A 70,555-nucleotide genomic window follows, 5' to 3' on the forward strand; every position below is an offset into this window, starting at 1 on the left:
CACTTCCTGCCTGATTTTTTTTTGAAGACGGGGGGAGAGAGAGCAAGAGAGAGAGATTAAATGACAGCCTGGCGTTAAAACTCAACATCTGGTAGTGCTTAGCAGCACACAGAGAACCGGGGAAGGAGGGAGAAGTTAAAGAGACGGCGGCTGAAGGAGGAGGAGAGACTGCAGAGGAGAAACACTGAAGTGGATTTGCGAAAAGATTTGCAGAAGAAAGCCCACATCTGGTCTGACGGTCTGGAAAGCGGCGGTAGATGGTCGCAGGTAAGAATTAAAAGGAGATGAGGAGAGAAGAAAAGGACAAGACAGGAAAACTCTGCAGACCATTCAGTGTTGTATTCCCCAAGGGGTCACTACAGCCCATATATGGTCACACAGGTCCCCTCCCTCTTCCTCTCTCTTCCTCTCCCTTCCTCACTCGCTCACTCCCCCACTCCGTCTCTCTCTTTCCCTCTTTTTTGTAATATCCCCTCCCTGAACGTGCAGCCAGTCTGTCCCAGTCGTCTGAGCGAATATGCCACGTCAAGGCTGGATACTCTTCATGGCCGGCGTGACCGAAACGGACCGCGAGGGGACCCAGCGCTCAAAAAACGCCGACCAAAACAAATAAACAAGCCACGAGACGCGCACCAAAAGGCTGGGAGACGCGGACGAACGCGGATGAGGCGATTCGCAATTTCGAGGGGATCCTTGCTGCCAAAATGGAGCAAGGGGCGAAGGGAGGGCACAGACGACAGAGCCGCAAGCATCTGGAATGGCAGAACACAAGGCCTGACTCTTAACTCCGGCTCCGTCCACCCAGTGTTCAGACTACCTGTTCATTGTCATACTGGTGTACAGTAGTCTGCACATTGGTTAGACTGGGCATGGACCCTCTTCTGTCAGTCTGTCTTCTCTGTGTCGCTCTCTCTGTCTCTGTTGGCATTTCAGGTCTCCAAGATGTGTGTTTTTTTTTTTTGCATCTATTGCTTCCTCTTCACCCTATGCTATTATTAATCTATTTATAATCTGTATTTGATCTGTGTTCCTCTGTATTTTGTCCTATAAGTACATTCTAACACCCACCACTTCCATTTCACTCCTTTTTGGAATAAACATGTATCACACGTTTTCAACACTAACTGCAGATTTGACAAACTGCTCTGAGAAAAACAACGTGTAAGAATCCGAATTTTGAGGCAGAATGGTTTCAATATTTAAAGCAAAAAACTCATAAAATAGCGAGCCCACATAATTTATAGCATGAATGAGTAAGTGTGCAGGCTGCTAGCCCGGTGCTCTGATGAAGATGTGGTCCACTGGAAGGGGGAGGAGCCACTGTGGCTGCAAAGCATCAAACACAGGCCAAAAGAACGAAGGGCCAATCAATCAAGTGGAGTTTGAAAATACAGTCAGACACCTCCAGTGAAGTTATTTCAGTGGGTGGCCAAGAAGGACTTGGAAGCCTGAAGGCAAAGGATACTGATGTGTTACTAGACTGCTGTGGTGTCAAATAACTGCAAAAGGCTGGTAGGAAAAGTATTTTGAAGAAGGTGCAAGAAGTACATCAGCAACCCCCCCCCCGCCCAGGGCACTGAGAATATATGTGTACATATGATGTTAAACATTTCACCAGTCAGTTTAACCATTGATCGCTTGTGTAGTTACGTTATTGTGTTGTTGGTTTGTGGTGATGAAAAGTATGAAAAGACACAGAGTGGAAATGCAACCTCCTCACCGTTGTATTACGTGTCAAAAGAGAGCCTTAGTGTCACGAAGCGGTATCTGGATATGAAGTTTAACATTGGAAAGGGAGCGGGGGTGGGGGTGGGGGGGGTGTGTGTGTATTGATATTTAATGGAAGGGTTTCTCTCCGCTGAAACATTGGAGGCCGATGTTTGGATTAAAAACTTGTGATTTTCCTGCCAAGAATGCGAGCAGTTCCAAAGTAACTGCCAACCACACCAAGAGGGAGGAGGGTGTGCGAATGTGTGCATGTGTATCCGCGCGTGTGTGTGCACACGCATGCATATGTGACTATAGAAAGTTCACGGAGTGTAGAACAGAAATATACAAGGCGAAGCCAGCAGAGTCTATAATTTCTTACATTGCCACACTAACGTATCAAATGACAATCTGTAGGCCCAATGCTGCGCGGCCCATGTGCTGTCTGAGGGCTGAGTGTGCTTTCATATATTTTGGGTGTCTGTGAGTGAACATTTGGTTGGGACTGTGACTGTTCCAAATTTGCAAAGAAGAGGCGAATGCTTAAAATCCCAGTGGAAAGAGGTGGGGGGAGAAGAAAGAGAGAGAATATGGGAAACTCCAGGACAAAAGGAAAGATGAATGGGAAAAAAAAGGGGTGAATGACAGAAACACGGGCGAGGTGAATTTGTTTTACAGTAAACTGCTCCGTTATGGTGATGATGCAACTTTCAGACTGTAAGCTCATGGGTCATAAATCAACACTGGGTTTACATGACTTTAAATTGCAACCGCATATCAAATCCTTTTGATTATCAAAGCTGGAGAGAATGCTGTTCTCTCAAGATAGATTTTGTCTTTTTGGAGAAAAAAAAATCTCTTCTGTGTATCTCTCCTGGAACTGTGTACCCTGACAACTGACTAAAGCAGGTCCAATAAACAAAGAGAAAAGCAGCAACAACACCAACTGGCTGAAGGAGCTGCAGTGTGTCTGCCTATCTACACTTGCTGTGCAGAATATCCTCCAACCTGTACAGCAGGCACAGACAGGCAGACAGACATCAGCCCGCCAAAAGAGCCAGCAGGACGGACCAAATGCTGCCGCTTCCTACAAAACCAGTATGCTGTCCATGGTCTGTAATTCTGTATTGTCAATGATAATGGAAATAAAGATGATGCAGTTCTCAAAATCAAAGACACCTGTGTGGTTACTGCTGGTATGTCCAGTGTGGTGTTGGTCGATGTCTCAAATATTAATTGAACTATTTGAAAAAGAAAAAGATCCCCGTGGCTCTGCTGAAGTCACTAACTTTGTCTGCCACCAGAAAACCAACACAACACCCTGAAACTGGACCATCAACATAGTCGGGTGAATCTGTCTCTCTCACTCCTTTCACATCACACATAGTCAAGTAGATCACTCACCTCATCATCCTTGAACCAGGAGAGGCTCTCGGCAGTCAGCACAAACCAGTACTCCTTAGCTCCGCCCTTCATGATGCTGATGTTGTTGATGGTCAGCCAGCCTTTGCGGATGACCTAAAGGTAGGGGAAGGTCAGAAAGTCAGAAGTAGTTGTGATGCAAAAAAATATAGAAACCTTAAAATAAAAAAAATACATACACCCCAGAAAAAAAGAAAAGAAAAGGATGACAGGAGCTCTCTATCCTTATAGATTCTGATGATTTTTTTGAAACATCTCACCCACCTCTCAAACAACAAATCTGTAAAACACATTGTGGCAAACACTAGCCCAAAGTAATCAACGTGAGCAAATCATCAATGCATGAATTCCAATGAAATGTGTGTGAAGGTCAGGTTAGGTGTGTCATTGTGTCTTGGTGACTCATTCTCGGGGGCCAGCACGTGACTGTGTGCATTCAAGGAAGTGTGCTCACTATGTCACAAGCAGAGACCCGTGTTAGCTTGTTAAGTGACCATTGTGTTAAGTGCTTCAAGCACACAACAAAGCCTGTGTGTGTCTTGTGTGTTAGGTGTATTAACCCTACAAGCCCTACATAAACAGGCCTGAGGGCACAGTGCCAAGTGATTATTAGGTTAGATTACTGTCAGTCTTGCACCGCCTAAGACTCACTAAGGAGGTTACCCAAATCATTACAAAGCCTTTCTGTCATAGGCAGAGAGAGCTGTTTTGTGGCTGGATCCATGACAGGATATTAAAAGAATGCATTCTTCTAACTTTAATGTTAGAAATAATGAGATATTTTAGCTGCCAAAACCACGGAAATGTTTCATTTCTATTTGTCTAGTTGGCAACCCCTTGTAGTCTGCAGGCCTTGGTGGGTGGAGGGGGTGTTAGAGAGTAAACGGTTAGACAGTAAAGTCTTACAATCAGGCCTGATGCGGGAGGAGAGGAGGCCTGCAACAGGAAGGAATGTGGCTCTTTTAGACACCCTGCAGCACTAACACAACTGTTACTTTTCTAGTGCAACTTGTCTTAAAGAAACTGTCTCTGCCCGGCTGTAGTCTACACAGCCAATTAGCCATTCTTGACCTGTCAAGAGCGGAAAGTGAGAAAATGACAGCGTCTTTATGCAGTGGTGCTGGAGAGCACCACACAATGGGCAGAAGTGTTACTGCAGGCACAAATGACATTGCAAACCAGAACCCACAATGAGCAATACTCACCAACAAACACCCATAAGAGGGCAGCTGAGATTCTCACTAAGGGATGGGGATGAAATGCAAAGTGGCACCTTGATGACACAGGAGGGGTTCAAACAAAGGGAAATGTCTCAACAACAACACCAGTGATGATGGTGGCATAAAGTAATAGAACCCAAAGTGATTCTTTTACTGAGATAAAATCATAAAACCAAAGAAGCAAACAAACCACTGTACGCAACTGGTGCCCCAATAGAAATAATACAGCATGCATGACTAAAATTAATAATAGTAAACTCTGAAATAGAACATAAAAGGTCAAATGTGTGTAACATAAAATCTGTGCAATGCAAAAGATGGCTCGATACAATGAAAGAGAGTTTTGTCAGCTCTCTTTCATCTCAGCATCTCTCTTTGTGTTCCTGCAGTAACTGTCCTGTCTCTGTGTGGGTGTGCGCTGCTCCCTCGACCTCGTGCTCTGCTATTTGTGTGTGACACAACACACATGGCATGACAAATGCTCACCTGATTTCCTGCTGAACTCTGGCTCTTATTAGTCTGACTGCTCCTCTGCTGCGCACTGCAGTGGAGAAACGACAATACAGAGATGGTGGGAAAGACGGGACGACGGGGAGAAGATGGTGAAACATGCAGTAGAGAAAAGAGGGAGAGAAAAAACCTCACAAGGTTGCAAAGAAATATTCAACATCCATTCATACTGTATAGCTCTTCTCACGAGCTTGACATCTTAAGTAATAAATAATTGATTATTGTGGAGTTAAGCTGATAGAGTCTTTACTTAGCAAAGCCAATGAAGTCCTCGTGGTTAGTGTTGATGTAAGAGAGCTGGATGTCAATCACCAGCAGAACCTGAAACCACAACAAATCAATTACCATGACATGAGTGCAACTCGTTCTTAAAGGATGAGTTGGGAAATACACTTTCATGTTTTTTTTGCCGAAAGTCAGAAGTTTGACATCATCATGTCTCTACGGTAAATATGAAGCTGGTGCCAGAAGCTGGTTAGCTTATTAGATTAAAGAGGCAGGTAAACAACTAGCTTACCTCTGTCCAGCATATGTTTCTTTTGTTTGTTTGTCTACTTTTACAGCAAACATAAAATATTCACTGGTGACCTTTAGTTACACTGACCAGTGAATTGTATGACAATGATAGAGCTATATACTATAGGTACTTTCCCTTGCATTCCCCTGCTCTGCTATGATCAGTTTTAACAGACAAATGTCAGCATGTAACTAATCTTTTGATCAAACTCTTGCGAATGGGTAAGAGTCATACGCGCTAACCATTCGGCCAAAGGGACATCCCCTTGGCCAAGTAGCCAGGGCACATGATCAATTGGAGGCATAGTGACGGGAACCTCAACTGTCACACTACGTAAGAAGCATGTTTCCCAAAATGTCAAATTATTCCTTGAGTAGTGCTACTTTTTCAGAGCAGGTTAGAAGCAACAGCAAAGTGGCACAAGGATCTGGAGCTAGCTGCTGTTAGCATGCTGATTTCACTAGGAGAATAGATGTGGTAGAGTGTGTGTTGCTCTCTATCACTGAGCAAATGAAGGGACGTTTGATGCAGGGATCTGGACTTGAGTGTGAGAGTGTGTGAGTGTGTGAATGTGTCTGATTTGGGGTGGGGGGTGGAGGGGTTGACTCTTAGACGTTAGAACGTGTATGTATGGCGCCTTTGTTTTCGTTTTGTGTGTGTGTGTGTGTGTGTGTGTGTGTGTGTTTATTTTGTTTGTTTTAGAACATACAGTAAATAGTATATTGTTTGCCAACAGGGAATACACTTGACTTGTCTATATGTTCTTATTTTATTTTATTATACTGATTATACTGATTGCTATATGTTGACATGAAAAATGAATAAAAAATTGTTAACAAAAAAAAAAGGAAGGTTTGATGCTGAACCTGCAGTGGTACCAGACTGGTAAATAAACAGCTGTTTACATGATGTCGCTTCCGATGAAGCAAAACTAGCTCCTTCATAGGTTACATACAGGTTCATCTCAATAAATTAGAATATCATGGAGTTCCACAGTCGTCCCCATGATGGTGGAGCTACTGAACCAGACTAACAGACCATTGAAAAGCTTTGCAGGTGTTTTTGGTTGATGAGCTGATTAGAATGTGACAGCATTAGGTTACAATAGTTCACTTTTTCACAAGAAATGTAATTGTTTGAGAAAATGAATTTGGGGTTTTCATTAAAAGTGGATCATAATCACAATTCAAAGAAATAAAGACATGAAATATTTTAGTCTGTATGTAATGAATCTATACAATGTATGAGTTTCACTATTTGAATTGAACTACTGAAATAAATGAACATTTCCATGATATTCTAATTTATTGAGATGTGCCTGTACATTCAAAGGTACATATTAAAAAAAAAAAAAATGTTATATGTTTTTAAATTCCATAAGTTTACTGTGACAGATATGTGTAGAAGAAACTACTGTGTCCCACAGACACTACCTTAAATGTACAGCTCCATATAACTAATGAGTGTTACCTGGTCCTTGGCCCGACCCTCTCTGTCTCGAATATGAGAAGTCACAATTCTCTCAGTCTCCTCACGCAGCCGTGGAAAGCATTCCAGCTGAAAATATATCACACAGTTCATCACTCTGTGCAAGTATGAATAATAGAAACTGACGTCTATCTGTAAACAACAGTGAGCCTTCTCTTCGACATAAAATCACACGGTTTACCTTGTTGGAGCACTGACGCACGGTGTTTATCAGTTCCTGGATGACCATGTCCACACACTTGACACAGGGCTCCTTCAGCTTTATGACCTGCTTCTTTACAATGGCTTCAAACGCCATGTCGGGTGTGAAAAGTCCAGTCCTGATGTCCAAGACAAAGACATACAAGGTGCAACAGTGATGAAAAGCATTGACATGCGCTTTGCTGTTGAAGCTGGTCTCCCTGGGTTTGATCTGTGTTTTCGTTCTACAAGTTGTAACCATAGACTGTGGTTGCAACAATAAAGGGTCATTTCCAACACTTTTATGGATGTGTGTTAAAATGGCCACTGGAGACATTTGACCTGCTGCTGTAAAATGCGGTGTTTCTTTAAATGTCAGCCTCTCCCTCACTTGGGTGGCGATTCCTTTAGTCGTGGTGGCTAACCACTGCTGAAACAATAAAGAAACACACAGAGAGGCCGGACCGGAATTCCCTCTGGAATTCCCATCTAGACCGAAGCATGTTTTTCTTAGGCTGTTGGCTGTTTTTATTTTTGTTTTTCTGCATGATGTTTACCATCATGTGGATGTGGCCACAGGCTAAGTATTTGAATTGTACTTGTCAAGGTATTGTGATCACTGCTAAGTCAAATATTAGCACATGTGGTGATCGGAATAAGAAAATCCCATATTTCAGCCTGATAGAAAAATTCCTACCTGATACCGTGGATGTTCTTGATGGCATAACTGATCTCACGACGCATCTCTTTCTCATCACACTCCATCTGAGGGAAAAAGAGACGATCATTTCCGCTGGCGGACATGGAAAATCAAGTGGTAAAATGTGTTAAAACGATGAGAGACAGTGAGAGAAGATGTTACGAGGAAAAAAAATTTTTTTCGAGATTGAACAGACATTGATAATAGTGAAGCTATTCAGGAAGTATTCAAGAGAAAATCACAATAGAGAGACAACATTGCGCATTGTACAGTATGTTGAGATCAGAGGAATCAGCACAAAGAACAAGGTAAACAAAGGAGGAAGTGGGCTGAAAAAAAAAGTCACTTGTGTTCATCTTATCTTCAGCCTTCAAAACAATGACGTTTTCCATATACCTTTTCCTCTGTGCCAGGGTTTTCATTTGAAATGGGTCTCAATTTTGACAAGAATCACACAACTGCCATTGAGGGCACGGGAGCGTGCCTATGTTCCCACTGGACTCTCTCTACCTATCTGGACTCTATCTATCTGGCCTGTCTAGCCTCTACCGGGTCTTTTTACTAAACTTAACCAACTCCTTTCTTCATTGCCTAAACCCAACCAATGGTGGGACCAAAGGGCTGTGGGAACATAGGGCCTAATTTTCAGTGACAACAAAAATTAGAAATGTGGGAACATAGGGCTGAGGGAACATACAGTACGTAGGAGTGACCCCGAGGGCACTGAGGTCATGACCTTGTGCATCTTTCTGGGGCATTGTAGCAACTTGTGAGGAGGCTGACTGAACAATTTCAAAAGCCGACATGATGTGATTGCTGTATTATATAGTAATGTTTAAATTAGTCGACTTTAAGTAAACAGATGAATAAATGAAATATTAAAAAAAATCCAAAGAGTGAAATGTTTTTTAGGGATTTTACTCTTTCAGAGGTGGTGAGGGGAGATCTCCTGTCTGTGGCCAGAAGTGAGCAAGGGAGAAAAATGTACTTGGTAGTGATCAGCTAATTGCAACAGAGCCGTTTTTTTTGTTGTTGTTTTTTTACTTCTTTGTTGCTGTGCCACCTTCTTTTATATGCAGTCTATCACCTTGACCAGCTCAAAGGGGAAACGCTCATGGAAGATGCGGTTGATTTTGGCTCCACCAGACAGCTCCACTGTGTCCACCTGGTCTCCTGAACCCTCAATCCTCTTCTCAAAATCCACAGAGAACTGCTGCACCATCCTGAAACACAACCAGGAAAACAAGCAATTACTTGCATCTAAAATATAACCTGATATGGACGGGAATGAGGGGAGAAAGACAGACACTTGTGTTTCCTGTGAATTAAATGCAATGTAAATGATCTTGCTGTGAGAAAAACGGGGTACTGACTGCAACAGCTGCTTGGTTTTACGAGACGGGTCATCAGGTCGGTATCCCCGGTATTCCTCGGCCTCCTTGTCCAGAGCCAACAGCTGGGACTGCAGCTTGCTACGGAAAGCTGGCAGGGTGTCCCGGATGTGGTTGGTGAGTTGCTATGGAGACATAAAGCCAGCAAAATGAAACGTATTACACAGGGCTGTCAATAAGTAGATTATGTTACTGGCATTTTTGCTGCAGTTTAACAGTCCAGAGTGTATGTTTCACTGTAATCTCAGAGGAAGCATCGTTCATACGATAGCAATGCAGAGAAAACACAGGGTGAAATTATACATTCTTAGGAGCTGATCTAGAAAGAGCGCGTGTGCGTTTTCCATCTACGGACAGCCTTGGATCACCCACACTGATGTGTGGTACAATGGGAGTGAAAAAGAAAAGTAGGCCGCTTTCCTATTAATTATGTAGAGTGCACTGTAGGAAAAGCACTGGGAATAAATGTCCGGTCACCTCGTTGAGCACTCTCTGCAGGCGGGGGGTGCCCATTTTTTCAGCCATGTGCCTGTAAGATGGGTGGGACAAGAAGAACTTCCTCTCGGCTTCCAGAGCTGCCTTGATGTCTTTTTTCCCATCAATGTCCTTCTGACTGCGATTCACCACTCCAATGTAACCTTGGTATCAGTTCACGAGGACACACGTTGACAGAACGAGAAAGATAAACAGGAGAACAAAGGGTAGATTGACTCCATGTTGAGAGAGAGAGAATTAAAGAGTGAAAAGTTGAAAGAGACACACACCTCTTCGCAGTGGCAGCAGCTTGTTCTCCAGTACCTCCCGGGCGTCTGTGCCCTCATCCATCAAATCCAGTTTGGTGATCACTCCGATTGTCCTCATTCCTAGGGAAGCGGTCAAAAAGTCAAAGTGTGAGGAGGAGGAGGAGGGGTGCAGGAGAAACTGAGAAATGACTTGGTTGCAGTTGGTGAATGGAGTCGAGCTTCTCACATTGACAGTAAGTACTATCTTCTTTTCTCTCTATCGCTGTCCATATTTGGGCTTTGCTGATCAGCTGATGAAAACATTTGTTGCAACCCTTCATGCTGTGTAAAGGCCGGACACTTTGCCACAACTGCTGCATTATATTATCTACTAAATGATGAAATCAACATCCCTGAAAACATTCATTCATGTAATTCTCTGATGATCTGTTTTCCCCATCTCATATTTGTTGCCTTCAAGCATCCACTGGTGATAGCATGTGACGGGCTGGATTACAGTTTTTACTGCAGTTCCAGCAATCAATCAATACTCAGTACTGTGACATGATGGAGGGTCATATTACCCTACCCGGGCTTTCTCTGTGTATTTTCATTTTGTGCGGCTTGATTCAGCATACATTTATTTGCATTTAATCCAATTACCACACAACAAACTTGGGAACTCTACGGCTGCTGTGAGTCTAATCCAGTTTTGCATCCAGTGTGACTGTTTCCATGCCCTCTTCTCCTACCAATCTTTCTCTTTCTTGTTATCGACATTTTTTTAATCTTCCTAACCATTTCCGTTTCTCCCACTTCACCATTTCCAGCATCTTTGGCCATCGGCGCCCTTTCCGTCCCTGATCCCTCCTGTGTTCCTCCACCTTGTCTGATATCATTTATCCCTCCCACAAGGTTACTTTGTCCTCCTCTGCCCCCCTATCCCTGGCTATTCTTGCTCCTCTCCTTGCCTGTGTCCTCCTCTTCTGTCCGTAGCTCAAATTCCTGACCATTAAATTGAGACTATTCTTCTCCCCTCCCTTTACCATCTCTCAACAAGCCACTTCAGAGTCTCTTTTTCCCTTAACCTCACCCTCAGTCTCTTATCTTACCTTTTCCAATGTATCTTGTGATTCGTGCCATCTTCATCCTCAATTCATCCACATTCTCCCCTTGTCTCAGCCCCTTCTATCTAATAATAATGTGACATTTGATCGATCCCTTTAGGGAAATTCTGTTTCCACATTTGGAGAGGTCAGCTCACAAGGTCAGACACTGAGCACCATCCCTGCAGCTCATATACTCTGTGTCTTCTAGAGGACATCCTAATAACCATAATATTTCCCCTCTTTTGCTTCAACTATACCCCACCTACAGGCCCCATTACTCCCAGCATCCCAACAACTCACCCTGAGGATCGACATCTTTTGACAGTTTCAGGGCATCGGAGTTGGCCAAGTCACTGTTGGCTGGAGTGACGGCCAGGATCAAACAGCTCTCCCTGGTGATGAACTGCATGATCATGTCCCTGATCTGCTGCTCGATGTCTGCAGGCTGGTCTCCAACTGGCACCTTCGTTATCCCAGGTAGATCGATGAGAGTCAGGTTCAGTACTGCACAATTAGAGAAATACAGTATCAGAACTGGTCATACAGACAGGTGTAACATTTCTGTGGCAAATTGCTGGTCGATGGGGATCCATCACTTTTTAGCTGAGAGGATCCCTTGTAGTTTTAGCATTGCCCCCTACAGATGGAAAAAATAAAAACACTGTGAAGTATTGGTCATATTTCTCAGCAGGACACCAGGACTACAGTAGGCTTGGCCAGCTATTTATTCATCACTACAGTAAGTTGATGAATGTATCCACTTGAATTCACTTGTATGCTAACAAGTGTCAGACTAGTCATCTCCTTTCCGGCTGCAACACGACGAATATCTTAGACTTTAGTGAAAAGTATTTAAAAGTAATTGCTATCAAACAGCATTTTAACAGAAAATGACTGTAACATTAAGAGGAGCAACTCATCTCAGTCTTGAAATATAGCGTATAACTAGTAGCTATAATTCATCTTAAAGCAGAAGTAAGTGGTCTGGTCGTTTTCGCTAATGCTGCGTTCCAGGCAGGCTTTTGAAATCGTAAATTACAGCTTCAAGTCACAACTTACGACTTTGTAGCGTTTCAGGCAACCCACTCGTGTTTTTCCGACCTGTTTTACCGGTGAAAGTCACTATAACGGCCACTCGTAACTTCCGACCGGTGAACTCGTACCAGATCGAACTGGTACGACTTCACGGTCGGAAAAAATACGAGTTTCCTTGAACGCACCATAACAGTCCTCGTCGCTACGTCACCACATTCACGGCGTCCCTTGGCTGCACACACAGCCCTGCATGCTGTTCTCTCTCCTCATTGGATAAAAACTGTAGGATACGATAAATGTTTTCTCCTCGGCTCAGAGCAGAGCAGAGTGACTGACAGACCCGTGTTTCAGTCCAAACACTCTATGTAAGTGATTGCTGTCGGAAGATATAACTATTTAAGACTTATATTAACACAAATATATCACTTACTTCTGCTTTAAGTGCTAAATGACAAATAGGGTAATCCTCATTGGATAAAAACTGTAGGATACGATAAATGTTTTCTCCTCGGCTCAGAGCAGAGCAGAGTGACTGACAGACCCGTGTTTCAGACCAAACACTCTATGTAAGTGATTGCTGTCGGAAGATATAACTATTTAAGACTTATATTAACACAAATATATCACTTACTTCTGCTTTAAGTGCTAAATGACAAATAGGGTAAATCAGTAGGTAGTGGTACTGTAGATGAGTGGTAGTGCAGATTGTATAGATGGCAAGATGTGATACATATTGGAGTTAACTTTGGCATTTCTATCCACTCACAATATAATATGACAATATTTTTCTGTTGTAAGTAAACACTTGCTGATGTCACTGTCAGTGATGTAGCAAGAGCAAAAATTACAAATATCCCCTTTGATTAGGTTGAATAACTTAATCGAATACTACTTTATCAACTTAATTCCATCGTGTTGTGTAAACACTGGCAACCAATAGCTTCGACATGAACTTTGAGTAATGACATTTATTTGAATGTTAATGTTCATTATGCTCCAACAGCTGGTTGTAGCATAGAAAGCAGTTGCAAATGTTTTAAGAATCGCTGGGAAAATAGAGAATTTACCTTAAATGAAGTGCTTTTGAAAAACATAGTAAAGAGAAAAATCAGCTTATCTGTGAGTGTTTCATCAGTAAGATGAACTCCCTGCCAGAACCTCGAACCTAATGCAAAATACCTTTTACTCCAGTGGCAAAACAGGAGAGCATTTTTCATTTGAACACTAGATGAAGATCAAAATGTCTTTGATCAAGCATTTTAGGTCTAGTTATCTGATTTATCAATAAATCAGGTATCTGTATCTCAATAATTCAAGATTAAAATGATCTTGGATGTTTACTCTACATTCCATGACTTTTAAAGAAGAAATCAAGCTAATATCAATTAGCTTATTTCAAACCATTGAAATCATTATTAAAGTATTCTGAATGGTGGCAGGGGATTTCAGATGGTCGCGAGATGAAGCCATCGTTTGAAATTAATTTCATTTATAAGTAGAGCATATACTGTACTATATGAATTGATGCAATATTCAGCCATATCAACACAGGGTCATCAAAATAAGTGATTTGCTTTCTCCTGTTAAGTCCACAACAATAACTAGTTCGCTAGCAAAATCACATTCTTTGTTTTTTTATGACACCATGTTTAACAAAGATCTCCTGCCAGGCATTAAGTTATTATTGAGTATGCTGACTCACTGCTCGTCACGGTCTACTTTGATTCAGAAGTGTTTTTGCATGGTGTTATATGACAGTGAAAGGAAGAAGGCTACGTTACTGATTTCGCACCGTGTGGAGAGTAAACCCGCAGGTTGATGGGTACGGGAGATATGCCTTTGTTGGCCCCGGTGGCGCGGTCCGTCTCCGCCTCGATCTCCTGGCGAACCTCATCAAAGTCTGTGAACTTTTTCCCTTTGCAGTGGAGAAATTCAGCCCATTCTGAGAGGAAGAAAATGTACAAAACACATATAACTGAGATTAGTGGCGGCTGTGCTGAATGTGTCTGAGATGAAAAATGGCAGTGTGAGAGGGAAAAAAAGCCAGGGAGGGAAAAAAACAAAACACTACCATTTAAAAAGAAATGAGGGGGGAGGTTGAATTTGTATATGCATGTGTGTGAATGTGTGCATGCAAGTATGTGTGGGCGTGTAAATGTGTGTGCGCCCACCTGCAGTGGCGCTGATAAGCTGCAGAACCAGGGGCCTGCGGGTGACAATACCAGATCCACGGGGTAGAAAGTCCCTGAGGAAAGACGACCAATCAGACCTCATTACATCAAACCACATCCAACGTTAACATTTATCAAAGAGTATAGAGCAGGCTGGAGGTGGTGTGCTGATATCAGGATGACATCTGGAGCCTTTTTCCACTTGCACCTCTTGAAGGGGAAATGTCTTATAATTATACTCTATATGATGGCATGTCAGCCATAGTGGAGCTCTCACTGTCATTCATCTAAGATTTTGTGAGCCACACCGGTGTAGTCTGAGCAGAGTGGGTCATTTTAAAACACAGCAGCATTTTTCAGCTGCTGCTGCTGCAACCAGCTGCTCCATCAGAAGCGCACAGTGTGACCTGATAAACAACAGGTCAAAATGAAGAGCTGCATCGCTGACAGGGAGCTCTCTCATTTAAAACGATGACTTCACTATTTCCTGGGGTGTTGCACACCGTGTGTGTGTGTATCAGTGTGTGTTTGCAAGCCACACACCTGACAGCTCTGGCTGCTACCTCCTATACTACAAGTCTGTTCTGAGAGACCTGATTAACACATATCGACCCTCAAAACTCCCTCAAGTGGGATGAGTTCAAAAAAAGACGAGCTCCCTATTTGTCCATTCAGCAGGCTGCAGAGCCTGTGCTGGACAGATGGACCATTACTCAGCATCACGACTCTCAATGAGGGATGGACGAGGACAAAATCAATGAATCCATCTGGAACTGTGCACATGCATATTAGAGGTGCACAAGAAATGCACCATTTGGTCACAGTGAGGAAATGTGACTGTAAGTTGGCTTTACTATTACACTTCCACAAGTCATTCTAATTGGCTTAAGTCCAAAAAGCTCTGGTTCAATGATACAACTTACTGGCATGTCGTCCAATACCTTCAACGTTACAGTAAATGTCCTTGTCTATCAAACTACTACATATAGCCTAAGAAGCCCTTAAGATGACCCAGATGACATCATCAGGGTGTTATGTACAGCTGTTACATTTGTCCTCTTATTTCAACTGGCACAGATACAGTGCAGCAAAAGAAACATGGAGACAAATCCATTCCATTGAAATACTTTTCCGCCAATTTTTCAGCAAAGCCAGAGATTAAACGATTAGACCTGAAAACTGAAGGCCATTATAATTAGCCCTCATTTAAAAGCCATCATTTAAGGTTAAGTCTTTCAAATGCAGTGCTGTAAAATGACTGTAGTACCATATTGTTGAAGAGAAAATACATTTTGCAGCAGATAAGAGCACACAAAGAGAACAGTGGGTGTGTAACCTGAATGAGCTCTTTCTTCTGATAAATTTCAAGACCCCAATAAATGCTGGAATTTATGCAACCAGTAAAATCCTTTATATGTGAATGGCCTGATCCTTATCTTGAAAAAAAAAACACCTCTAATGCACCGCTCATGATTTATTTGTTGAATATTCATGTCTGTTTTCAGGAGTGGGAGCCACAAGGCTGCATGTACAGTAGGATGATGTGGTTTAAAATGCTAACATGCAGCCACATGCCTCTGCAATCTGCATTTTATACAACATGTCCTTTTATAACAGCAGATAGTATGTATGTATGGCTTTGAATGGATGCTTGAATATTTCTAGGACTGTGAAAGGAGCCCGACTGCAGTCGGTGCTGATTGGAATGAGCTCCCCAAGGTGCTGCTGTAACCCAAATACTGCTGCCCTCCTCTGTCAGTGGCCACAAGACAGTGTTGTGTGTTTAAAAATACACACTGCATAAAACAAAACACAACTGAAGGTCTCTACTCGTTGCAAGGTGCAACAGCAGTGACTTAAAGCTGGGGAGAGATGGTTTGAACTCTGCACAGAGAGATTGGCTCCATAGACCTCTTACGTCACCTCAAGGTTAACGGGAGAAGGGATTATCCTATTTCTGGTGGTCATTTTTACCTGCCTACAAAGTTCTCCAGCACGGAGCTCTTCCCTGCGCTCTGGCCGCCGACCACTGCGATCTGCGGCAGGTCCAGGTTGCAGGCCTGGCCGATGGAGCTGAACGCATCCTGCAGCTTGTTGACCAGCGGGATCAGATCCTCCATGCCACGGTTTCCCATGGTGCCTTTAGACCGACGGACTCGGGATCAGCGAATAGAGAGAGAGAGAGAGAGAGAGAGAGAGAGAGAGAGAGAGAGAGAGAGAGAGAGAGAGAGAGAGAGAGAGGAGTTGGGGAGGGGGGAGAGATGTGCCGCTGCTATATTAGTCCAGGATACCGCGGTGCTTGTTGATGTAGTGAAGTCATCTAGCCGCGCATTGCCCCGAGCCAAGCGAGGGTCGGCCGACTGAGGAAGCACAGAGAGAGAGAGAGAGAGAGAGAGAGAGAGAGAGAGAGAGAGAGAGAGAGAGATATGAACAGACAGGGACAGACAATTGCGCAGTTGCTTACCACCATCACCATAACCTCTCTCTCTCTCTCTCTCTCTCTCTCTCTCTCTCTCTCTCTCTCTCTCTCTCTCTCTCTCTCTCTCTCTATCACACACCGACACACAGATGAACACACACACACACACACACACAGTGAGCCGCACGAAGCCCGTGTAGTTTCAAGGGCATTTGGTGAGTGGAGCCCCCACTGGCTCCAATACAGCCTCGTCACATCGAGCAAAAACCCCAGTGCGCCCAGGGGGCTCGTGCACCAAATGAAACCAACGAATTACGCCTAATAAAATGCAAAAACAAAGCACCATCCGCTGCCTGCACGCGAACACACGACAGAAACCCGTGTGCGTTGAAAACCCCCCAGCGCTGTGATAATCCCCAGATTGTGTTATTGTGTTGCTGAGTGAGCCTACCCCGCCTCAGGATTCCCTCGGTGCTTTCAATGTCCGATGGTCCCGGTCGCTGTCCACAGTGCTGAAACCACGCAGATCAAGCAGCAAAGACGATGACAGACCCCCGGTCGGTTATACAAGCATCACCTGCTACCGCGGTGCACCCCCCGGAAAAACCCTCCCTGTGTTGACTGTGTTCGGCCTGCGAGCCCGGCTACGGTCGGCTGAATGTCAGAGCGGTCTCATCTCCAACACAAATTCGCCTTTGACAGATTAATCATTTTTCCCCCTCTTCTCCTTTCCGCGGTGTAATTGCGAAGCTGCGCCTCGCTCCCCTACACCATATTGACGCGCGAGGGGACCAATGAGACGCGCGGGCTCGCCGACGAAGCCAGAGAAGCGCGGCGCCCCATTGGCTGGCCAGGTACAGGTTAGGCCTACCTGAGCCCGCCCCCTGTTTACATCCCTGCCACTTCTTGCCCGTTGTGAGTCATGCGGCACGGCTGCGCATCGCTGCAACAGAAGAAGGTGGATGCGCTCCTTCAGATCCCCGCAGCACCAGGCTCTATACTCTATAGGAGACGCACCAGCTGTCGTACATTTCATTCACTTCCATTTTACAGGCCGTGGCGTTCACTCTCTGTCGCTTTTGCTTCGTGCATCGTCTCAAAAGCTGCTGCGCTAAGGCTGCAGCTTTTGTGACACTGACATTATGGGAACACGTTTGGAAACATAAGGGCCTGCTGGCGGTGGTTTGCGTTAACTGGACTCAAACGTGAGAGTGAGATGCCCGGTCCCAGACTGTGACAGAGGGCCGGGCTGGTGGAGGCTCTCATGCGGAAAGGACGCTGTCAGTCTGTCTTATCCTCTCTCAGGACAACACGTGTGCCTCTCCTCCACTGGCTGATATCTGCTATCCTGAGATGATCTAGGAGCTGAGATCTAATTTGCTCCCTCCGCTGGGGGATTGAACCGAAACCTAATAGGCTGTACGTCGAGGACATAACAGCACCATCCCCCCAACACTTGCCATAGATAGTAAACTTGTATCGATTAGCTCAGTATCTGCCCTTTTCATTATGGCCAGGCCTCTGAGGACGAGGTCTACTTGACACACTTGTGTTGTAGTTAGCTCTGCTGCCACTAGGTGGCACACTGTGCCTGGGTCCAGTTGATATTCAGGTGGTTACTGGTCATCTATTCAATGTATGAACATAGTAGGTTAGTAGGCTATAGAATAGTAGGCTAAACTTGAGTTGATTCATTGTTATGTTAAGTAATTGTTATGCAGATGTCAGTGACATAGTTCTTCTAATCACAGCACAGTCTGAATAAAGGGAAAAACATATGTAGTCTATAAATTCTGCTTTGTGTGTCTTGTTCTTTAGATTCTATCTGTTTTAATGGAGAGTTATACTGACGTAAAAACCATCTGACCGCTGAAAGGCTGTGGCCCATCTCCAGCTCAACCCCTGTGAATCTACCCGACAGGGAGAGGATGTGTGAGCAGGGTATCCAGTAACACCAACATCAACCCTACACCCTCTCCCTCTCTCGCCCTAAACCTTCACTTTCATCTCCTGCCAAAGATCCTGTTTCCTGAGGTATCTGGGGCAACAGGAGAGTTGGTCTCCAGGTCAGTCTTTAAGGCTTCAAAATATAGGTGGGCCTGTTTTTAGTCCAGGAACTGGCAGTCACTTCACCACTGACCTGTCCTGTCCACCTAGGCAGCAGGACACCTCTGAAATGAGCCTTGAGCTGGACACGGTCCAAAGGCCGTTCCAGGAATTGTACCTATTTACTGGGTCAGTGCTGTGAGATGTTATGGGGCTCAGCGTGTCCATCTTCCTGGGGAACCCCTGACGCCTTAACCGACCTACCACAGTGCCGTTGTTGTCAAAGGATCACAAGACAAATACACTGATAATATTACATATATTGGCGCCACATGACATAGTGGCATTGTAAGTCACTGACACTAATGTTATAGATTATATTTTGTATTTTAGAATCTAATAGTGCTATATGATTAAGACCAGGTCATATAAAACACCACAATGTGAGTAGTGGAATACATATTAAGATTTTGCATAACACAACAACAACACAACATTACATTAATACATTCAAAATAAAAACTTTTCAGTTAGATCAGATTAGATCATGGAACACTACAGGGAAATGATTGATAAAATGAACAGCAATGAGAAATATGCACGTCCTGTTTAAATGAAATACATGACGATGCTGTGCTCGTATACTGTACATGCGTGTGTATTTGTTTGTCATTGTATAGTATTCTGAACAAGAGACAGATGGTGGAGCGCTGGTGGAGAACAGATTATTGGCTCAGAGTCAAAGACAGGGGCCAGAGAGAGCAGTTCTAAACATGTTGGTCTCCATGCACCACTCCATCATCCCATGCTGCCCATGCTTCATTGCAGCACTGTGTTTTCACAGGACGATGCTGTCTGCCCACCATGTCTGAGCTCACACTCAAATGACCTGACTGTCTCCGGTCTGAGCAGCACCACAACAACAGGAGCTGCTGTTTGCTGAAAAGGTCACTGTTTTCTCTACTGCGTAGCCCAACAGCAATGCAGATACAGCTGCTGAATTTGATACAGCCCCAGATTTCAAGCTGTTGCCAGGGAAGGAATTCAGTTGATCTGGTCCTTTCTTCCGCTCTTAAATGAGATTGCAAGGCCACTGAGATGAGCTAAGGGGAAATGTATGAGCTCCTGTCATTTCAAGATGAAAACAGATCAATGATTGACGTTTGCAAGGTTGAAAACTATTCAGGGCTTTAGCCTGTGAGGAAAAATGATATGAATAGGCACAGATTTTGTAAATTTCCCTTATTTGAGCCTGATGGCAAAGTTGCTAAATTGTTGCCTGGTGTGCACGAGAGTGGAAAGGCCCTGTTGTTAACCCTTTCATGCATGGAGGTCACTACAGTATACAGCTGTTTACAAGTGTTTTTTCTTTATATATGCCTGCAATTTTGGGCACTGCTGCATATAGTTCCAGTGGAAGCTATTGCATCATCCCATACAAAAAAAATCCCATTGGCTGGTCATTGCAATGGGAAAAAGTAGTTAGTGAAACCAAGATGGCTGACAGACAGGGCGAAAGACCAACCACCTCAGCTATTTCGGTTTCTACCTTCTATAAAAAGATGCCATTACAGGTAAAAAAAAAAATATATAATTACATATGACATATTGTGTAAAGATTTTCAAAATCTTGATTTTATATTTGGAGGAAATACCGATTAATCATCTGTCCATTCAGTTGTACATCATGCATCACTAGCTATGTTTCAGCTTCAATGCAATGTCGATTACTACCAATGCTGTTCTTGAAAATAATTCATATCCTGTAATGTTTTGGCTGTAAATCAACTTTTTTATGTTTTTAGAATGTAATTTTAGTTTTGTTTTTATATATATATATATCCTTATAGCTCATAAAGACAGGCAAACATGGTGAACCTGAGGGACCACTACCTCCCAGAGCTCAGGGGGAAAAAGCAAAAGAAAAGAGTGTCAGAAATGTCTGAAAAGTTACGGATAACCAGTTTGAGGGAGACCTGCCTCCTTTCTTAGGAGAGAGCAAGATGAATGTTGAGGGAACATATATCCAATAGATTTCTTCATGCATCTTATATGATCGATGATATTGTACAATACAAACCTGTACACTGTCCAGAAAGGAAAAGACAAGCTGGCATTGACCTCAGAGGAGTTAAAAAAACATTTCTTGGAAAGAATATGGTATTGTCATATGTCAGATACCCAAGATCCAGAATGATGCTTTGACAGGAAATATGATAAATGCTATAAGATACTATGATGAAAGAAGATGCTCAGTTCAGAGACTCAACATTTGAGAGACCTGACAAGAATATGATAAATACCAGCTAGTCAAGATACTGTGAGGATCTACACTCAGTTCAGAGACTACTTGTGTCACACTATCCTCAGTTCAGAGAGAATATGTCTTTATTTTGTAACCTTGTTTTACATCCCTAAAGATGAATAAAAACGCTTAGTGAAAAAAAAAAATCTTAATTGACTTAATTGACTCAGTTTATCTATAGAGCTCAAATAGAGATGCCTACAGGGTAGTGGATGAACCACCATTCCAACCATATTGCAACTGTATAACTAAATTACAACTATACCTATAACTACCATGTTATTACATTGATGTTTTTTTACAATACAAAACGCATGAAGTACACTTGAGTGGACAGATAAATATATCTTTATTGAATAAAGATAGAAAAACATTTTTTTTTTTCAAACCTTGTTTTACATCCCTAAAGATGTATAAAAACACTTAGTAAAAAAATCCTGACTGAGCTTATCATAATTCATGCATGAGAGGGTTAAACTGTCATCAATGAGGGAAAACAGTGGCCCCATTACGTAACACACACCCCTTAACACCTAAAACAGTCACATTCTGCACCTCACACACACACACACACACACACACACACACACACACACACACACACACACACACACACACACACACACACACACACACACACACACACACACACACACACACACACACACACACAGAGCCACGGATGGAATGACACTTTGTGTCATAGGTAGAAAAAGAGGAATTTACTGAAACTGTTGACTGTACATATTCCAGCTGCTGCGATCCCGTAACCCACACTTATAAAAACAATGTGCCTGAAGCGTGACGGGCTGAGGAGGTATTACTGACATTACAATGGGCAGGAATTTTATTTTTTTTACCCTGTGTGTTTAAATGATGTAATGTCATATAAGAGAGACACACGGACATCAGGTGTGGATCATTTACAAAATAATACTTGAATCTAAAATGTAAGAATTCTCAGATGGACATCAATTACGTTTGTCATATTTTGAGGAGGTAGGTTACTGTTTGTCTGTATCACAATTTAACTTTCATTGAATTTCTGTATGTCTGTCTGTCTGTCTATCTATCTATCTATCTATCTATCTATCTATCTATCTATCTATCTATCTATCTATCTATCTATCTATCTATCTATCTATCTATCTATCTATCTATCTATCTATCTATCTATCTATCTATTGAGAAAGTAAATAAACTTAGTTCCCAAAATGCATAAATCAGTCTTGTGACATGTTTGAATGTACCTGTATGAAAATATTCAGCCTTGGAAAAACAATTGTGTCAATTACTTGGTGAGAAGTCTATGCCCCCAATTCCTGGAAACACATTACATGACAACTTTCCACACCTTATCACTTTCTGTTCAGATATCTGTTTCTCTTTCTGCCAGAGAAAACCAACATTAGCTGAGAGCAAGAGTGCACATGGTTGGATCTGATCTGTTTGTATGTGATGACGTGACTGTCTGTGTTTTCACAAAGCTGTGGAGCCATGCCACACTGTCTGCATCAGTAATAAGAACTTGTGGTGCAACACCTGTACTGACCTGTCAAAGGCCAAACAACACCTACTGTGCCGCTGCAAAGTTGAGGTTTCGTGTGTGTGTGTGTGTGTGTGTGTGTGTGTGTGGGTGTGCTATCCACAGTGATTATACCCTCAGAGTCACAGCAGACAGACAAACAGCCACGTTTTATGCATTTCTCAAAAACACAACACACTGACCAATTGTGGGTCCATTCAGTGAACAATGAGGCATACAACTTATAATTATAAACACTCCCCTGTGAATGAAACACCATGACTCATTTCAGCTTCAGCAGCACAACACAACACATTCAAAGTGTCGAGACTGTCTCTGTCTTGAAACTGAACAAAAACTAGAAACCAGTTCAGTCTCACACTCTGTACTTCCGGTCTGAGCACTGAGACTTCTTGTGAAAATGTCACCTACACCATGAGGGGCGATGGTGTTAACTATACTGAGCCCCGACACTGCTCTTGTGGTGACTGTTTGTCTCATGTCCGTGTCGCATTGCACATCCAAAAGCCAGACTGGAACCTATATGTAAATGCATGTTACACAACGCTTCACACTTGTAAATGCACGTCTGGTGAGCCAATGATTGTTCCGTGTGCATGGGAGTTGCTTATATTGGCTCTTTGTCGCCACTGAGAAATAATGTTGTCATTGTTATAATGACCCAGTGAGAGAATTGGCAGTGGCACATCATTTGATTTGCTAACAAGCCCCCTTTCCCTCCCCTTTCTTCTTGCAAATGGCATCTGTAGTAGTAGCTGCTGTGTAAACAACTCGGATGGCAAGCTCTTCACTTTCCATGTGTCTGTCCTTATTCAGCAATCACACTGTTTCTCTCATCTGCTTTGTTTTCGGTTTGCGAGGCCAATAATCCCATCTCCCCTCCCTCTGCTTCCTGTTGCATAATATTACAAGTAGTACTTCATATTCAAACATGCGGCAGCAAAATGTCCCTTCAGGATTACTCAGTGGAAATCCTGTACAGCCAAGAATTCTGGGACAGTATTTCCAAAATAGTATTTAAAATGACAGCCAGAGTAGCTATCAAGACAACTATTTTTCTCCAGTAGATGATATCACTCATTTGCTATTCATATTTTTTTTTTTACAGGTAAAACCTAATTATTTTATAACCGAAACTGTGTGTAATGTATTGCTCCAACTATCTGTGCCTGGCAGATTTTGTAATCTTACACATACAGTAACCAGGTGAGCTGTTTCCACCAGACATCATGCAGAGCTAACCAACTTTTTTTTTCTTTTTTAAATTGAAAATGATATGAATAAAGGATTGCCAAAAATGAAAACGAATTTGCCAAAAAGTAACATTTTATAATACATGTTTGTAGCCTCCAGAACCTTAATTGATCTAAGAGTTAAAAAAAAAACAAAAAAAAAACAATTTGTATTAATCTCCTTTTTAAAATAGCAGTGTCAGGTATTTCCCTTGGCAGTGACCAAACACTGAGCTAAAAGAGAGAGGACACTTACATTCAGCAGGTGGCCCCGGACACGACTCTGGGGACAAGATACATTTACTCTGGAAATGCTCTATGTTCAAGTCAGTAACTGTTTGCTAATGATTTAGCGGTGTTAACTACAAGGTGACGATACATTAGCTACATCCACAACTAGCTTGTGCTGCCCCCAAGTGCCTCGTGCAGCCATGAATCAAATCATGGACACCTAGGTCAAATTTGAGAAAAAGGCCTAGGCTATAAGATGGTGAACGAGGTATACCCAGGGGGCAAAGCAAAAAAACGGACACGGAGCGTTGTAAAAGGTTTGACACCAGAAATGATATCTAGGAACTTCAAGGATTAAAACCTGGGTGGACAACCCGGTCAACTAGCTGCTGGAAAGCTACAGGGGGCCAAAACCCCTTTCTTGGGTCATTTTGCTGGCGAAATGATGTAAATGCAAATATTTAGGTACTACAATGGCATAAATAGTCATACAACTATAAAATTTGGCAGAGAGTATCTTGACACATAGGGAGAGGCACGAAAAAAAGATTCTGGGGTTTGTTGCAACTCGATTTTAAGATATCACCCTCAACATCCCAAAAAAGACCAAAAAAAGTACTGTTCGCCTGACAAATTCTCATGAAAATTATAATTTTTCAGCACTTCATGGAGAATATCTATGCTTAACATGTACATAGAACATTTCCTTAATTCATAAGCTTCCATTTGAGTCCAGGATAGCCTTTCTATCTCAAAAGCCCCACTTGCTGTGGCCAACGGTCTTCTCTATCTATCTGTTAATTTTGGGGAGACCAGAAATAGAATGGTTTCTGATCATGCCAGTTAACATTTAGTTTTTCACAATAGGTGTTGCATTAGCCTGTAGCTTTCCAGTAGCTAGTAGAAAGGCTATCTTGGACTCAAATGGAAGCTTATGAATTAAGGAAATTTTCTATATACATGTTAAGCATAGATATTCTCCATAAAGTGCTGAAAAATAATAATTTTCATTAGAATTTGTCAGGCGAACAGTACTTTTTTTGGTCTTTTTTGGGATGTTGAGGGTGATATCTTAGAAAAAAAAATATCTTGCAACAAACCCCAGAATCTTTTTTTAATGCCTCCCCCTATGTGTCAAGATACTCTCTGCCAAATTTTATAGTTGTATGACTATTTATGCCATTGTAGTACCTAAATATTTGCATTTACATCATTTCGCCAGCAAAATGACCCAAGAAAGGGGTTTTGGTCCCCTGTAGCTTTCCAGCAGCTAGTTGACCGGGTTGTCCACCCAGGTTTTAATCCTTGAAGTTCCTAGATATCATTTCTGGTGTCAAACCTTTTACAACGCTCCGTGTCCGTTTTTCAAAAAACTGGGATTTTAGTAGGCTATATAGGCTAATAATACATATAGTGAGAAGTGGAAAAGATGTAGACTGGATAAATTAAGCAACAAATCCTATATTTTAGAAAGTGTAAGTTACATGAATGTAGCTTTGTATCACGAAAGCCAGGTAACCCAGGTATCTAATAAACCTAAGAAGAAGAAGAATATTTATCATCATCATGTAAAAATGTGGTCTCAGCTCAAGATAGGGTACACATGTTGGGTATTTAAGCAGACAACTAACACTGAGGTCCTGGTTCCCAGTAGAGCTACATTACCTTTGCATATAGCGAGACTGCCTATGGAAAAGTGTGTGCGAACTGTGCACATTGTGATCTGTTCTCTTAAGGACTGACAGGGGAGCTGGGGCAAAAAAATTTTACAAGTTGCCTGAGTCATTATGTTACATAAGAAAAGCGCACCTCAGTGGTAAAAACATTGTGGAATACTGGTGACTTTCCATGGGCCATAAAACAGACAGGTTAACTAGGCAGCAGATATATTCTGTGGAACCAAATACAGATGTGCACCGCTGCAAGCTGTCTCTGGGGGGAAACTGTTGGTATTTATGAAATGTCCTGTGACAACCAGGTTGGGGACATTGATTAAGATTAAAGACAAATGAAAAGGACATTGGTGAAGAAAAGCAGAGGACATAAGAGGAAGTTGTACTAGTACATATCTGTAACTAATGGTCTTCATCCCCTCAGAGACCAGAATAATGTTTTTTTTGCGTTTGTACAATGGATTCACTTGTGTTGGAATCCCGTGGTGATATATTTGGTATTTCCCCTCCGCGTTCAACACGAACCCAGGACGAGTCCCAGTTATATCACGTGTAGACAGATGGAGCACAGGTGGGCCTTATATCACAGTGTGGTAGAAAGCCAATACCAAACCCTTAAGGATAGAATACTGATGTGATAGTATCATCAGTAATGATGTGTTGATGGCTACTGTGAACAGTATCGGAACACCAAAACATTGATGTGCGGTGATTCCAACACAAGATTAAGTGTAATTTTGATCATAAAAAAAAAGAAAATCACTATGCAGTCAATTACAAATGTATGGCTTTTTAATCCACAGTTTAAGACATAGTAGGCTAATTGTGGCTTGGTGCTAGAGCACTGACAATGTCTACAGTTTCAGACTCAAGGCCAAAATCTAGTTTTTTCAATGAAATTTTGTTCAGATATTCATGATACACAGATAGTGAATGCTAATAACTTTGCTTAGCTCACTTTATTTCTTGAGTGCCATATACATATTAGAAAATCATAGTTGGCTTTTAATCTGTGAAAACATCTTAGAATCTACTTGATAGATGGCACAACTTAACCTAGGTATTGGCTGTTCCCAAATATTGTATCAAAATAACTGTGGTGATCACTTGACATTTCATCCACCATGGAATTTGGTAAAGACATTTATGTCTACCTTGGGATAAATTGTAACAAAAAAAATTGGAAGGGGGTAAGCATGCTATCATGCTTATCATGCTAGGTGATGATGAACATGGTGATCATTAAACCTATGCATCACTTCAAAGCACCTCTATGCCGGAGCGCATTGACGTAAGAGGCGAGCCATTAGTCTGGCTGATTTACTGGCAGGTCGAGTTTGTGGAAATTATGGGGATTTTGTGGGAAGAGAGGAAGAGCAACTCCACCACATCTCAAGGTCTTGCCAGACAGCCAGCCTATCCTCCTGTGCCAGACATCCTGTCCAGCTGTGAAGGGAGGAGAAGAGCACCAGCTGAGTGTGGTTGGCAAATGTCCGCTTCAGATTCTCCAACTCTCGTACTAATCACAAGGTGGTTTAATGGTACTTACGGAGGAAGTAAACAGCTCCACAGCCGACGGTCATAAAGAGAGGCTGTCCAGTCAAAACAACCTGCACAGACATACCCACATAACTTTTTCCATACTGTACAACAACAGCAACAACAACGTCAACAAATTGTGTGTTTTTCCACTGACACTTGGTGAGTTTCACATTGTTTGTCCCTTTCAGTGCACCTCACTTAACCACCAGCAAAAAAAAAAGCAAAAACACGTGGACCTTTACACATGCACACACAAGCTCCACACCCCCCTGGCTATTTCATTCCCCGCCACGCTCCTCGTCCCCTCCCACTCCCTGACGCTTCACTGTATAAATATCCTACTCTGAGCATTGCTGGGATTCAGACACTGACCTGCACTGACCAGGGATACTCAGGTAGGAAGAGACTAGTGCAGGACAGAAAAGAGGGGACTGTCACCTAAAGAGAAGACATTGATAAACAATTGTATCTCTGCAATAAATCCTAAACTTGAGGATCAGTGACTCCAAGATGTGGCTCCAAGTGTCTCTCCTGTGTCTGTCCTGCTTTATTCTGTCAAGTCAAAGCCAGACTGAAGACCGTGCCATCTTCCACCGCTCAAATGACCCCAAAGCACGCTGCCATTACACCTTCACCGTGGCCAGTCCGGAGGAGACCAGCTGCCCCGGAGGCAGCGCCAGACCAGAGATGGATGGAGTCCTGTCCCGGCTCACGCTGCTGGAGGCTTCGGTCAGTCGGCTCTTAGCAGGAGAGGATAAGGGCACGGGGACTGGGATCGAGCCTGACGGCGAAGAGGTCCTCCAGGAAGCTTTCGCCCAGGTTACGGAGGAAAGGAACCAGCTGCAAGAAGACAAGGAGCGTCTGAACACGCAGATCCAGGAGCTGCAGAGGAGGGTGGGCGAGTTGAGCCAGGAGGCAGAGACCCTCAGGCAGAAGCCCTGCAAACAAACACACACCTCCGCTGGGACTCGTGGAAACAGACCCGCCAGTGGTATGTGCATCAAAACAAATCCAAATGTAGATCTTTTCCATACATTTTTCTGTACGTTTGGTTGTATTTTCTAAATGTATTTGTGGCTGACTCAGGCTATGAAAAGTCTCCCAGGGCAACAGGTCAGGTCGCAGTTAGCAATCCAAGGTTGAGTAAGAGGATAGGAATTTACAACACACTCTTCTTTTATGGCTTTGTCACTCATGCATGTCTGTTTACATGTGTGTGTGATCATTTTCAGGAGATCAATAGCAGGGTTGTAGAGGGAAGCTGCTGTGCTCTGAGGCAAACATATGACACATTTACACTTTGATGTTGTCGGAGTGTTGTTTTACTACTAATATGTGTAAAAGTTCTTATTTCCTATCATGTTCTTCTGAAGTTTCTTCCAAATCTAAACTTTTGTGTAATATTTTACATTTTTCTCCTTTATACTGTCTATCCCAGACCCTGCATATGATTTTGGGAATGGGGCGTACCAGGAGATGAAGGCGGAGGTGACAGAGGTTCCAGCATCCCACCTCATTCCTGAGGGGAATCACACCTTTACTGGTAAAAAAATTGGGTTGTCTCTGCTCAAATTGGCCTAGTAGTGGGGCGCTGATGTAGTCTGTTTCTATGCACTTTGAATAGTGTATAGCAAGTATGAGGTTTAACTCTCTTTTCCCCCCTCAGGCTGTGGAGAGCTGCTCTCAGTGGGAGATCCTGTGATGCACAGGAAGGCTGACAGTATCACAGGCAAATATGGAGTGTGGCTCCAAGACCCCGAGCCTCAGGGCGACCTCTACACCAACAAGACCGTGTGGCGCATCGATGCAGTGGGCAAGGACGTTCGTCAGCTCTTTGCATATGAAGACATGGATCAGTTTGCCCGAGGCTTCCCCATGAAGGTCCTGGTCCTGCCGGAGCCTGTGGAGAGCACGGGGGCCACCATGTACCGCGGCTCCATCTACTACCAGCGCAAACGCAGCCGCACCCTGATCCGCTACGACCTGGCCTCTGAGAGCGTGGCGTCGCGCCTGGACCTGCCTCACGCCGGTTTCCACGGGCAACACCCTTACTCCTGGGGAGGCTACACCGACATCGACCTGGCCGTGGACGAACAGGGTTTGTGGGCAATCTACAGCACGAGCAAAGCAAAAGGTGCCATTGTAATTTCCCAACTGGACCCCGAGAGCCTGGGGGTGAAGAAGAGCTGGGAGACCAACATCAGGAAGAACACAGTGGCCAACGCCTTCATGGTGTGTGGACGTCTGTACACGGTGGCGAGCTACACAGCAAACAACACCAACATTAACTTTGTGTTCGACACAGCCACCGGTGTGGGGCGAGCAGTGTCGGTGCCCTTCAAGAACAAGTACCGTTACAACAGCATGTTAGACTATAACCACGCCCAGAGGAAGCTGTACGCCTGGGACAACTTCCACATGGTCACCTATGATGTCAGACTGGGCAAGGCCAGCCATGGCAGCAGCTAAACATGACAGAGAGAGACTGCTGTGTACTGGACTGTGCTGATGAAAGAGCAAGTGAATGAGATCAAATATATAATCATTGACACTGTATTGCGGTTAATGCGAGGCTCCAACATATTTTTGCATCATTAAAATCAATTTTGTCTGTTACTATTGTAAATAAAATGTATAATGACTGATAGCTGTGATAGGACCCATGATGATGATCAGCTATCACCAGAAAAAGTAAAAATGGAAAATATGTTTGTTATCTGTCAATAAATATTCATGTTCTGTAAGTTTTCAATAAAAATTTTTAGAAGAACTTTTGTCGTTGTTTGTACCCCCAATTGAACTCTTTGCCTAAGTTTATTTGGTTTACCAAACATAACCTCTTTCCAAGAGCTCTAAAACAGAGGTCTTCAACAGGTGGCCCGTGACCCCTAGGGGTCGTGGAATTTTTGGTTGAGTAGATAATGTTGTATATCTTTTAGTTTCCGCATTTATGTTTCAAATAAAAACGTCAATTTGAATAGCTTGTCTGCATGACTATCATGCAGTTGACAGATATCAACATTGGTATCAGTTAACAAGGTATGTTTTTAAATGGCAGCGGCACAGCCACCCTACCTGTACACATTTAGAAAAAATATGAATATATGAACCTGTGTATTATTTGAATAGCTTAGTATTGCATGAACAATAACACGGTATATTTATTCATGGCACTATAGGCCCAGTTTAATATAAAACATTTTATACAATATAGTAGGGGTCCCCGCTCCTAGTCTCCAGTTTGGGGGTCCTTGGCCTGAAAAACGTTGAAGACCCCTTCTCTAAAATGTTGAACAGTTTCAGTAACCCTTTTTAGTCTATTGCTTGGTAACTATAAACGCCTTAACAGTGGAACACCATTAGTGCAAAAAATAGCTGTGACATGTTGTGTGGTTTGAAGTAGTGGTTTTACCACAGAACTTGAAGGTCTTCCTGTCGTAGTTAGGTTCACACACACAAAAACACACAGTTCCTCTCCATGTAGTCCCATGTACATATCAAAACAGACAGTATCATAACTAGGACCAGGTGGAATGACATGTTAAAGAACAGGCATTATTTGGGTTACATCATGAGGATACTTGTGGATGTGCATAGCACCACCTACTGGTAGGACAGGTGACATGTAAGCAGACAGATTTAGAAATTATAATTGACAGTGATATCGAAATGAAACTGAAATTGAACGGGAAACCAACATTATAAAATAAACCACAGACATTTATAGTGGCAGCAAAACAAACACACGTTAGTTTGATGCTCCAACCCCCAAACTTCAAACAAAGAAATCAATGTTACCATAAAGCATTTTAAAATTAGGCCTACCACTAAGGCCGCGTTCAGACTGCAGGCATATCTGATTCAAATCTGATTCTTTTTCATATCCGATTTTTAGGGCTGACTGTCCACACTGTTTTTAGCAAGTGTCCAAATCGCATTTGGCTCTGTTCAGACTGGGCCACATTATTGACCCATCTGACAGGTTGCTGTAGCAACGACGTCGGAGCGGAGGCTACGCCGTATGTGACAGGCGATGCCTCGCGGACGCGGCGGCTGCAGCACCGGGCAGATCAGCTGCTGCACAGTGATCTGCCCGGTGCTGCAGCCGCACTACCCCGCTAGTTTCAACCTCAGCGCGCCTGGTGTGTCTGTGTGTGTGTACGTGTACCAGAGACTGGTGTGTGTGTGCAGCCACAGAGACGGGAAACTCCAGCACCTCAGAGCTCCCCCGTCACTCCTGTCGCCGACAACACGGTAGTTTGCATAAAAGAAAAGTAATAAGAAGGAAATTGATATTTAACTGGAGCTCACGGGACCATACGGGACCTGTAACACCGTGACAGCGCCGCGGAGAGTGACGTCACGGACAGTCAAAACCGATCTGAGTGTTTGGAGCTGTTCAGACTGAGACGCATCTGTCCAAATGCGATTTGAAACTACCTCCTGGAGGTGGTTTCGATCCGTTTTGCAAAAATCGGATTTCATGTGATTTGGGACTGTTCAGACTTAAAAAGAGCCATCCAGTTCCAATCTGGATGGGCTAAAAATCGGATTTTGGCTGGCAGTCTGAACGCGGCCTTAAACCACTATTGTGTTTTAACATTTTGAATGGATCATTTAATGGACATTATATGGACAAAATGGAGCAAATAGTAATCCAGCTGCACACATCCACACTCCCAACTCCCCTGCTATTATAGCTAACATAGAAAAGCAGAGTGCAAGCAAACTGACCTACTGTCCCTGTTCATCACTGTTAAAATAAAGTTACTCATCTGTCAAGCAGGAATAGAGCGACTGCTGCATCCGTCTTCATGCTTTTCAACTCCCTGAGGCCTCTCCTCCATTTTCTGACTGGTGGCCATCAGGACAGCAAATCCTGCAGGAGTGGGACAGTGGAGCATCAAAACAAGTTTTAGCAGCCCTGTCAGTGTCTTTCTCAGCCTCCTCTGTGTCGCTGTCCCAGCAGATAAGTCTAGGGGTGAAGTTCTCTTACCGTCCATGCAGATTCCATCGTTGGAGAGCACCTCTGGTGTAGACACAGCTCTTTGCCTGATAGTAGCATCTCTTTTTCAATTTTGGTTCTTCTGACTTTTTCCTCTTAACTTGCAGCTTCACTCTCTCCACTAGTGTCTTGTCTGAAGTTACGATCAATCCCACTCAAAGCTCCTCAGACAGAAGGGCAGACTATTTTTCCTGCTTCCCCTGGTAATCCTTACATTGGCATTATCTCTTAGTATACTGTATGCCAGTTTGACCTCTCTGCCCCCTTTCCCTGCTCTCCCCGGCTGGATTAGTGTTGTGTTACTCGGTCTTTGCCATTTTGTTTGTTTCCCATTCACAGACCACAGAGCTGTGCAGAGACATCAGATATGTTTCCATACACAACAAGAACAGACAGCTCAGAAACCATAAGGAAGAACAAAGCCAAAGCTCAGTTTAATATTCATACTACGTAACTATGTGGCTGGCGTCAGGCTCAGGCTTCCTTTTTAACATCCTTATTAGACAACAATGGAGCATCATGTTGTTTGCATGTTGGGTTACATACTGTAGATCATCTATAACCACCAATGTCACATGTGCAGCCTGTCATATAAAGGCCACATCATTATATAGGCCTATTCCACTGTTATCAGGTAAATGATGCACTGTGTCCAGGGGTGGACTGAAACTTCAGACCATGAATTTGATTATGTCATAGTCCACCCTGATATGAATCTAACTTTAATATTTATGTTATGATTATGACAATAAGTTAACAGAACATTTGGTAAAGGGCTGTAGATTCAAATGCATGTTCACTCTTGTGACCTCTTTCTGAACCGTTCCCCCTTCCTCTCAGCAACAATGGATAATTATCATAATTATTATTATTGATTCTCAAAGGTAAACTCAGTGTAGAAAGACAGGAGCAGTGCTACAGCAAGCTAATTTTAGCTGAGGCCAGAGGTTTGTGGAGTTTTAGCAGTTAAAATGTATGGAAATTGATATTATTGATGAACCCACCTGCATTGGGGCAAATAGATGGGCAAGAATTGTGAGTAATTCAACCTGACCGATCCAGTCCCTGAGTCCTGACCCAACACACATGAATGACAAAGTCCTGAGCTAGTTAAATCCACATGTATACTGCTTAAAGACCATGTTGCTACTTGCAGCCACAGTATTATTATTATCATGCACAGTGGAAAACTGTCTGCATCTATATTTTACACGCACACCTTCCAGCTGTTTGATTGTAGTTCAGATATGCACAGGGAAAACTAAAGGCCTTGTCCATTCTCCGGCCTCTTTATGTTATCTTTATCCTCTTTAACCAAGTCCACATAAACTCTACACCTTTATGAAGTTTTTTTTTCTTTCAAAATTGCTATGGTATGTTAAAAAAGTGGGGTGGTGACAGCAGAGTTTATCAACAGTGTAAGAGGAGATGGGATGTATTACAGTATAATGACAGTCAGGAGGCTCAGCAGCAGCTGATGGAAACTTGGGTGAGTGTGAGTTGACTTCATCCCCACCAGCGGTCACACAAATAGAGAGAACCCACTGTGTGTGGGTTGTCACAGCATACAAAACCACACACTACTTACGACAATGTGTCACCACCTCAGGAAACTGTGCCAGTTTCATACAGTAGTTTAAGCTTTGATAAGCATCCACCAACAGTCTCAAGAACTACATCTGGAAATATACACAGCTCACTTTACTTTACCTTTTATTCAAAAGGGGCTCTAATTAAATTCAGCTTTGGTTTCACCTTTGTGAGATTAAGTGCAAGTGCATCATGTGCAAACAAGCTGCAAGTGCACCTTGAAGGGAAAAGCTGCAACTTGCCAGCAACTGCAGGCCATTAATTCCAATATACAGATTCAATACACAAGAAATAAAGTTCACTTTTTAATTGTAGGGAATTTTTGAATCACACACACTCATGCTACATGTTTTCCCCCGTCCATATAGGTTGACACACAGAACCACCAAACCTAATGCGTCCAATCTGCCATCCAGAGTCCACCATAAGCCCTGTTGAGTCTCTCTCTCAGTCTCATAAGCATTATGTCCTGGAGGCAGTCCCAGGTCAACCACAGCCTCTCCACCAAGCTGTACTGGCAGTAACCCATTACCAAGCCAAAGCCCACATCTGTCACATAGTGTCTGGCAAGCAGCAGCCGGGACAGGCTCACCAGAGTGGCCCATCCCACCACCAGAACCCGCATGGAGGCCGTGTCCACCAGCTGGGCCAGGAGGAAGCGGGCGCACATGGCCGCCCGCGTGGCGTGGCCTGAAGGGAAGGAGTAGCGCTCCACAAAGAACGTGGAGAGGATGTCAGAGCGGTTCTGGGCAGGCCTTCGACGTCTGACCAGAGTCTTCACAACTCTGACTAGAAGCAGATCCAACAACAGAGCTGTGTGAGAGAGAAGAGACAATACCACTTTCACTTTGCATTACTGCCTGAAAATGGACCTGTTCTAAAAGCAGCTGGCTTTATCCAGGACAGTCCCAATTATCTCAATTCTTGAATGTTTCTTCTTGGTTACTGCTCCTGTTCTTAAACTAGTAGGCCTCTGTGTATCCTTTAGACGCTCTGTACAGGGTTTAAACTGCTTTTCTAATTCTTAATTAGACCATCTTTATGGAAAATAACTAATCATGTAAATATAATGTGCTATCAACCCATGAATAAGAACATGGTTTTGGGGAAAAATCTCTTTGGGTGTCTATTCTTTCAGTTTGATGATATAGTTACAGTCAAATACTGAGTCTCTCTTCTCATATGTCATTAAGTCTGTAGTTGTGTGGATGAGTCACGATCTTTTTTTTATGATAGTCCATCCAACTAAAAGAGCAAGAAGACAACTTTGATGTTGAAGGATGAACTGCAGGCAAAAGGTTTTCCCCCACACAACCTAGCAATCTGGAAATCATACTTATTGATGTCTTAACTAAGCACCAATAAATATTGTCCCTTACAAATGTAATTAGTAGCCTAATTCGATATATATACAGTATATATAATAAAGTGCTATCAAATGATCTTTTACCTTTCACTAATACTCTCTCCTATAAAATGAACTCTATTTAAAACCTCTGTACTCTCTGATTGGTGGCCATAATATTTCCAAAACATAATGTCATCCTATAGGCTGCAGAGTCAAGAGCAGCTCTGGGACTTCTCCAGAGCACAGGATTTGACCTCAGACCTGTCAGTCAGCAAATATAATCCAAATGTGTAAATAAAGAAACATGTGTCTCGCGTGCATGTCTCTCAGTGACTGCAGATGCCATCAGCTGTGGCTCAAAAGAGAAAACGTGCCATGGCTGCGGGTCGCGGGGACGCACGAGCAGCCTATAACTCTCTATAACTAATGCATTATTTGCCACTTGATTGGACTGACGAGGCTTTGTCCTGCTGTGTTTGACCTATTTGAATATGAACATTATTTAGATCTACAAAGCCACAAAAGCTTCACTTTGGTGTTGGCACAACCGTGCGTAATAACGCATCGGATTTACGCGCTGCTAATGTGGCGACAAATAAAGGTGCGTAAACAAGACACTTCAATGGCATCTGGGTGATACATGACTCGGAGTGTTGTGTTCATGAAAGCTGTCACCAAGATGTCACCAATCACAGATTTGTTAAGTGAACAAATGAGAAGGTTATGACAAGGTTGATGATAGTTTTAAGAGGCAGATACACTACCGCTGTTGATCCCGTCCTTCAGTCGCCTAATGAGGGTCACACCTGGCTCAAATTCAAAACAGGAGACACATTTTTTTTTTTTTTACCCAGGGCCAAATTCAGCATGATCTCCTGCTCCGCCGCCGTCTCTCCGCGGAGCAGAGTGTACAGAGTGCCGACGAGCCACGGGGCGACGTGGCCGGAGATCTCCACCAGCCGCACCAGCGGACGTATGCTGCCCCACGGAGACTCCTCACAGGCGCACACCCCGAGCCTCTTGGAGAGCCACAGATCTATGGCCAGAAACAGGCGCAGCGTTATGGCGAACATGGGCTGACTCAGTCTGACGGTAAAGTCCTCAGTCTGTCCTCCAGAGGAGAAGTAGGAACAGCTGGAGGAGGAGGCCCGGCGGCGGACATGGAGCTCAGATGATGCGCGGCTCCCACACGCGCTTCCACGGCAGCTATTCCGTCTGGCCGCTGGTGAGGACATGTTGGTGTGTCAGAGAGTCCTCGGTGATCTAGCCGCCCTTCTCTGTGGACCCCCCAGGTCTAATCCTGCTGCGCTTAGATGCTAAACATCCTGCAAACTGGGGAGTCCGGGTCAGAACTGGGCTGATCTGGTCACGTGGCTGCAGTATCCTCCTATTAAGGTGCAATTAAGAGAACTGAGTTTTAATGTGGTGTAACTTTTCAGATGTATTAGCCTACCTACTATAAATGGTGTTTTCGACTTATTCGTATATACTCCACTTTAGCGGAGTTTCAATGTTGCACTTGAACAAAGTTGATTTCAATGTCGTACGCGTGCGTAAAAAAGAAAAAAAAGAAGAAAAAATGGTAATTTGAAAAGTTGCAGCAGCCGCGCACCAATCACTCACAACGCGCCCTGAACGCACCACAGCAGTCGGGTTCATTATATAGCCCACTGTCCCTTTCGATAGATGAGAGTGTAAACAGTTGCCTGTTCATTGGGGAAGTTCCCGCCTCCTCTTGTTCTTCTTGTCGTGCTGTCAGTCATCAGAGCAGCTGCTGAGCCTCACCATGCCGGGGCTGCTGCTGGGAGATGTATTTCCTGATTTCGAAGCAGAGACCACCACTGGCAAAATTAAACTGCACGAGTTTCTGGGTGATTCGTAAGTAACCATAATGATTATTATCTAATGTATTTATAATTGAATTTTAGGTTTTAATGAAGAATGTATTTGATATGAGAGAGGGAACTCTAGAGCTGACCTGAGTCCAGTTCCTGTTTCGGCCTCCTATAGCTTCTGCTTTTTTTTCTCTACCTTTGGCAATTAGGTGTGTATAGTGTGTAGTGGTGAAAGAGTGGCCATAGGCAATATACAAATTAATAATGTAGTGCTGATATTGACAAATAGATCAGTCCAGTCTGTTATTATGACCACGGCAGTTTATGACCTGACCTCAGGATTCTCATTCATATTGAGATGATCCAAATTAAAAACATGAAGTAAACTGACCACGCCTAAGACTAGACTTTAGGCCTCACCACCACTAAAAAGACTTACTATATTACTTTTGCAGCAACTGATTGACACAGAGGCCATAGCCCCATAGAAGAATGATTCTTCTTCTCACTCACTGGTGTCAGCTACAGCAAACATCCTCTTGTGCAATCCAACAAGAAGCAACAATGGTTACTTACCACATCGTGAAAATGTGTTGTGCTGATGAGAGGAAACTGAGGCAGAGTGAAACTAATTTGTGAAATCTCATATGACCTTATTAATCTACACCACACCTGACCTGACGCGGCCTCACTGACCTCTCCCTTTCCACCCCAGATGGGCGATCTTGTTCTCCCACCCCAGAGACTACACCCCGGTGTGCACCACGGAGCTGGGCCGGGCTGCCAGACTGCACGGAGAGTTCAGTAAACGTGGCGTCAAGATGATCGCCCTGTCGGTGGACTGCCTGGAGGATCACCACGGCTGGAGCACGGTGTGGCAGCTACGGCGCCTGCTTTCAGAAACCACACACACAGCGATAGCATCAGAGTAGCAGAGGCTGCAGGAGGCTTTGCAAGATGGGTAGATCTGCATTAGTTAAGGTTCATGTCGATCTTTGCTTGGCAGTTGTTCCTCTGCTTTGACACTGACAATTGTGACTTTGATAAGACTCGTTTTAACAACACATTAGACAACACAGGTGACTGTATTTTATATGCTTTAGGTTTTAACTACACAATCATGTAATTCTGCTGAAATTGTCATTCCCTGTTGAAACTCGAACCAGTGGTTTTCTAGTTGGGGTCCCTGCAAAAAGGGAAATCATTTATTTTCCTAACATTTCCATCCATGAATAAGGAAATAACAGAATATTAGACTATTTTGGTTACAGTTTATATAAGAAAACATCTAAAAGCAAAAATCTTATCAAATGGGTGTTTATGGTTTAATTTGTGTCACATTAAAGGTCCTTGATGTGAAAAAAAAATTGAGAACCACTGAGATCTAAAAAAAAAAAAAAAAACCCATTCAGTTTCAATTTCAATTTAGCATCATGCTAACAGGGACATTTCCATATGCTGTCACATGCAAATTTCAAATTCAATGCAATATCAGGATTTAATTTTCTTACTGATACACATTTAAATTAAATGTTGTTTTTTTATTATTATATATTGAAATTGTTTATGGAATGGATGGAGCAGTTTAATTAACTAGCTGGACGTGTGTCTCTGCACTAACTAGGACATCCTGGCCTACAACTGTGAGGAGTCGGACCGCCGCTCGCTGCCCTTTCCCATCATAGCGGACAGTGGACGGGAGCTGGCAGTGGCCCTGGGCATGCTGGACCCAGTAGAGAAGGACAAAGACGGCATGCCACTGACTGCCCGCTGTGTGAGCGCCTTCGCTCCCTCCGCCCCAACACACTATTTCATTTGCTGCTTTTACAGGAAGGCCTTTAAAATGTACAGGAAGGCCTTACAGTATCTGTGGTGGAGCCTGTAGAGTGAGATAGAAGCTCTCTCAGTCTCCATCTCTCTCTCTCTCTCTGATCGTGTTTAGGTGTTTATCATCGGCCCCGACAAAAGGCTGAAGCTGTCCCTGCTCTACCCTGCCACCACAGGACGAAATTTTGATGAGATTTTGCGGGTGGTGGACTCGCTCCAGCTCACGGCGGGGAAGAGAGTGTCTACGCCCGCTGACTGGCAGGTACAGTGTGTCGCACCTTTTGTTAGTGACCTGAGTTGGCACCAATTACTTCAGCGGCTGGCTGCAAAGATAAAGCTGTTTTTTTCTTTTTTTTCTCTGTGTGTGTTTGCTCTCTGCCACTAACACCACCACCACCACCACCACCACCACCACCCAGCCGGGAGACTGTGTGATGGTTCCTCCCAGCTTGTCTGAGGAGGAGGCTGCCGCTCTGTTTCCAGCTGGCGTCTACACCAAAGAGCTGCCCTCTGGCAAGAAGTACCTGCGCTACACACCTCGGCCAGAAGAAGCACAACAGTGACCTCCATCCAGCAGCTCTCCACAACTCAACACACCTGAGCCCTCATCCAGCTGATGGAGTGGCAACTGTGCTGGTTTAATAAAAACATAGAGATGTATGTACATAGATGTTCTATGTCAGGTAAAGGTGATTGCTTTTGAAAGATAGATAGATTTACTAATTTTGTGTCATCACATGTTAAAGCTAAGGTCAGTCACCCCGGCAACCTTTGTTATTTATTCATAGAGGAAGTGGTTTCTGCTGCCACTTACACACAGAATAATATAACGACTCTGAACACAGTTAAATACAGAACAATTCACCTCTTAATCTTTCCCAAAGCAACTTCACATTACACTATATACACTTCATGGTGTAGTAGGTGCAGGATTGTCTAATCAAGTAACTGGTCGTGATAACTTTGCATTTATTCTGCCAGGTCAAGAGAATTCTCATGGATTACTGAGGCTGTATTCTAATAGTTGAGTGTATACGACGTACGTATGTCTCTCACCTAATAAAAGCATAATGGCTGAACAATCTTGACTGAAGAGCGGTGATTAGTGACAAAGAATCACTAAGACGTCTCTGATGTTGTTGGCTTTGGATCACAGTGCTATCTTCTCATCCTTAGTTCTCTACTTTTTGAACTCAGCCGTGCAGGGCTGGACACATTCACTGCAACTTCAGAAAAGACACACAAAGACAGAAATGTGCTCATTGTGCTGTAGATTTAGAAAACATCATTTAGATTTGACAACACAAAGGAAGTGTTTTAAGGGGACACTAAAAAGTGATGGACCTGGCTGGGACTTGTCCAATGCGCAGTTGAGTGAGTTAAAGGCAATGACAAGCGAGTCTCAGCAGGTTCATTCAGTTAGGATTATGTCCACATGGTAACCCCACACACTTGTGTCTGCTGGAAACATGACTCTGTAGCACCCTTATCATTTGGTGTTTTGTTTTTTTTCTTGTGTGTAGTTAAATTGATGATTTTTTATGAAATTGCAGCACTTTTATGTATTTGAAAGCATTTTTTTTTTAATTAAACGTTGTAGTGTGTTGAGCTCTCAGGGCCACCGTACCCCACTTCAACTGGTCCAGTGTATGAGTGAAGAGCTGATCAGCTTCTGGAACAGGCTCCTCTCTCTGAGCAGCAGCCTGGACAGAGCTGCTTACACAGGAAATGAGAGGGATGATTTAAAATGCAATGAGAGCACAAAGGACACGATTTTAAAAAATGAATGAGTGTCACGACTGATGTTGAAGTACACTAAATTATATATTGAATGCATGAGAATGTAATGACAGAGAAAGGCAGCGGCAGAGCTCTGTTATTTGTATTATTCATTTGAGTGCTGACAACAGCAACAGCCGATGGAGCCGTTGCCCTGGATGAAGCCGAGGGGCCGCATGTGTTGATTCACTCCTATCCTTGTTTCCTTTGTTGTGATCAGACCTGCAGTGTTGAATGTAAAACAGAAATAGAGACGGCCGCAGAGAACTCCATCTGCTCCTCTCCACACACGGCTCATCTGCTGCCGTCAGCAAACCTCAAGACTGAGCTCTGCCATCAGACACAGACATAATTATACTGTATTCATTCATAGACATCCAACACCAGAGAACTGTTTTCCTACAGTTTATTGAGAAACAAAATTGGAAAAAAATAACCGTTATAAAGGATAGAGCAGGTTCTTCATGTTCTTGTTTCCAGTGTGTGGATTTATCATCAGTGTTCAGTCACAGAGACTCGGCCTCCCTCCCTCCCTCCATCAGCATCATGGCTGGCTCATGAGGGCCTGGTACTCCCTCTGGTGGGCAAACAGTCGCAGGAACACTTTGTACTTTTTCTCATAGAAGCTAAAAATAAGAAAATAACAACATGGACTTTATGCATAATGATATATACGTATTCCATTTTTCATGCAAATCCCTTACACAGTCAAGATTTCTAATCTAAAGGATTTTCTGCAATATCATTAATTTGATTTCGCCTAGAATAAATGGATTACCGGTAATGCAAAAAAAATGTTCCCATGGAAAAAAAAAAAAGATTTTGAACATTGTGGAATTTGGACCTATTAATATTCTTGTCCCGTGGATAGCGACATAAAAAATAAAGCAAACATTACTTTCCCCAAATATTAAAAAAGAGAAAATAAATCCTGCCTCACCTCTGCAGTTTATGATCAGGCTGAACAACTTTCCCCACTTTTGCCATTTTCTCCATTGCCTCCTAAAACATAATTGCAAAGAAAAGTATCAGTCAATAAATCATGTTACTCATTCACACACACAGTCTGGGGCCAAACCTGACCCATTTCTAGAGTGAACCCAGGCCAACCACGGTAACTGTGGCTGAGTTTATGACTAATGCAGTGCGGGGCCCCTCTGCTGTCTAAACCTACAAAATCCGGCCACTTGACTGTGTGCAGCTCAGAGGATCAGACACAACAACTGGCTGCTGCAGTTATGGCTGAAAACGGGTTGACAGGTGCAGCCTAGTCCAAACAATAACGTCTTATTTTTAGTATATCTGGCTTAAAGGCTTGTCATTCTCTTCTGTTGCAAGCTCTGGCACCCAGACACCAAGGAGATGATGAGTTGACCCAGCCAAAGATTAATCCACACTTTATATCTTAAACGCATTGTGCACAAATCCAGCTCCAGTCATGCACAGTATAATGTATATCGTTTTTATTTTTTATTTATTGTAGTTTTCTACCCAGCAGATGGAGCCATCGACTCAGTGAATGTAAGAGCTGTGCTGTGTGATGTGAGGTGAATTTAAACAACAGACAAAATCTGAAAGAAGGGATTAAGAAGAGATACATTTAGTGTATATCTTGAGTCGAATTATGAAACAATGCCCATTCAAATCTTAAAATCTGTAATTCTCTTTTTGTTTTTTGAAAATGATTTGCATTTCTTAATTTAGGAAGAATAGTACAACATTTTAAAAATCTAATATTCTAATAGTTTATACAAATATTTCTGAGTGTGAATAATTCTTTGAGGATTAAGATTCCTTTTATTTGTCCCACAGTGGGGAAATTTACATTTGTGCAGCAGCAAATAGCAACAGTATAAAAAGAGAAACAGAATAAGACAATTCATCTTCATCTATATTGTCTACATTTAGTGCATTATGTGTAATGGGGGCTTTCTTAAATTTAAAATATGTCATATTTGTTTAAGGAGAAGAACATTTTTAACACTCAGTCTGCATTACAAATTCGAGATGAGTCGTTTAAATGTTCTGGGAATTTAGAAATAATTGGTCTCATGAAAGATGTCATCCGCTTGAGAAATACAGGATTCAAGTCAAAGTATCTTAAATGTTGAAAAAAAAAAGATGTTTCAGATTTGTATGCATTTTGATTACTTTGAATCAGAGGCAGTGACCCACACTGGACAGTATCTGTACTGCTGTGTGAATATTTGAAAGACGCATTAAAAACCTGACCTGGGTTGAATGCACACAAGGATACATCTGGTCATTAGAGGCAAGTCTTTTTTTTTTTTAGTATATATTTTTTGGCTTTTTTTTGCCCCTATTCGAAAGTACTCAGTAGAGATAGACAGGAAACGGGGAGGCAGAGAGAGGGGGAATGACATGCAGGAAAGGGCCACCCGACGCGGGATTCGAACCGGGGCCACCTGCGGCGAGGACTGTAGCCTCTACTGTAGACTTTTCTGTCTGAGCCACTGTGTGTATGTGTGTGTGTGTGTGTGTGTGTGTGTGTGTGTGTGTGTGTGTACCTGTATAGTGCTGTAGTCCTGTGATGCACATGCACCCAAGACTGCTGCTCCTATTAACACAGCCTCCATCTGGTCTGGTAAGACCACAGGCAGTCCTGAGAGAGAATAGTAGAGTAGAGGGCTAAAGAACTAGAGGAAATAATACACATATCAGATACTATTATTATCCATTGTTGTTGTTTTAAATACCTGTTGCGTTGGCGTGAATCTGTACAAACAGGGAGTTTTTACTGAGTCCCCCGCACAGGAAGAGGGTTGTGATGTCATGCCCCGCTTCTTTCATGGCCTCCAGAATATGAAGCGTACCGAGCTGTAACCAGAGAAGAAAACACAAGGTCACAGGTAAACAAACACAACCTGCCTTGGTACTGGAAGGTGTGAGGGTGTAGGACCGAAGCTCAGAGGAAGCTAACATGAAACATAAAACACAGCACACTTACAGCCAGGGCTTGTAACGTGGCCAGATAGAGCAGAGCCAAGTCATCTAAGGTTTGAGACAGGGACAGTCCAATCACCTGCAACACAGTAATAAGACACATTTTGTATAAACTGTTTAATGTTTGAATAACCCAGACTGTGGTGCTTTGTGAAGTCAGCTGCTTCAAAGAGCTGCTGTTAGCTACTTCAAGGCAGTATTGTAAATTAATTTTGTTCACATACATAATTAAACATTATCTAGGAAATCCAGTGATGAACTATTTTCAGTATTTTTGAATTACACAGACACACATTGTTATCGTCAATGTGTGTCTGTGTAATGCTGCTGCTGCACTGTAATTTCCCAGATTGGGATCAATAAAGTATATCTATCTATCTATCTATCTATCTATCTATCTATCTATCTATCTATCTATCTATCTATCTATCTATCTATCTATCTATTAGATGTATTGACAGTTGATATCACTCACCATCAGTAGCTCTAGAGGCCGAAGCCTGCAGTCTTTATGCTTAGGCAGGCTAGCCTAACTTCCTCCCAGGTCTATGTCAGCAAACATGTGACTCTTCACAGTATTTTTTATGTTTTCTTATTAATGTTCTGAATTATCCAATATGATGAGCTATAACTAAACTGGAGCCTGTGAGTACATTTGAAGTTTATGACAGTTCCACATCTTACTAAACTTTTTTTAAAAATTGTTTTTATGTCCTAAAATCAGTTATTTATTTGATGCCTTGAGTCCTGGTTCCGCACCATGCCCTTCAGAGTGGGATCAGCCAGTGGCGATCTGTTCCCATGGAAGTCCGGCCACATGTGGAGACTGGATCCCAGCAGGTCCACAGCAGAGCCGGAGTTGGCCATTGACCTCAGGTGGTTGTTCAGGTAGCTGGAGATGTTTTTACCTGAGAACGGAGATCTGGGGGGAAAAGCACAGAGGAAACTGATGACGTAATGATGTTTAAAAGTTAAAATACAAGAGGTACAGAAGACATAACTGGTCACAGGAGGAGCATGAGCATGACTAATGATGTGTTGCCATGGCAGTGGGCCAACATGGACAACACCAGAGTCTCTTTGTAATTATCTGTAAAGAAAATCAAATCAAGTAAATCGTACATTTTGGTAATTTAATTGACTTCCTTTTCAACTTCCATTGAATAAAGTCCAAATATACAGCCTCGCTAAGCTTCTAAAGTTTCTGTCGCTTACTCAAGTGGACAGGGATGACAGCTGTGCTAAAATGTTTGTGGGAAGTGCAACATTAAAGGCATCGGCTGACCTCTGCTGTGCCTGTTCCTGGAGCTGAGTGTAGGCAGCGTGGCCCTTCACCATGTGGTCAATCTGAGGGAGGGGAGGGCAACAAGGTCCATTAGCAATATAATATATAATATATATATAATAATAATATAATAGCAAGAAGGCTGGCAAGGCTACGTCTGATCATTATATTTGATATAACTGTGGAACAATTTAATCAATAAAATGACAAAAGTATATTTAGAAATTCCACTGGAAAGTCACTGGATCTTAAAATTATTTTTATTTTGGCCTCTGTTGCCAAACCAATAGTACAGAACACATGATATTTCATTTGGGAATATTTCAGCAAATATTTCTTTTTACAGAGTGACGGTTCAGACATGCTATTAACATCCATGTCAGGTGATCTGATTCATGTGTGAATGCACCTGAGACGATTTAGGACATATTCAAGATCCAATCACTTAGGCTACATTTAGAGATGGTCTGGCCACATGTCACACCTTTTTGTTTTTTATTATTTGTCTTGGCTACATTGAAGGGCCATCTACTCTGCTTCCTCTCTCTCTCTCTCTCTCATGCGTCTTTCAGATTGTTGTTTTCAGCCAATGTATAGCCTACCTGTTTATCTGCATTGAAGCGGGGAGGTGAGATCTAATCACTTGTGGTCACTTGTGATCAGACCATAACATCCTTTTTGTCTTCTGACTTACAAGAGGCACTTGGATTTCCTCGTGACAAATTACACATGCTCACTGCTATCAATTTGTCATCAGGAATGCTACCAGAATTTAAGAAAAATCAGCTGGCCCCATATCAATATGCAAATTTCTGTGGCATCAGACAATCTACTGCACATGAGCTGCCTGTGACGTAAGCATGAAGTTTGTATGACATGAAAACAAGATTGTGTCTACAGAGTCTCAGACGCCAGCATGACGACAGGATGTCCCACATACCATGAACAATGGTGGAAGGACATGAAGGGACTTGCTTTGCGGGTTCTTCATTAATGTGCATCTTTACAAGCATTATTCTGACAATTGCTCCAATCTGAGTGACAGTGAATAAACCTTGTATTGAGTTTCAGACTTTGTTGTTCATGGAGCCATTGCGCATTTTGGGCAAACTCACTTTTTTTTTTTCACTTGCACATCTACTTGTTCACAGGTGGGTTACTGCACAGCAGTGGGATCATGCACAACAGCCGACAGCCGACTTACCAGCCTCCCTGTGGCACTCTGTCCTCCCTCGTTGAGCCACAGGCCGGGCACCATGGCCGACAGGCAGGGGCCCCACACCCCCGGCACCAACACAGGCTCAGCACTCATCTGACACACACAAAATTAAAGAGTCAAATGTGTTTTAAATCAGTGGTTCTCAACTGGTGGGTCGGGACCCAAAAGTGGGTCGCGGACCCGTTCTGGATGGGTCGCAGACAGCTGGTCAAAAAAGTAAATAATATTTAATGCACATCTGTCTTTTATTTTGAAAAATAACTTATATTGAAAAGCACGCGTCACATGAACACATGCAGTTGCAATGCTCCTCCTCACTTTCTTATTATTTGCTCTGAATGCAAAGATATCAGTTTCTTATTAATGTGGCCTGAATGCAGTGAATCTTGTTTTGTTTTGTGGGTCTTTATTTTGTGCAATTTGGTATTTATTCACTTTTGTGAACATGCTCTGAATGCAGAGATGCATCAGAAGTCAAATATATCGTTTTGTTGGTCTCCATTTTGTGCAGTTTGATATTTTTTTATTCACTTCTGTACATGCAGTTGTCATGGTCCTCTTCAGTTTCATTCATGTGCTCTGAAATGCACTTTGCTCAATAAAGAGCAAAATGAGTTTTTAAAGGCTTTAAAAAAAAATAATCTTGGTTTGAATTCTATAAAAGTGGGTCGCGACTTAATGACCATGGGAAAATGTGGGTCCCAGAGTGAGACTAGTTGAGAACCCCTGTTTTAAATGTCAGTGGAAACAGCACTTTCAATTTAAGATGAATAAAACAAGATAATTTTAGTCCGTATATAATAAAAATGCACTGAACATATGAAATGTAAAAATAACATACGGTAACACAGCACCCTGTCATCAGCATTACCAGAAAATATGATTTATCACACTGACTTTAAATAGACTGCCTATTTGTGTATGAGCATTAGCTTTACATCACCTCAGAGTTGTGACGTCCCAGTTAGGATACGGAGGCTGGGAGTGCTTGATTAATGGTAGAGGGTGTTGTATTAGTCATGCAGTGATGAGTGTGAGAGAGGTCATCGGGACAGGAAACGCTATTGCTAATGTTTGGAATATCTTAACACAGCAGGTGAAGCGTAGCTGTGAGCCACTCACCGCCATGTGGCAGGTGGAGGTCCCACAGATCATGGCCATGCGTGAGGTGATGGGCTGCTCCTCACACGGCAGGTTGAAGCCTTTCACATCTGCTCCTATCACACCTGGGTGGGATGACATGTGCTTTTGGGTTATATTTAGTCAATATCAGAATTTTCTGCACAGGAAAAATGATAAATTGTATAATTATAGTGTGATTTTTTTAGCTTACCTAAACTGCCCCATCAGGGACCAATAACATTGATTTACAGATCAAAAGCTTTAAATCCTTTAGAAGTGTCCTCCTAACCTTCACATGGGATTCAGCAGTGACACTAACTGCTGGAATAATATTTGTCAAGCTGGTTTGAGTTTAAGGTGGAGATGTGATCTGTGTGCGGTGGAGGAGGGGGTGTGCATCGCTGTGACATGTACCACAACTAAAAGTTCAGCGGGTTTTGACCTCTGACTGATATGACAATGTGTGATAGGCAGAGGTCAAAGCCAGAGGTCGGAGGTCAGGGTTCATGAACAGTTGAGCTCCCAGAACAAAACCAGATGGTCCAAAAGCAAAGAAAGTCAACAAAGTGCTCACAGATACAGTAAACAGCAGCATCGGCTTTTAACTTTTTACTCAGGCACAGGTTTGTCACTAAATATGGGTCAGACACACATTTCAGATGTGGAGAGACCGGACACTGCCACCGTCTTTCTTCTGGTGCCATCCTCAGCTCAGATGTTGCACTTTGTTACACATGTGCATAATAATAATGATAAATCCTACATTTGTGCACAACAATTATGAGTATCTACTGCAGTGTTTTCAGGAGCTCCAACTTACATCAAATGTCAATTTAGCAAAAGACCAAAGAAGTAGGAGTGTAATGTGTTCCCCTCTGGCCTGTGTCCCATCCCTCCCCTCTATCAAGGTCATTACAAATGGGTTCAGTATTTTTTTGCTAAATCCTGCTAACAATTAAAGAGTGAAAACATAACTTCGCTGACAGAGGTAAATACGCATCACCTACATTAGACCTCACGCCTCCCTCGTCTCTTTGATATCATCTGAAGTGTGAGTGTGGCCAGGGCCGTTGTATAGGGGAGAAAGGTGATGATAATTCTAGGGGCCCAGCGCCCAGTTGGGCCCCACAAAAAACCCCAGTGGTCTAATCTTTGTATGACTGATTTATTCTGACTAATACTCATAGTAATGCTGCATTAGCATCAAAACAAAGTAGGCTAAATTAAAAATGATAATACATACGTAGTCTAAGAAAAAAAAGTGGAAAAGTCAGGGGGTAGGGGCCCACTTTAGTATTCTTTAAGGGGGCCCAGAATTCCTAGCAACGGCCCTGAGTGTGGCACAGAGTCACGACGCTGCCTCTCCTTGTCATGTGGAACTGGCAAAAAATGCCGGATGCACCTCAGAAAACACAGCGTAGATCATTTCATTCAGTAACAGTTTCTTGGTGACAACAGCGGTGTGGACGGTGTGTGATACCTAGGCCTCCAGCATGGGCGTCAATGAGAGAAGCACCGACTGCAGTTCCCGGGTCCAAACCCAAATCTGCTGCTGCCTGCTGACTGAGGCCGTCTCCCAGCCGACTCCCCGGAGAACACGTCACGCTGCCTGGATGACAGAAATGCTGCAGCTTGAATAATGAAAGAATTCAGCTTGGACTTCACATTTTCCAAATGTCTTATAATGTTAAACTCTGTAATTAATTTAAATTCCATTGTAATAGTATAATTTAAAGAGATGATTTGCAGCAATGATGTTTTTAATTTCCTGACCTATTTTAGAAAAGTTATTTTCAAGGAGATCCTCCAGTCCAATGCTGCTCCAGAAGCTGGTATCCCATCCCTCTGGAGGGCAATACGTCCATTTACACACCAGAGTACATAGAGATCTGTGGAAGAGTGCAGGATAGGCCTGTGACTCCCGAGATATTTGATTAAAATGAACGTGCTGTCTGTTTATCTGTTTGGCAGCATCCTGGGAAGGCCACAGTATCAAAAACACTTTGTCAATGATAAAAGACAGATTTCCTAGAATCACCCTGCTATTGAGGACAGCACCATTAATTTGATAGCAGGGTAATGTTTCAACAGCAAAGATGTTTAATAACAGCAACAGTTTGTAGGTCGCCCACTTCATTCCATCGCTGACATTTCTGTTACACACATACTACTCCTTCATATTACACATGCGGAATAAATAGCTGCAAATAACTCACAGATAAGAGTTTGAATAATCCACCACACTTGTAATGAATCAGCAAAGTTCACCTTGTCAAAGAGCCTGTTGCTTTCCAAGACAGGAAGTCTGGCAGGTCAAAGAAGTGAGCAGCTTTGTTCCAGCAGCTTTCTCTGAGATTCTGACAAAAACATGAGATTAAACGTGGTGATTGAGCCTTGAGTTAGTGAGTCAGTGGAACAAATAGTGACTGGTCAGAGCTGAAGGCACTTAACGTGTTCTGAGGAATCTGTTCCATGAGAAAAAAAGGGTAAGCGAGGCTAAAATAACAACCGCCACATGCTGACCAACTGTAAAAAGCCAGAGAGATCAGCGGTCCTGTGGTGACCCCCGCTCACCTCTCACCTCTCTGAGCCAGAGCAGCTTAGGGGGCTGCATCTCAGGTGACATGACCCCTCCCACCCTGCTCAGGACCTTGTGGCCGGCGTTAGTTATACGAGCGGCCTGCTCTGCGGCGCGATGGTCCATCCACATCACCACGTTCCTTTGTTTGTCCCCTGGAGAGAGAAAACAGGTCACACAAAAAAAAATCAAACACTGCACGGCCTGAACATCCCTGGTGCCATTTATTGAAGATTGGATGTGTCTCTTGAGAGATGATGAACAAAGCTTTTGAGATGTGTGTAATGTCTTGACAGCGTATCATCATGTAGCCTGGGTCGTGACCCCTGACTCTACCTTGATTCATTGAGAAAAAACATGACTCCCTCCCAGCTGCAGGGGCTCTGTTCTGTTCTGTTCTGTAGCTCACCCTGACCTCACCCTGACTCCAGCGTGGAGGAGGGGGTGTTACCTTCAGGGATCAATACACTATCACATTACATTGGACTAAAAACAACATGTCCAAGCAAAGCCAAGCAACGGAAAATTTCAGTTACACATTTCAACCTGAACAGTTCTGCATCTCCAAAGTAAAGTTAATCCTCTCCTACACCCATACACGAGTACTTAAAGTAGATGTACATAAATGATACTTTGCTGACTACTAGGTGGGTCAGGTAACTCACTCACCATCCTGATTGACTGACACAGGCTGGAAGCTTTGGTCCAGAACCACCAGAGAGCAGGTGGCGTCGAAGCCAACACCTCGGACCTGGCTCCTCTCCACATCCTGGGTCACTGTCTGGAAATGACAAACAGAACGGTCTGAAAAATCGGATTCGTTCGGTGCATTTACAAAGATGATATCCACAAAGGGACAATGAGATGGCAGGTTGTGATCACCACATACATACTGTGTATTGTGTGTAACAATGAGGGTTGCGATGCTGGGCTGCATTGACTAACTTGTCTTGATCCCAATCACTGATTATTATTTTGACAAATGCAGCTCAACTTAAATGAAGCACATGGACTATCTAACTACAGTTGTGCTCATAAGTTCCCATACCCTAGCAGATTTTGTAAAATGTGTACCATTCTTTAAGGAAAACATGAGTGATTAGGCAAAACACATTTCTCGTATTTTAATGGGATTCAAATAAAACCATGAGACATCCCAACAAAGACATTTTTTTATATTGGTCTATCTGGTTGTGGCTTGGTATCAACAGAACCCTTCAATTTCCACTTTTATGAGAGTTTGAACACTGCTGATTGGCCTTTCCAATCTTTGGATATCTTTTTATATTATCTTTTCCCATTTTATAAAGTTGAGCAGCCTTCTCCCTCAGGTCTTTTGACAGTTATTTTGCATTCCCTGTGGCTCAGAATCCAGCAGAGTCATAGGCTAGCAGCAATGGATGACACGTGCAGGTGTTTGTCTAGAGCCCAGAATCTCACTGACTTGTTATACACAGACACAAATTAATTACACAGCCATTTAAACCTGTCTGTGTCGATTTGTGTGTTTAATATCAGGCTAAAACTTTGAGGGTATGTAAAGTTTTGATCAGGGCCATTTGGGTGGTTGCACTTATTATTATGATTTAAATAGAGCAAACAGTCGTGTGATAATAAACAACCAACCCTGAATAATTTTTTTTTTTGCATGATCAATAGTATTTTCTGAAATATGGCCAATATTTCACATGTTATGCCAGGCTGTGTACACTTATGAGCACAGCTGTACATAATAGTGTTTGTGTTCCTCCAAACAGGAGTAGCCTACACACTGCTGTGATGCTGGTGTTTAGGAAATGCATTATCATTGAAACCTGTAGGCACATCTCCAACCAACCTGAGACGGCTGCAAGACATCACAGCCAGATGTTTCCACTGAGAGAAACAACTAAATGGCTAAAAATGTAACACAGTCAGAAATGCTAGAAAAAGTCAAAGCTAAAGGAATAAAATGGAAGTAGGCCTAATGGATAAACAGTTGCTACATCTGAGGGGAATGGATTAAATATTGGCTAATAGTGAGACAGACATAAGACTGAAGGGTCTGGCTCTGCTTCAGCAATAAACCAACCAATGCATTTATAGTATACTTGTATGAAAAAATAAAACAATCCTGTTTTAGGTTTAATTCCTCTATGAAATGTATTATCATAGAAACCTGTGGGCAGCTTCCCTGACTGTACAGTGCACATCTCCAACCAACCTGAGATGGCGGCAAGACCTGCACAGAAATGCTAGAAAAAGTGGATAACAGTTGTCTGAGAGGAATGGATTAAATATTGGCTAATAGTGAGACATACAGGACTGAAGGGTCTGGCTCTCAATGCATTTATACTTGTATGAAAAAAACAATCCTGTTTTAGGTTTAATTCCTCAGCATCCACTTTAATGCAACTCGAGATGAGCACCACCACTGCTCTGCCGCATCCCACCTTGACCACAGTGCAGCATTTCTCCCAGATCTCGGTGGAGGACTGGACATAGTGGTCAGGCTGGGGCTCCCAGATGCTGATGGGCTCCTCTGCGATGCTGCTCACCAGCCCGTCTCTGGTCACCAGCGCAGCCCGCACACTGGCTGTGCCCACGTCCACTCCAACATAATAGACCTGAGCCATGAGGGACGAGCTGGGGGAGGAGGACAAAGAGGAGGGCGGAGCAGACCACGATTATTAACCAGGCTGCACTTGTCTAACTGGTCCAAAATACATCTAAGTAAATAGATACTAACACATGAAATAGTGCATTTGCTTTGAATCATTGACCGTTGTCTGTGCTCTATCAGCAGACAGTGAACTCATCCTCTGCTGACTGTGGTAGCCTACCCTAATGCAGCGATACACCCGTATGCAATCCAATGCAACATGCTCCTCTGCCATAGTGCTGCTGCCTAAAGCATTGCAACTACTGAGCCTACAGAGGTTAGTGATCACGGTGCTGTGTTGGACTGAACTTTGTACGATCTGCCGCCCTAATGCGTAGATACTCCTCGATGTAGTGAGCTAGTAGTTCATCGATTACTTTCTAAACATTAAGCCAATGAACAGTCGTGTTTTAACGTATTTGTTACAACAACACTGTGTTTTCACGTGAACGCCAGCTGTCTACAGTCTACTAAAGGACAGAAACAGTGTTAGTTCAGCACCTACCTACTCTATGATCTCGGCACAAGTCCTGCAGCGCTGCTGCTGATCACGTGGTCCGGCGGTCACGTGATTTAGGATTTTCTTTTCTTTCCTTTTTTTTTTTTTTTTTTTTTTACATCACACCCATATTACAGCATGCCTGTGTACACAATACAGTAACATGGGTACATATAGCCTATGTAACAGATAGATAGACAGACAAGCCCTTTGAGACAAACTGTAAAAAACGGGCTATACAAATAAAATTACCTTGCCTCCTTGCAGACAGATAGATAGATAGATAGATAGATAGATAGATAGATAGATAGATAGATAGATAGATAGATAGATAGATAGATCTAGATAGATAGAAAGAAAGAAAAATATAGGGCTATACATGAAAACATATTGATAGTTAAGACCTTGTATTTAGGTTATTTTACACTAGCTATAACTGTCTACAACCTTCTACAACTTGACTTTACTGATTTTTCTCTCGAAGAAATGTAGCCTATTCACATTATATATGACATAAACAGAGGGGTCACAGAAGAGTGAATTTTAATTGCACTTTATTATGGTGCTGTGGGGGGAACCGGAGCGCCTCACTCAGGCACAAACCAAAACAGGTCTTTGGAGGTCCAGCCTTCCACCTGCTCGTAGTGCGGCCTGGTTTCACTGGACTCATCGGAGCTGGTCGCGGGAAGTCCACCACAGCCTTCCCATTCTACCCCTTTTCCCCACCCGGTCTTGTCAGGCAGCTCCATGTATGGCCCAGCCAATTTCCTGATGCCTTCAATAACTGCTGCACCCAGCAACCATCCGAGGGCCAGCATGTTTTCTTTGATGGTGTTAGTCTCGGTCGAGTTTGTCTAACAGTGACACTGTGCGGCAATGTTCTGGCCAATGACGTCATGGCTTACAGTGACATCATCCGAGCATTTTACGCAAGTGGCAACCCTCCGTGACGTCACCCATTGGTTTGGGCCCGCTATGAAGCCACACTGCACTACACTCACTCAGCTGGGCTATTATTTTACATTTCTACCTTCTTCTTTTTTGCAGGTTACTAAAATTAAGTTGCACTGGAAATTAATCTTCTACAACCCAGCAAACATTTCCTCGACCTGGGTCGAGATGGAGACGTCCAATCTACGTCGCGTCACGTCGTGACCTTAATTCGACAGTTTTTCAACATGATAAAATAACATCTGAGTAAATATGACATACATAATGAGTCATTTTAGATCGGATTAATTGATTAAATACTGCCAGCAAACATTTTCTCAATCCGCGTCCAGATGACGACATCCATCAGACGTTGCGTCACGACGTGACTTTATTTAGACTTTTTTTCGACATGATAACATTAGGGGGGATACGATCTCACATAACACATATTTAACTAAAAAAACACTGCCAAGAATGGTTTCCTCTATCTACTGCTGTATAGTGCTGTGTGGAGATGAAGACATCCAGTCAACGTCCAGTCATGTCAGGACGTAGATTCCACCTCTGATTAACGTTGGGCAGGCGGGTTGATATGACGTCTATCTGAGGGGTGAGATGACCGGCAGATGACGACGTCATTTCAACGACGTTTAGACGGCATCGGTTTACGTTGGTAAAAACTATTAAAAATGATGGAAATATGTTTGTGAATGGGAGAAAACAATGTAGTACCATCAAGTGTATTGGCGGGGTGGGCTTAAATGTTTGTTATTCTAGCATCCATCAAGGAACTATTTTCCTCGCGTAGTGAACGCACCTGGTTTCAGCTGCGGTGCGGCGGCGGCGGCGGAAGAAGTTTTGAGTCGGCGAGGAGAAGACACAGACGCGTGTGAAAGGTGAGCTTCGAAAAATAGTGTAATTTAAAATGAAAATGTGCTTGGTAAGACATTATACGTTCATGAGTTACATGTTAAAGTTCTGATTTTGTTGCTGCATCGTGTAATGTTACAGATATCTGCTGCATGTTATTCGTAACCGAGCGGCGGCTAACAGTAAGCTAGCAGGCGAAATAGCAAGGCCTACCCTGATACATCGAGTGTAGCATCAATGTTAAACCGAGTAAATGTTCACAAAATGTACATTTTAAATTCAAATTCATACCAAGGAAACAGAGTAACCTCTTAGAAAAAGAAAAGTTTGCTGCTGTGAAAAGTGTATCACTGCATTATTTTTTTTATCATAAGCAACATGCATGGCTATGACCTAACAGTATGACAAACATTTTAAGATCATGACACACTAACGTTACTGAGCTTGATGATGTCATATTTAGCTATCTCTACCTGAAACAGGACTATATTTTTGTGTCTCTGTCTCTCCCATAGGCCTGTATTGATAACTATCTTTTCAATATCTCACTTTACAGGTGTATTGCTGTGATAAAGAGACGCATACCAGGTAAGATACACACACTAAGGGTGATGGGGGCTTGAATGATTGTGAAGATTTTACCATCATTGCTCTTGTTATACACAGGGCCTACAGTAGTAGCGGTTCAAAAGTTCCCCTCCAGGCTGAAAGTCAGCTGAATGGCCTAGGTTTTCCCTATGTTTTCCCTTCAAATCCCAGCCGCAGGAGTGGCCCCCCTCTTTCTCATGAGAGTGTCCATGTTTTGCTGTAACTCCACCCATTCACTGAAATACAGGGTATGACCCTCACAAATTCTCATCGCCAAAAGTCATTCTGATGTCATCTGAATGTCCACTGACCGCCAGAGGCAGCACTTAAAGCACCTCTGGTCATAATCATCATTTGATTTGATTTGTGATGTGAAATGATAACAGGCCTATGCGCTGGCCACTGTTTTATTCAGAAATGAAGGCTAGTAATACCTCCTGTCAAATATTGGATCACAATGTAATCGTTGTGAATCTCCATTTAAAGATTCCTCTTTTAATTTTAATTTCAGGCGATTTAAATAATTTTGGAAGATGTTTGCAGCTGTGCAGGTATTCAGTGCATGCCTTATGTCTTAGGTCAGGGAATTAGCCTTATCATTAGGGATGTTGCTGATGCTCATGTGTTTATCTACTAAACAGGATTTTATGTGTGTTAGGATGTGTGATGTGTGGTGTCATGTACTAGTAAATAGTAAGCAGCTGAATTAGCATTATAAACCCATCAACCTTTTGTCTGCATTAAGTGGGCAATTGGTCTTCCATTGTCACACAAATCAGAGAGGCAACATGCAGCTGGCTGTGAGGGGGAGGTTACTGGACGGCTGTGGGCCTGAACTTCTCCTGAGCTCGGCTATCTCCTGTTACCATTTCATCAGCAGCCACAGTGTTGGCAGATTACTCTGGAAATGTGATTCTAACCCTGGAAGACCCACTGTTGCAAAAATAATAAGTCAAACAATTTTCGGTCCTGCAACATTACTTGGATTTAGTGATCTAATCTGTCAATCAATATGTCAGATTGAAGTACTTAAAATACCCTCCATATTTTTTACTACATTCTCTAGAACATGTATATTACTGTGCAAGATATTCCCTAGACTTTTTGAAATAACTTTTTTTTTTTTTATCATTGTTGCAATATTACAATGTTGGGTAAGAGTAGTAGTCAAACAGCCCTGTTGCAGTTTTTAGCTTCCTTCAGTTCTGTGAGAAGTTTCCTCTTGTCACAGAAAGCAGGACCTTCAAGACACTCCTGCTCATGTTCTTATTGTAGCTCCGAGAGCATGGAGTGGCAGACTTACTATTAGCCTAGCAGGCATAAACAACTGAACCCAAACATCCACAAATACACACAGGCGGCGCGACCCCTACTGGGCACAACAGGGATCATCATGAATGATCTACATTTTCCCTTTGTACTTCCTTCCTTGACCCAGGTGGACAACAGGATGGTTAAAGAGGAACTCTTAAGGATTCCATCCTCAAACCTGCTCCATGTGTCCCTTAGCTCCAGAGTCCTAATGCTGGTTAAATCAATGACTTGTAACTAATGCCTATAGGCTTTATAAGGAACCATCAGAAGATTCAGGCTACTGTGTGGGTCTAAGAAGTGGTTATGTCATTACTCTTTCAAATCCCAGGACAAAGTCTTACTGTAATTTATAAAGTGCATTTTACATCTGAATAGGTGCTCTATAATTTTTTTTTTCTTGTGTCCTCTCTCCAGCTGCTGTGAAAAGATGGAGCATTAAGGCCACAGATGTGGAAATAGAGAATGCGATGATGAATCATCTAAAGCATGCGCCAGCCAGAAGCGGGGGGAAGGAGCAGATCCTCGTCGCTGACTGTTAAGCCTCCTTGGCTATGACCTGACTTTACAAAAAAAAAATTGTTCTCTAATAAATATATTTGTTTTACTTGTTTATATGTTTTCAATACAACCAGTTGAATAGATCTTGTCCTGAATGCTTTCCTTTTATTATTCTACCTATTACTCCATGCACCACTTGTATTTTACAGTATAGCCTAGGTGAACATCACAAGGATATTTTAAACCTTCAGGTTTATTTGCTATCAAAGTTTCCGTCAGGTTCACTTTTCCAAAAATGCTGATGTGATCTGATGTCTTTGACTTTTTGAAGTCAATGCAGCTTGAGATTTTTTTTTTTGCTAAAATTGAGAAGTTTGTTCAAGTATGTGTAGATTAGAGCATTGAGAATTACACATAGGATATGCAGCACAAGATCTGTGCTTTTCATAGAATTTCTAGATATGATAATGCCAGTTATAGACACCTTTTGAAATGCAATACATTACATGTGTAGACAAAAAGGTTGAAATGTAAGCTATATTGCAATTTGAAACGACAAAAGTTGAAATGTTGATGTAAAAATTATGCCGTCTAATAGCCGTCGAAATGACGTCGGTCATGGCACCGACGTCAGGAAAACTTTCATTTAAGCACCTCAAATAGACGTAGAATCAACCTGTTAGATCGACGTTAATTAGACGTGAGATAGACGTCATGAAGTAGCCTGCTCTGTGAGACGTTGATAAGTCGTCTAAACGACGTTGAAACAACGTAAAATGATGCCGTCTATTAGCTGTCGAAATGACGTCGGTCATAACACCGACGTCAGAAAAACTTTCATTTGAGCACCTCAGATCGACGTCGAATCAACCTGCCTGACCGACGTTAATTAGACGTGAAATAGACGTCAAAATGTTTGCTGGGAATACAAACCTTTCGTGTGATAGTGAGGCTCACCTACATCCTCCACAGCTTTTCCAGTGCTGTAAATTGAAATTAGTGCAAAATTAAAAACAATATGAATACCACCACACACTGCTGTTACCAATATAAATTCAGGAAAAACTTTAGTAGGCTAAATATTACTGATAATTAATTACCCACGAAAAATATGAATGTTTGAGAAGCTTGTGCTTTCCTATTGCTGTCAACTGATCAATTTTGCTATTGAAAACAATAATTCACCATTATATTGTGAGGTTATGGTAAATCTGTAAAATAAATACTCACTACAATTTATATAATAGGTTTATTTATTAAATACCTTTTCAGAGATAACAACCATGTAGGCTAATGAATAAAAACTTAGATCAGCTGGAATATAAAGATGGCTGCTTCACAATCTTCACTGTCAATTTTCTGTTCACCCTGAAAAAAGTGTGAGGTCAATGTGAATATGAGAATAATAAACAAAGCAAATCAATAGTTGGTCTGTTCTCTCACCAGAGGAGGCTGAACTGGAAGTGATTTTCTGGTATTATCATCTTCATCACAGCTCATGATGTCCTTCTGTTGGCACCAGTCACTCAGTTGTCACATTGTGGATCCTAAGAAATCACAGTAAAACACAAACATGGTGAAGAGGTGAATGACTGTCTGCTTCCATTGAGAACTGACAAACCCCCACCTCTATACATTGTGCATTGTGATGAGTACAATATGATACCAGGAAGATAAGAAGTTGACACTAAGCAAAGTGAATCATTCACATTCACATTAACTCTGTTAATCTGGATGTTTACAGTCTCATGTTCTCCAGTCAAAACACACAGAGCATGGACAAAGAGCACAATGCTCTTTGGGAATATCGTACAAATTAAAAATGTTTTAGAGACACTCAGAAAATAAACATTTAGCTACTTACCGAAACGTGTTATCAGCCCCCTCCAGTCTGTTCACACCATTGGACAAGTCATTGTAGCTAACATTATTCCTGGTAACACATTTGCACACAGACCACCAGGATGTAGGCAGATAAAGTTTAATCTATGTGCTGTATGTGCTGACTGTAATGTCAATAAACGAATAGCCTAAGCAAAGTCAATGCTTTAACCATCCAAAGATAGCCATATGATTTGTGTTATTGGTAGCACCTCACATATGATACACAGCACTGTGATGTGTGTGCTTAATAGTTAGTTTCCTGTTACTTTGGTGACATTGGGTGGATTTTTGTCTATTTCTCCTTTTTTCTTGTTTATCACCTGATATGTGCGTATCAAGATGCCTCTGGTACCCATTACATGACTGTATGATGGGTTTTTTTTTATGCCTGATGTTATGTCATGTGACTGTTACCATAGCATGCTTGTGCACACATGTTTCTCTTTTCTTTTCATATTGTGTGTCCTATAATGATGTAACTTTTTTTGAACATTGTGCACTTACGTGTATATTTTGTCAAATGATCAATCAGGTGACCTCTTTTTTTTTTTTTAACTTCTTCTAGTTCTTTGCAAGACTATCAAGTGTTTTGTAATCTCTTATCTATTGATCTCCCTTATTAACTGGCCCTGTCTCAAAATCTAGTTGTAAACAAGCACTATATTTTAGAGGTCAAACTGTGTTCTTACAGGGCACTTTCAACTAAGTTAACAATTAACTTTTATTATCTCAAATTATGATACTGGCACACAGGAAAACAGACATTTATTTACCCACCTCATTAACAATAGCTCTCGTCTGTCTAAGGGTTGTAGTGATAGTGTACAACACAATGCATGAACTGTTTAACTGGCAAAGCTAAATGACACACAGCCACCACTGATGTTATTCATTACACCTGTGCCCATACGCTGATATGGAAAATGTCAGCTGTGTCAAGGGTGTGTTATGAAACATTAACTTTCACACCATCATCGTCTGTTACAACAGGGTGAAAAAACGAGGAAAACCCTGAATACCCGGGATGTCAGATTTTGAACTCTGCATCCCGCCTCGTCTCTTTCCTCCATTGTGTTATTTTCTTGGAGGAGATAAACAGCTGTCTAAATCTAAAGGAAGTTGTGCTGGCTGTGATCAGCGTGTTTGGACCAGGAATGATCAGCAGAGATGGAGTACAGAGAAAAGGCGAGCAGCAGGACAGGAAGAAACAGATGGTCTTTAACAAACACTGCAAGGACAGTGTTTGAAATCTCATCTGTCTCTCTCACCGCTCGGTGTGTCTCAGTGTGTGTGTGTCTCTGGTCCACCGCGCCTGAAGGTAATCAAAACTTTGCTCTGTTGTTACATCAACACATGCATATATAGTCTTCCTCTGTTATGCTCTCATGGAGAGGGGGCAGTGTTTCCATGGACGCTGTGGTCTGTCCCACCTCTGTACAACAAAAGCAGGCCTGTTGGGAGGCAGGCAGGACCAGCTCCTGATTAGAAAACTCCATGCAGTGGAAACAGCTGGCCCGGGCCGGGAGGAGGAAAGTAACTGTTATCTAAAGGCGACCCCGTTGGGCCGGCAGAGGGGAAAAGCTGACAGAGAAACAGGAAGCAAGGCCGGGAGCACAGCAGTTCTCTAATAGGAAAATACTCATCTGTGTGGCTTCACAGGTGTACACAGAGACATGGGGAGAGTAAAGTAGCTCTGAAAAGTTATTGTTACACAGGAAGCTGTTCTGTTCTGTTAGAGGAGAGGAGAAGAAAGAACAGCTGAGGTCTGGTTTGCCTTCATTACTGCTGCGGTATTAGACGCAAACGTTTTTTAAAGCATTCCAGCGCTGGCTTTCTACTTCAGGGTGTCAAATACTTCCAAATGGGTGTTGCTCGGCTGTGTTGTGAGGACAACTTGTCATCTCAAGAGTGTTGACCTCAGCCAGCTCTGGTTCTCTCAGGCTGTCTGGGGCTGTTAACTTATTTATAGTTGGCTTGAGGAGAACATGTTGAATAATACAATGGGGGAGGCCAGACAGACTGGACTGCAGCTGTACAGAGGCTTCACTCATTAATGCGGCTACATAGTTACCTACGAGGCCTATGAGAATGAGTGAGCACAGAATGTTATGAATGTGTTTGTAATGCATCAGATCATGTTGAAGGACTACATTTTTTTTATTTTGTTAGAGCTAAAAAAAATATAATAATATTAATAGGCTAATCACAATAGAATTGCCTTGATTATATATATATACATATTTGTTTTTTTAATAACCTCTATTGTATGCTCCAGGGCCAGGTAAAGATGATGTGCTTAATGTAGCTACTGTAGTGTGAGCTCACTGGTTGATTAAAATAAAATATAACTTTTTGTGTCCACAGAGGAAGTTTCACAGGCCAATAATGCTCATTTTATGGAGCAATATAAATACCAGCTGTATGTAGGATGTAGTATCTATAAATACTTACAGTAGTTGTAGAATAGAGGGCGGTGCAAGATAGCAGTGGTGGTGCCAAGCATGAATGAAAGTGCAGCACAGTTACTACTGTGTGTTATAAATAATACAATAAACAATGAAAACATAGACAGGTGACTCTGAGGTAGTGAGTAACTAAGAGATATGAGTATGAATGGGGACAAAAAACAACAACATAGATTTCCTAAACAACTTCAAAAAAAATTATTGGTTATTATTGGTACAAACAGTTACATTTAGATCAGCTTCTAGTTATGTATGTACATAGCCTAAATGCTATATGTATTATGTAGATGCTGTATATTTGTTGCCTGTATGACCTAATAATTGTATGTTCCTGTTAACTTATCTTCATTTTCTGTAAAGTCTACCTGTTCCTGCCACTTGCCCAACGGGGTCAGTTGTATTTCCAGCAACCCACATCCTCATTTCAATGCTAGAAATCAAAGAGGAACTTGGAAGTAGGCTATGCGTACCTGTAGAACTGCATTTCTAAAGTGTGTTGTTCTTTACAACAAAGGCGCCCTCAGTGCAGGTCTGATCTGTCATCTTCACCTCTTCCCCTTTCTCAACGCCTCTTCCTCTTCCCTTCAACTATTTTAGCTGCTGTCAGCACTCACCTTTTGATCCGTCACTACGTTTGTGTAAACACGGATGATTCCATGCCACTACAATTTGATGATGAAATAATCACGTCCTGTTGTAAATGTGCTCTTGTCTGTCTGATCTGTGAAACTTGACCTTATGTATAGACAATATACTCCATCATCTTCTTCTCATGGATCATTTGAAACAGGCCTTACATTAGGATGGGTAACAAATAACTGAGAATAAATGTAAGAATAACTATTTTTAATAAGTCAATTTACGTATTTCCTTTCTTGTGTTGGCTAACTTCAGATATCTGCCCTAATTGTGTAACATTAAAATTCCCCACTGGGTTTAACATGTCTATATGTAAGTTTGTAATTATCTAGGCTATTGTGAACAAAAATATGATAGGTTAACTATGATTGGTTGATTTAACTTCTAAATATCATTTAGCCTACATTATTTTTAATTATTTAACAATTTGGACTATTGAGTCAAAACTATAGGCTACTATTAATGATAAATGTGGCTTATTATCTAAACCATAGCAAACATCAAATCACAAGAAAGCTATTTAAAAAAATGTAAGAACTCTGAAAGGCACTTCCAAGCACGCACAGCTGCAGACATAAATATTTAAAATGTGTTGTTCCTCACAACAAAATAGTTTTTGGTGCAGGTATGATCTCTTACTCTCACTTCTCCTTCTGTTTCTGTTTCCCCATCATCATCATCATCATCATCATCATCATCATCATCATCATCACTGTAACCACATTCATTTCTGATCCAGCCATCAGAGTTCACAATTTGAACTGTAGCCTACACTGACGATTTCTCATCACCGTGTGTTGATAAAGACGTGATCGTGATGTGTTTGTGGTCATCTAAAGGAACTTTGTATCTGGTGTCTGAGGCTAAACTCGACAGAGAATCTGGAGCAGCCCTCACTTCAGGATGGGTAACTAATAATTGAGCGGGTAACTAAATATTCAAAAACACTACGTAATCCCAGAGTACATTGCTTCACTGTCTGCATTACCTAATCCCATAAGCCATCGCGAGGGGGCGTGGACATGGCTCGTTGTCAGAGCAACCTGCATGTCATTAGACATGCACCGCCCTCCAAATCATCTCGAGCCAATGAGAAGCCGTAGAAATGACATCATTGTTATTTTCAGTAGAGCTGCAGCTTAGAGGTGGATAAAGTTCGTCTCCACGTTGGAAGTGATAGAAAGTATTATCCCTGTTCGGGCACTGTTTCTAGTTTTTGGGGAAGGAGGATAAATCGGAAAGGAGCCTGAGGTGTAAACACACCGAGACTCGGCGACAAGGGACGACGTGTTGTGTTGATGATCGTAGGCTCCGGGTCGCGAGAGAAAAGTTTTCTCAGGACACTAAGTTGTCAAGTGAGTTGAACTTCAACAATAGGCGGACTCTACCACAAGACAGTTGAGAGAAGGAGAGTCACAGCAGGCTACATATGTAAACAGTCGATTTTGGACTTTTTTTTTTCCCAAGGAGAGAAGACCTCCCTCGAGGTGACACAAACTTTATGTCCAGAAAAATGGAAGCGACGTTTTACGAAGAAGCCGTGAACGCCTCCAACTCTCAGCATGACGGGCCGGCGGTGTATGGGTTCAACCCCAAAACCCTCAAACAGACCATGACCCTGAACCTCAACGACCCGAAAAACTTCAAACCACAGCTGGGCGCCAAGGCTCTGGACATCCTGACGTCCCCCGACGTGGGCTTACTGAAGCTGGCCTCGCCTGAACTGGAGCGACTCATCATCCAGTCCTGCAGCGGACTGACGACTCCCACCCCGACCCAGTTCGTCTGTCCCAAGAACATCACCGACGAGCAGGAGGGCTTCGCCGAGGGCTTTGTCCGGGCTCTGGCTGAGCTCCACTACCAGCAGCAGATCCCGGTCGGCCACGACGCGCAGCCCGGCGCCACCAACAGCAGCGGGTCCGGGTCTGCTGCGTCCGAGGGCGGAGGGATCCCCTACAGCTGCACGACGCGCCCCGAGCCGCCAGAGTACACTAACTTGGGCACTTTCAGTCGGGCTGTGGGCTCTGCGTCCGGACCTGCCAGCGACAGGCACCCACCTTCAAGTTACCCATCCGCCCCCCATCCCCCCCACAGCCACATGGACCACCAACTGGCGGCGGTAGCGGCGGCAGCGGCGGCGGCGGCGGCGGCGCAGCGCACGCGGCTACACGCGCTCAAAGAGGAGCCGCAGACGGTGCCAGAGATGTCCGGAGACACCCCACCGCTCTCCCCCATCGACATGGAGTCGCAGGAGCGCATCAAAGCGGAGAGGAAGCGCATGAGGAACCGTGTGGCAGCGTCCAAATGCCGGAAAAGGAAGCTGGAGAGGATCTCGCGGCTGGAGGATAGGGTCAAAAACCTGAAGAGCCAGAACACGGAGCTGGTTTCCTCTGCCAACGTCCTCCGGGACGAGCTGGCTCTGCTCAAGCAAAAGGTCATGGACCACGTTAACAGCGGCTGCCAGCTCATTTTGACGCAGCAGCTCCAAGCTTACTAGACTGCCAAGGGAAAAGAACCAAGGGACATTGCTTGGGGACCAAATGCAGCTTAAGTGGCCTGTGCAGCCTTTCCAGGGGGAGTCTCATTTCAAGTTTCCACCAAATGATCCGCTCAGGCAGTTTCCACACACGAATGGTTGACTGACAACATTAGAACTGGTCAGTAGCCTATAGTGAGTTATAACAGAGCAAAGGCCACTATATAAAAAAGAAAAGAAAAAAAAAACACTGCACAGGCGCACAGCTCACAGGGAACATTTGCTCATATTACTCCTCTGATGTGACTTGTTACATATTTCTGACAATTGTCTTTTATTTTATTAATTTTTATTTCCATCCAAACCTTGAATAGGCTATCACTATTGCTAATTCAGTCAAGCCAGAGAAACATGGCAAGTGTCCATACCTTGTCAATTGATTGAGGCCCACAGTCTTCCATCCTGACAGGACAGTCAGAGAGAAAATACAATGTGAACCAGGTGTTGCCCTGCAAAGCTTCCACTAGGTGAAGTCTATGTATCTATGTATGTATATATGTAATGCATAAGGACTTGAGTCAAGCACTGAGTATCCCACCAGCGACTAGCCGACATGTATAGAGTAACACTAAAAGAAAAGTTTCACACCTTTACGCAAGGACTCTACCAGGTGTGTGTAGCGTTTACTGACAAGAACTGCCTTACTTTCTTAACCCTTGTGTTCATACAATTGTGATATGGGTGTAACTAATGTTAGACCTGAAATAACACTTTGTAATAATATTTGTACGTTGTACTTTTGAGCACTTCGACTGTAAATACGACTAAAATAAAAAAAATAAAAATAAAAAAACGTTAGACACGCGTGATGCATTTGTGTGTGCTGAACAATAGGGCGGGGTGGGGGGTGGGGGGCTGTAGAAGATCAGATAATTGAATACAGTCTTTATGCGAAGTGTTTGTTATTGAAGGAACTGGGGCGGACGGGATATTGAGTCACTAGTGCAGTGTGGGGTGCTCGTAATGGCTGGTGAGTCTACTCGGGCTCCCATTGGACGGCGAGGTGTCGGAAGTGAGCCGCAGGTAGCCAAATATGGCAAGAGGTCCCGAGTGAGCGCTGGGACGTGTGCATGTGTGTGAATCATCACTGTCCTCCTACTACAGATGGTTACTTAAGGAGAAACAACATCTAATAATATAGCCTTGGGCATATTTAATATAAAAGATGCTATTTTATTTATTTTACCAACTCCTGTGTGTAAAATAAATTACAAACAAGCTTTGTGTAAAAAAAAAAAAAAAAAAGGTACAAATTTATACACATTTTTACCTGAACTAGACAAACATGGCAAACAGATATTCAAGTGCACATTAAAGATTTGACTCAATCTGCTCACACCAACACTGAGAGACGCCACTCACTACAAGTTGTAGGAACACTTGAGAAGGTGGATGAAGGGCAGGAGGAGGCAGCTGTGCCAGGTGTGTTTTAAAGGCCCACACACACACACACACAGTAAAACCACACAGGTGTTTTCACTTTTCAGACGTCTTCAGGGTCTTCCAGTGTGCTTGATTGACATCTGCTGCACCTGTTAAGAGAGACCTATACTATGCCATTTTATTGGTACACTAATCAGTGGGTTTAATTTAAAACACCTGTGAGGTCTCTGTTATTGGTACGTGGTCATCTGGTCATGTGCACGACGCTGCATTAGATATGGCTGTTGTGTTTTCATTAACAGACGTGGGGCATATCTGAACATATGTATATCTATGTGTACAAGATGAACTGCAGAGAGAAGAGCCACGTTTCTTTCTATTCACACTTCTTATCCACACACACCCAAACACTGACACTGTACAACCTAGGCTGGAAATGGATTTCCTGGCCATCGCTTGTAGCTGCTGTTTTATCCTGAAATTAAAACACAAATATTGCGATCTGAAAAATTAAATTCCCACTATATGACAGAAGATGCTAATGATGGCTGGTCGGCGGCTGCTGGACCAGACAGAAATGAAGCCGCTACAGTGCTAATTTGCCAGCTATTGGCTGTTGGCTGGAGCCGACGGCCTGCTCTGTGTCCACTGTCCAACTATTTTGTTTCATCTCGCTCCACTCATCCTCTTACGTTTCTGTGCAACATGGATGTGATTTTCCAGGTTTTTTACAAGGGGCTTTGAACACGACATTACCCGTTCATTTCCATTTGGGGATTATTCTTGTGTTTGGTTCCTGATCATCTCCACAGTTCATTTACAGTCCAGTTGCCAGCGGCCCTCAGCTGACGAGCAAGCCCTCTTTTGCGGCAAGGCGTTGCCGGTGGACATGGTCTTGTTCGAGTTCTTCGTGGCTGGGGTGCCAGAGCCGCGACAGGATGCGCTCCATGTTAAGGGCATACATAGTGTGGGAGGGCATCACACCATGATGAACCTACAGCAGACAAGGGTTAGGAAGGATATTAAAAGGTTTTATTGTTAAATGATGACCGAACAGCGTTAATAGTGGGAACTAATTCAGTGACAAACAGCAATAACAAGGTTCCAAGTTCAACATGAAAGTGGAACAACAAACAAGAAATACAAACTTTGACTGTTCAAATATTTACTTCCAATTATGAATTAATACATGTGAACAAGTATTAAAGAAAACAAGGTCATCATGACTTACAAACCATATGACTGAGGTTCACTGAGTTCTACACACTATATGGTCTTCAATTATGCATAAACAAGTACGGTAATATGTCATAACTTTTAAAAGCACATGTTTTAGGATAAGATCTTTGCAGTAGTTCATCATCTTTTAAAGGCTTAAGTTACAATCTTTGAAGATTGAATGATACAGTCTTCTAAAACATGTATTCAGCTTGTTTTGTTAAACCAAGAGTGCAAAACCTGCCAAATTTTATATCACTTAAAGCAGAAGTAAGCGATCCGGTGGTTTTGGCTAACTTCCTGTCAGCCGATGAAGTTAGCAGTCCCCGCCCTCATCCCTACGTCACCACATGCACACTAGAGCATGGCTACCCGACCCGAGCCCGCGGGTAACGGGCCGGGCCTGGTTTTTAATTGATTAATTCGGGGTCGGGTCGGGCTGCACACGGACAGCTGGTCTTGGTCGTTGGTCGCAAGCGCTCTGAGCGGCGCGTGCGTGTGTCGCTAGTGCCACTTCAGGTGGATCTGTGATCCATGAGCCAATCATCCGTCCGCAGTCTAGGCAGAGGAGTCCAGATGTAGGTTGGATGCGGGCTGCCCTCTGGTGTCGCTGGGCACGTCTCTCGGTCCTTCTCTGCTGGTTGCTGTCGTGTATGAGTGAGGTTGCTCTGGCACACATACACACACACGGCCGTGTCCACCAAACGCTCTCTCTACCGAGTCGTCTCACTTCCGAGCTGCTTGACGAGCGTCGCGTAGGGCTGTTCGATTAATCGATTTAAAATCGTAATCGTGATTATTTGGCTAGGACGATGTTAAAAACGTGAAATCCTAAAAATCGATTTTTTACTCTAACTAGGGTAATTACGGTAAGCGGTAATGACTGTCGCCTCCTTCCTCCCATCACGCTCTCCCACTGCTCTCAACCACACACTGTAAACAAGCATGTCGGCATTTTGCGAAGACCAGCGAGGATTTCGTTGCCAAAAAGACCAACGTCCCTTTTCCACTACACAGTTATAGCTCTGCTCGGTTCGGCTCGACCATCGTCTGACAAGGATTAGGTCTTCTAAATTACAGCTGAGTTCTTCAGCGGGGGCGGGGTCGTCATATAACAGCGGCTATGGCCGTGTCGTCAAACACTCTATAAACGTATGTGATTGCTGTCGGAAGATAGAACTATTTAAGACTTATATTAACACAAACATTCCGCTTACTTCTGCTTTAAGACTTGAAAACAGCAAAAACACCTGAAGGGTGGGAGCTTGACTGCTCTTTTCAGATAACTTACATTACATTTGCATCAAAATTTTGGATAATTTTGAAATTAAATTTGTTTTTCAGTGTAGGAACATAATAATTCCATTTGAAAACTTACTATAACAAACTATAACAAATGGGGGACTATATTTGCTGTCGATGTTCAGGTCTAGGTTTTTTCTTACCTGTAAAGCCTCCAGGAGGTCAAACAAGCTGATTGGAGAGAGGGGCGCTGGAAGACTGTCAGCTGAACAAGCCAATAAATGGACAGCTTGTTGCTCAGCCTCGTCAGGCGACACCTGGGGTGGTGGGCCGGCAGGGAGAGAAGCACTTGGCGGAGGACTGCATGAAAGGAGAAGGAGATGTTGAGAAATGCGATCAGGTATACAACAACCCTTTAGTGACAGCTCAAGAGACAATGGCCAACTGTCAAGATTAATTACTGGAAATCAAAGGGAAAAAAACACATGAACTCTTTTCATTTTATATAACATGGATATCTTATCTGTTACTAAGAGCCAACACAGTTGTCCCTACCATTCAGTAACACTGTGGTAAGCAGCAAGGCTGTTCTTCAGATAAGGCTGTGGCGTGACATCACTGCCAAAGGCATAAGGGAAATGACCATCCCGTAACCGATACGCCTTCCTCCGGGTGATCACAGCAGTCAGGACATCTTTCAAGTGGTGCTGAAATAAGTCAGAGCTCTGAGTTAAGCTTTGACTGGTGTCCTGAGTAAACACAGCTGTCAAGTCATACATAATACGTAGTGCAGAAAATAAATCTCCCCACCCGTTTAATCCTCTGCATGGAGGTTAAAACACAGGATGTCAATGAAAAGTTCAGATCCAAAATTAATCTCCACCAAACCAAGACGCCGTTGTTTACTGAAGTTACAGATAATTGAAGATGTTTGCTTGGAAAATTGATTCATCAAGTACAGAATTAATTCAATTTTTTTTCTAAAGATATTTTTGGACATTTTTGCCTTTAATTGACAGGAGAGATAGACTGGAATAACACGGAACACAGTTGGGAATCGATCTCACGATCACTGCATTTGGCATTGCCAACATGGGACCTGCTCTTAACCACTCGACCACCAAGCAGCACCCCATTACTGCAATTTTAAAGAAGCTTTAGGAACCCTTCACTTTGTTTCACGTACTCCTCCTCTGTAGGAGTAAACAATCCTCTTCTACTAGATGTGAAACAGTGAACTATAGATACCTGTTTTTTGGGAAGATACATGATCATTTTCTGTGCTATGAACTTTTTAGATATGTAGTCAATCATACCTGATGCCACAGGAAGAAAAATGTGGGGTTACACAGTCTGCTACTTGTGTCAGAGATGTGTGTTTTATGGATTACATCCAGGTATCATCCAGACTAACCCTAATCATCCACACATTACTGGCCCACAGGGTGAGTGTGGCTAACACTATCAGTACAAATGATTTGATACATCAGCACCAGCGTCAAGTCCCCCCCTCCACATCCCCATCACACAGGCAGCTCTTTTGGTCGGCAGTTTCCACACACCTCTACAGCATAGATCATGGTGCTGACTGCGTCATCCGTGATGTTGTCCAAACCCAGCTCAAACGCTGTCACCATCATGCGGGCCTCCAGTTGGCCCCGTGTAGGCAGCAACAGTGTGTGAGCGCTGAGACGAAGCTCCTCCTCTTCACCTCCGACCTCCCGTGGACTGAAGGCCTGGGCAGCGCTCAGAGGGTTCTGAGGCTGGAAACGATGCTGAAGTCACAAACAGGTCATACAAACATCCAAATGCTAGAACCAGTTGTTCAGACATGGACATCACTAGACAAAAAAACACAACACAGCTAGCCATCATTTAGGAAACAATCTGTTTTGAGACCACTTACATCAAATTTCTGTCTAGAAGGACATTTCTTCTTCCCCTTTGGTTTGCCTGGCTTTGAAGCAGAGCCACCTTGCCACTGTAAGGGTCCAGTGCCCTCTAGAGGAGAAAACCGAACAAAACACCAGGTTGATGTAAGACACATTGATGATGAATATTCATTTACAACAGCATTTCCCTTAAGTCAAATATTCTGATTTTTTTAGGGGGTATTAATTAAGTTTT

At 42.9% G+C, this 70,555-nt stretch overlaps 7 protein-coding genes across 9 annotated transcripts in view; 3 read left to right on the forward strand and 4 right to left on the reverse strand.

Annotated features, from left to right (window-relative positions):
- Positions 1 to 16,307, reverse strand: part of dnm3b (dynamin 3b) — a gene marked incomplete at its 5' end in the record, with an annotated part of 20,184 nt that extends 3,877 nt beyond the window's left edge. For both annotated transcript variants that reach the window (XM_083991145.1, XM_083991144.1), the window contains 14 exons: positions 3,112 to 3,225; positions 4,836 to 4,890; positions 5,110 to 5,180; positions 6,847 to 6,933; positions 7,046 to 7,184; positions 7,742 to 7,809; positions 8,832 to 8,967; positions 9,118 to 9,260; positions 9,613 to 9,773; positions 9,900 to 9,998; positions 11,267 to 11,470; positions 13,794 to 13,943; positions 14,173 to 14,246; positions 16,147 to 16,307. In XM_083991145.1, coding sequence (XP_083847271.1) covers positions 3,112 to 3,225; positions 4,836 to 4,890; positions 5,110 to 5,180; positions 6,847 to 6,933; positions 7,046 to 7,184; positions 7,742 to 7,809; positions 8,832 to 8,967; positions 9,118 to 9,260; positions 9,613 to 9,773; positions 9,900 to 9,998; positions 11,267 to 11,470; positions 13,794 to 13,943; positions 14,173 to 14,246; positions 16,147 to 16,307 — 1,662 coding nt within the window. The remainder of the gene's footprint in view (positions 1 to 3,111; positions 3,226 to 4,835; positions 4,891 to 5,109; positions 5,181 to 6,846; positions 6,934 to 7,045; positions 7,185 to 7,741; positions 7,810 to 8,831; positions 8,968 to 9,117; positions 9,261 to 9,612; positions 9,774 to 9,899; positions 9,999 to 11,266; positions 11,471 to 13,793; positions 13,944 to 14,172; positions 14,247 to 16,146) is intronic.
- An 11,207-nt stretch (positions 16,308 to 27,514) lies between these two features.
- Positions 27,515 to 29,893, forward strand: LOC311000877 (myocilin-like). The gene is made up of 3 exons (XM_083991747.1): positions 27,515 to 28,157; positions 28,605 to 28,709; positions 28,833 to 29,893. The coding sequence occupies exons 1-3, from the start codon at positions 27,677 to 27,679 to the stop codon at positions 29,633 to 29,635; spliced, it is 1,389 nt and encodes a 462-aa protein (XP_083847873.1). The 5' UTR covers positions 27,515 to 27,676; the 3' UTR covers positions 29,636 to 29,893.
- A 4,259-nt stretch (positions 29,894 to 34,152) lies between these two features.
- Positions 34,153 to 36,344, reverse strand: LOC310999999 (polyisoprenoid diphosphate/phosphate phosphohydrolase PLPP6-like; the record flags this gene model as incomplete). The annotated part of the gene is made up of 2 exons (XM_083990634.1): positions 34,153 to 34,574; positions 35,960 to 36,344. 2 exons carry the CDS (start codon positions 36,342 to 36,344, stop codon positions 34,153 to 34,155), a joined length of 807 nt encoding a protein of 268 aa, XP_083846760.1.
- A 535-nt stretch (positions 36,345 to 36,879) lies between these two features.
- LOC311000737 (peroxiredoxin-6-like) lies at positions 36,880 to 39,732 on the forward strand. The gene is made up of 5 exons (XM_083991555.1): positions 36,880 to 36,987; positions 37,660 to 37,816; positions 38,569 to 38,718; positions 38,887 to 39,033; positions 39,191 to 39,732. Exons 1-5 carry the CDS (start codon positions 36,896 to 36,898, stop codon positions 39,332 to 39,334), a joined length of 690 nt encoding a protein of 229 aa, XP_083847681.1. The 5' UTR covers positions 36,880 to 36,895; the 3' UTR covers positions 39,335 to 39,732.
- Positions 39,733 to 40,974: 1,242 nt separating this feature from the next.
- Positions 40,975 to 52,906, reverse strand: fggy (FGGY carbohydrate kinase domain containing). 2 transcript variants are annotated; one of them, XM_083990988.1, is made up of 16 exons: positions 52,865 to 52,906; positions 52,151 to 52,343; positions 50,388 to 50,499; positions 49,722 to 49,873; positions 49,409 to 49,497; positions 48,914 to 49,029; positions 48,621 to 48,749; positions 47,141 to 47,244; positions 46,004 to 46,111; positions 44,800 to 44,861; positions 44,274 to 44,436; positions 43,519 to 43,593; positions 43,268 to 43,388; positions 43,079 to 43,173; positions 41,491 to 41,552; positions 40,975 to 41,176 (listed from the first exon to the last, which is right to left on the reverse strand). In XM_083990988.1, exons 2-16 carry the CDS (start codon positions 52,331 to 52,333, stop codon positions 41,095 to 41,097), a joined length of 1,653 nt encoding a protein of 550 aa, XP_083847114.1. In that variant the 5' UTR covers positions 52,334 to 52,343; positions 52,865 to 52,906; the 3' UTR covers positions 40,975 to 41,094. The 2 variants fall into 2 exon arrangements, with proteins under 2 accessions (XP_083847114.1, XP_083847115.1); XM_083990989.1 differs by having other exon boundaries at positions 52,869 to 52,894.
- A 10,281-nt stretch (positions 52,907 to 63,187) lies between these two features.
- LOC311000302 (transcription factor Jun-like) lies at positions 63,188 to 65,373 on the forward strand. The gene has a single exon (XM_083990980.1). The coding sequence runs from the start codon at positions 63,551 to 63,553 to the stop codon at positions 64,544 to 64,546; it is 996 nt and encodes a 331-aa protein (XP_083847106.1). The 5' UTR covers positions 63,188 to 63,550; the 3' UTR covers positions 64,547 to 65,373.
- A 505-nt stretch (positions 65,374 to 65,878) lies between these two features.
- tada1 (transcriptional adaptor 1) overlaps positions 65,879 to 70,555 on the reverse strand; it is a 5,706-nt gene continuing 1,029 nt past the window's right edge. The window contains exons 4-8 of the mRNA XM_083991891.1: positions 70,335 to 70,429; positions 69,991 to 70,203; positions 68,984 to 69,135; positions 68,632 to 68,788; positions 65,879 to 66,962 (exon numbers count right to left, since the gene is read on the reverse strand). Of these exons, the coding sequence (XP_083848017.1) occupies positions 66,810 to 66,962; positions 68,632 to 68,788; positions 68,984 to 69,135; positions 69,991 to 70,203; positions 70,335 to 70,429 (770 nt within the window). The 3' untranslated portion in view covers positions 65,879 to 66,809. The remainder of the gene's footprint in view (positions 66,963 to 68,631; positions 68,789 to 68,983; positions 69,136 to 69,990; positions 70,204 to 70,334; positions 70,430 to 70,555) is intronic.

The sequence above is a fragment of the Trachurus trachurus genome (genome assembly GCF_905171665.1).
Source record: "Trachurus trachurus genome assembly, chromosome: 17".
Lineage (NCBI taxonomy): Eukaryota > Metazoa > Chordata > Actinopteri > Carangiformes > Carangidae > Trachurus > Trachurus trachurus.

Bases quoted from the DNA above. Each gene is read 5' to 3' on its own strand.
- LOC311000877 (XM_083991747.1), top strand. From the start codon at position 27,677: ATGTGGCTCCAAGTGTCTCTCCTGTGTCTGTCCTGCTTTATTCTGTCA. The intron at 28,158-28,604 runs GTATGTGCATCA...TGTCTATCCCAG, and splicing joins TGGAAACAGACCCGCCAGTG to ACCCTGCATATGATTTTGGG. The intron at 28,710-28,832 runs GTAAAAAAATTG...TTCCCCCCTCAG, and splicing joins GGGGAATCACACCTTTACTG to GCTGTGGAGAGCTGCTCTCA.
- LOC311000737 (XM_083991555.1), top strand. From the start codon at position 36,896: ATGCCGGGGCTGCTGCTGGGAGATGTATTTCCTGATTTCGAAGCAGAG. The intron at 37,817-38,568 runs GTGTGGCAGCTA...TGCACTAACTAG, and splicing joins ATCACCACGGCTGGAGCACG to GACATCCTGGCCTACAACTG. The intron at 38,719-38,886 runs GTGAGCGCCTTC...GATCGTGTTTAG, and splicing joins TGCCACTGACTGCCCGCTGT to GTGTTTATCATCGGCCCCGA.
- fggy (XM_083990988.1), bottom strand. From the start codon at position 52,333: ATGGCTCAGGTCTATTATGTTGGAGTGGACGTGGGCACAGCCAGTGTG. The intron at 48,750-48,913 runs GTCAGGAAATTA...TCTGTCATCCAG, and splicing joins AAATAACTTTTCTAAAATAG to GCAGCGTGACGTGTTCTCCG. The intron at 44,437-44,799 runs GTCAGCCGATGC...TTTTCCCCCCAG, and splicing joins CAGGAACAGGCACAGCAGAG to ATCTCCGTTCTCAGGTAAAA.
- LOC311000302 (XM_083990980.1), top strand. From the start codon at position 63,551: ATGTCCAGAAAAATGGAAGCGACGTTTTACGAAGAAGCCGTGAACGCC.